The following is a 52,588-nucleotide window of genomic DNA, read 5'->3' as shown; positions in this document are numbered from 1 at the left end:
GCCTTGTTGATGCCAGAGGTCAGACTGCTTTAAAGTGATAGAAAGGAATTAGTAACTCAAATATTTACTTGTTACAAGCAAGTTCTGCAGAAAAGTACCTCTGAAAGACAGCAAATTAAACCTACAACAACATAAGATCACACTCGGTGCCATTCCTGTCATCGAAGAACAGGAAGCTGAGTTACAGCTTCACACAGTTTCAATTTCTGCTGTGACATTTGAATCTAGGGTCAGAGCCCTCAACACACCAAACCTTAATGGTAGCAGATGGGCTACAGCAGGAGAAGACCACATCTGGTGCCATTCCTGTTAGCTAAGAGCATGAAACCGAGGCTACTTAACGGATGGGAAGAACTGGTCAGTAGAAGATGGAAAAATGTTTCCTGGTCTGATGACTCTCGTTTCAGCTACATTCACATTTTAGGGTCAGAATTTAGCATTAACACCATAAAAACATGGCTCCATCCAGTTCAGGGTGGTAGTGGTGTAACAGCATGGGGGATACTTTCTTGGCACGCTTTGGGCATCTTAGTACCAACTGAGCTTCATTTAAACACCACAGCATTCCTTGCTGACCACATCAAATCCTTTATGAGGACAGTGTGCTCATCATGCGCACCATGTCACAAAGCTCAGATCACAGCAACAATTCAAAATAAAATACAGACAAAAAGAAAAGAAAAGATTTAAAGGTTATTAGGACAATTTTTAACATGTAACTTGACTGAATGAGTGCTATCAGCATGTTTTAAATAATCTGAAAAATACTTGTTGCAAGCGGTTTAAAAATTCTAGTCTATTTAATGCAGGAGAGGTTAGTGAAGTCATGTCCTTGTTACCCCATTTCTCTGGCGTTCTTCCCATAAACGTCCCATTTTCCGAGTTCCAGACAAAGCGGCCGAAGTCTTCACACCGCTGCCCGCAAGTCCTCTTTTCCTTCAGAGTGGCCATGATGGAGCTTCACAGCAAACCTTTTCTCTTTCCTTCTCTCAGCTCAGTAAAGACAGCTGTAATATTTCTTTCTTCCCTCTCTCGTCCCTCTCCAAATCTTCTGAGGAACTTTCAGCTTTTGTGTTAACGTCTTGCGTCCAGTCTCATTCTTTTCTGCACTTACAGTCGGTCCACAGTGTGATGTGTGTTATCTTTCACTATGTATTTATGAGGCCAAGATAAGGTGTACCGTGACAGGAGCAGGTAAACTTCCTTCATTAGCAATGACGTCCTTGATTCACTGGAGAAACACCAGGATCACCTTGAAAAGGTTGGCTACTACTGATAACAGGACTGATTTAAATCACTGCAAATCCAAACAGAAATGAAAACCTGAGTCAGTTTGGCCTCTGAAACATTTGACTAATTCTGATGTACTAAAGCACAAACTTTATAGGTACTAGCCCATTTTTTGTGGCAGAGATTCAACAAGATGCTGGAAATGTTCCTCCAGCAGGGATTTTGCTCCATGATGACATGACAGCACCACAGTTTCTGCAGATTTGTTGGCTGCACATCTGTCACATCCTAAAGGTGCTCTACTGGGTTGAGCGTAGGTTATTTTAATACAGGGCTGCAAAAACTTCAAATTCAGTTTCAGGTGGAGGCTCCGCCGGCTTGCTTCACTGCTACTAAGTTCATATATTTTAATGACACCAGCTACTCCAGCTACTATGAAGCATTGTCATGTTCAAGAATCCAGTTTGAGGTGATCTGAGCTTTGTGACATAATACATGATCCTGCTGAGGTCCTAAAGGGATGGGGGGGGGGGGTGATACAAAGCATATTTTCATTTCATCTAGTGTCCAAATGTTGCTCAGAAATTGAGACTCTGGCATTTTTCAGCGTCAGGTGCAGTCTTCTGCTGTTGTAGGTTTGATGTTTCGTGCATTCAGAGATGCTCTTCTCCATACATTGGTTGTAACAAGTGATTGTTTGAATTACTGTTGCCTTCATATCAGCTCGAAGCAATCTGGCCATTCTCCTCTAACCTCTGACATCAACAAGACATTTTTCCCCAGAGAAAACTGCCGCTCACTGGAAGTTTTCTCTTTTTTCTCTCTCTGTTTCCTTTCCTTTCTCTTTACCCCAGAGATGGTTCTGTGGGAAAATCCCAGCAGATCAGCACTTTCTAAAATTCTCAGATCAGCCTGTCTGGCACCAACAACCATGCCACATTCAAAGTCACTTAAATCACTTTTCTTCACTTTCTTAATGTGCAGTTAACAGGTGTACCTAATAAAGTGATGGAGAACTTTGCTCTCTCTCTACACTGCTGTCATTACTGTCCCGCTACATACATGCATATTTTTACCTAATTTGTCTCTTTTTCCTCTTTCATTTTCTGCCTCTACTTTCCATCGTGTTCCCTCACACCTTGTTCTCGTCCCGCCTCCGGCACAGAGCACATGGTCGGGCACGGGGCAGAGCATTACAGAGATTCAGCGTGGATAAGTGTCTTTGAGGAAAGGCGATGAGTCAGGTAGATCTGCATGTGTGTGTGCATGTGTGAGAGGCAGAGACTGTCAGGGAGGGAAGTCACTCTGCAGTGAGCAGATGCTCACATGTGCGAGTCACTCTGCTTCTGAATCACCGGAGGAAGAAGTCCTCTCTTACATCACTTACTTCTCTGTGATTTTTGTCTGCATTTTGCGATTTCTTTATTTCGGTTCTCATTTGCAGACTTTCCCATCTGCTTTTTCTTCCCTGTAACACTTTAGTTGCATCTCTTTATCCTTCCCTCCTTTTCTCTTATCCACCATGGATATCGGTGGCTTGACGACAGTTGTGGCCAACTCTGCCTACATCTCGGCCCGCGGAAGCTTTGATGGCACTGCCAACCCAGCGGCCAACCGAGACAAGAAGTTCCACTCCCGCCTGAAGCTGCTTCACATCACGGTGTGCGAGGGTCTGCGGGAGACTTTAGACCTGGGCTTCCAGACGGTCTGTGTGGAGCAGCCCATCGGCAAACGTCTCTTCCAGGAGTTCCTGGAGTCCAACAACGAGTACAAAGGCCCCAGCCGTCTGTGGAAAGATATCGAGGAGTACAACAATGCTGAAGATGAAGATCGAGTCAACAAAGCGTGCAAGATCATATCGCGTTATATGGAGCCTGATGCCAAGTATTACTGCCCCTTTCTGCCAGAAAATGGCATCACGAAGGTCAAAGAGAAGCACCAACAGGCTTCTGACGACCTTTTCAACGAGACCATGGACAGTGTGATGGACTTCCTCAAGGAAGTGCCCTACACGTTTTTCCTGGAGAGTATGTACCTGAAGAGGTTTCTGCAGTGGAAGTGGCTGGAGATGCAGCCCATGGGAGATGACTGGTTCATGGATTTTCGTGTACTGGGGAAAGGGGGTTTTGGGGAAGTCTTTGCCTGTCAGATGAGGGGCACGGGGAAACTGTATGCCTGCAAAAAGCTCAACAAGAAGAGGCTGAAGAAGAGAAAAGGCTATGAGGTAAGGAGTCATGCCACCTGCTCTATTATAGGTCCAGCAGTTCATGAAGTTGTTCAAATACAGGAACCTTTTTGATTTAGTTTCCATGAGGTTCTGCAGGACTTTTACCTGCAGTAGCTGACCAGCCTACCTGTCTAAACAGTCAGTGTTAGGATAGAGGCTTACAGGTGAGCACCATGGGCTTATATGATTAGTCCTCTCGGCATTAGTACATTTTGATCTCCTTATAGCATAAAGTGCCAATCCTGTCATGTTTATAAATGGAGCGGACCTCGACTGAAGTCTCCTGTCTCTAGTCATCAAAGCAGACACAAGAAGACGCTGCTAAAGTTGGAGAGCTGGTGCAGCTGGAAATGCAAGTTCAGATATTGTTACTCACAGAGTTTCTCATGTCTCCTGCTGTCTCCTCTGCTGCCTGCAGGGCGCGATGGTGGAGAAAAGGATCCTGGCCCGAGTTCACAGCAGGTTCATCGTCTCTTTGGCGTATGCCTTCCAGACGAAAACAGAGCTGTGTCTGGTCATGACCATCATGAACGGCGGAGACCTGAGGTTAGATCATCTTTTCTCTTTGACCCATCATCCTACACCTTTTCAGGCTCATAGAGGTAATTTAACAACTTGCAACCCCAAAACTAAGAATTATTATTGCAATATAGGGATTTTTGCCTTGGATGAACCTACAACATCTCTCTCTGATCGCATTAGGTACCATATCTATAATGTGGATGAGAACAACCCGGGATTTGAAGAGCCACGAGCCTGCTACTATGCTGCGCAGATCATCCAGGGCATGGAGCACCTCCACCAGAAGAGGATCATCTACAGAGACCTCAAACCAGAGAATGTGCTGCTGGATAATCAAGGTAAAACACTCGTGAACAAGATGACTCCAAGGTAACTGTCTAGTCTGCAGTGCTCATGCCACCACGTAGAGACAATGTAAACATGAAAGAAGCGATAGTATGAGGTCAGCAGCTGGTTACCTGCAGGATCATAGATATCACATTTAAACAATTTTCAGACTGGTAATACAGTCACGTGAAACCTATTTCCACTTCTTGCAAGGACACAGGAAAATCCTATGTTTAACATCTGGCAGTGACCATCAGTTATAGACACAGACAATAAGAGAGGCACTCATGGGACTCGAAGGATCCTGATTTCTGTGAGAGAATTCCACAACAGGAAATATGACCAGAGAAGAAATTAAAACCATATTTCAGAGCTTTTTTTTTTTAATCAAAATTGATTGAACATCCTTTACACACCGTTTGTATGTTCGAGTCAGCATATATATTTTATATATAATTTAAACATATCCAAAATCGTTACATTTCTGCATGTTGTAAAATCAAGAGGTTTTTGAGAAGGAGCTAGACTCCTGCACTTCCTCCAGGCTCTAGAAAGTCTAACTCCCTACAAGATCATCAGCCTTCCCAGATTAGATCAGGTCAGTCTACAGCAAGTGTGCTGCATAAAGTCTTATTTTTTTTAGCCCAAATAATGCCTGTGCTTCTCTGGTGGGAGGGGCTTAGAGCGAAGAGGGGAGAGCTACAGGGGGCATCAGCTTTCCTGTTTTTGCAACCTGTGGCACCGTTCTGTGGTTATCCTGCAAAACATAGTTCATTTCAAATTTGCACAAAGGATTTATTGGAGGGCTGATATTATCATCCAGTATTAGCTATTTACCGATTTATTGGTATCTGCATTTATAACGACTGCTGAATGAAAATTGAAAAAGTAAAGAAGAGATGGAAGAAACACCCTTCGACCATTGTGTGACTGCTGATGTTGCATAGTTTGCTCACTAGAGGGCAGACTGCAAAAAAAACGACAACAAGCTCATCCATTTTTGTTTCATAAAATTGAAAATTTTATATCAAAATTGAGATATCAGATTTTTAAATAACACAAGATCGATATCAGTCTTGAAAGTCAGATATTGTTCGGACTCTAGTATTTATTGTGTTTTTAAGATTCCCTAATGACGCATTTAGCCTTAGATAGCGCGCTATATGTTGCGATAATGGTAAGAATTATGCTTCTGTCTCACCTAGCTTTATGCTAACGTGTTTTCCAAAATGGTGAACTATTTCTAAAAACCATTACAAAAGCCTTGTTGTAGCTGCTTGTGCAATTACAGCTCTTCACCTTGACTTGAAATAGCCTCCTGAAGTTAAAACTGACACACACACTTCATACCTACATTACACACAATGTGTTTCACAGCTAACAGAAGGATATCTTTGGGTTATCACACTTCTGCAGGTTAATGAGTTGCTTATCATATCTGTGACGCTGACATTAACCTGTTTGCTCTCACACAGGTAACGTCCGTATCTCTGACCTTGGTCTGGCTGTGGAGCTGGCTGATGATCAGTTTAAAATCAAGGGCTACGCCGGCACTCCAGGTACACCACAGAATCCTCAAATGGAAAAAAAAAAACCAACTAAACTCAGTGTTTCTGCACGTAATGTGTGAAATTTACCTTGCAATATACTGAAATACAGACTACTACATTTACATTTCACAGTTGAGGATTTTACCTCAGGTGTTTAGCTCTTTGCATACATGAGCTCCAGCGTTATCAAATTAACATTATCATGTGAAATAAAGTAAAACCGCTCAGAGATCATTTGTTTTACACAGTATGATAATAGCGAAGTGTACTTTTGTTCAAGAAAGGCAGTGAAAGTTTATTTGTATGAGACTTTTGATCAACATATAATGAAAACAATGCAAAATTAAAGCTGCAATCAGAAATGCGAGGGCACTCACACTGGGTGCATCGAGACATGCTAAACACCTCCTCTGTCCACTAGGTGGCGATGAAAAATATTCTTTTAATTTTCTGTTCCTCATCATTGGTAGATAGGCAGCAGAGGAGACAGCAGATATTACATGCCACCCAGGTCTTTAACTTCAACCTGAGATCATGTTGATCTCCTGAAATCCCGAGGAGGAGTTCGCTAAAGTACGAGGCCTGAAAACTGTGAAAATTTTAGCTAACATTACACATTAAATTCAAAATGTCTGATTTCCTGTTGGGTTTAGGATATGGCTCCAAGAGATTTTTTTGTAAATCTTGATGTCTTTTATCGGGCTGCCAAATTTTAGACTCCTAAATGAAGAATGGTGTGAGGGCTAGTTTTTTTTTTTTGTTGTTTTTTTTTATTGTAGCTGGCGCTGTGGAGCCTTGTTACAATGGTCAATGGAAAGGACCATAAAACATGAAACCTACTTCCTGTTTTGCGGTGATTCACCCTGCCACCAGGGTGCGCCATTCAACGTAAACCCACAATTTTAACACTGAAGTATCATCAAAGTGTGATGTTTATTCTGACCGCTTTTGAGGTGGATGGGGTAAACCTGGGAGAAGCAATACATCAAAGTCTCAATAACTACATGTCTTGCTCCCACTAGGTGCCACTCTAACTATTCAAACCTGTTCAGGGTGGGACTCTCAGCATGCCTGTGAAGTTTAGGAGACTAAATTTCTTTGAGTTATAGCAATTTCGTGCTTCATGGCGAAGCATCAAAATAAGTTATGCCGTCAGGGTCACACCTTTTGACAAAAACTCACATTTTTCAATGTGAACTAAAACCCACTGTGTGCGGCTTTCCTGGACAAATTATGGTTGCTGGCAATGAAATGTGTTTAGGGGCGGAGCCTTATCACACCTGAGTGGTTTGGTCCAGACTGGAAAATGTATGAGTGAATGAGATCAAAATGAAAATTCATGAGGAGTGATTACATTTTGCAATGTCGCCATGGCCACGCCCTTTGACAGAAACTCAAAAGCTCCACATTTCAATATGGTCCAGATCTACACAGCAAATCCAGCATGTCCAAATTAACACTGTTGGATTTGATTTCAACACTATTAAAGTGTCTATATGGGTCCACACCAGAGAGTGTTAATTTAACTCTTTTTGGAGAGTTGGTACGTTAACTCTGATTTAGTGTTAAACACCAAATCTGTCTGGAGTTGATAATTTAACACTTGGTGTTAAGAGTTTATATATTAACTCTCAAAGAGTATTTTAGTTTAACTACGTAAGAGTTATCTTCTAATTCATTCTAAAAAGCGGGAATTTTACTGTTCTGAACTTCTAGAAATTTCTTTTGGAAATAAACATTTACTAAAAAGACGCAATGGTTTTTGAAAAACATTTATTCTGAACTGTGCACCACAATTTCAAAACATTTTCTGAAAGATGTAACAGTATACATGTTCTCACTTTCATTAGTATTTTGTTTATCAAAAGGTCTGACATGGTAAATGCAAATAACAGCATTCTCATCACTTATTTCTTTAATACAATATGCATGTCCTTCATTCATCCCTTTGTGGAACTTCAACGCACTTCTGCTCTCCCCCATATTCCATCTTCACAAGCATATCCTGTGTGGAGATTGAATAAAAATTAGTTGACACTAATTAATGGCACAAATAATCCAGTAAACAATTGCAGCACAGTAAAAAAAAAAAAAAAGGAATCCTCTTTGAGCCATTACTTGTGTAAAGTATTTTCCCAAAAGACAAGGACACAGGCAACAGGTAATACTGAACTAAATGTAAAACCTCAACCTTTTTCATTTTTACCTAAACCGTGTGCACAAAACTCTGGAGGGATCTATGCTAACGTAGAACCCAGTCAGGACGTCAGCTACTGCTGTTTGCTCGTTTTTGTTTTTTTATGGGCGATCATTTTCAGGCTTCAAGTAGCACCATTATACCAACATTTTACATTCTACACATTGTTTTAGGTGTATTTGACCAAAAGTTTGACTGAAAATTCACATGCAAGCTTTTTTTCAAGGCTGTGGTATTTGCCCGCAAACAATACCTTTCAGCTAGCTAAAACAGAATATTATGCTATCAGCGAGCAACACGGCTAATGCCTTTCACACAGCTTTGTCTCAACTCCAAAGAGCCACAGAAGTAAAAGCTCATAATAATAATTGAAACAATGTTTGAAAGAATGACTTACCAAGCATGGCAAACAACTCAAATATGTAGAGCAAAATGTTCCGAAACGGCTTCACTTCAGCTTCGATTGGAGCCGTGCTGGGGGCGGAGTCTGTGAATTTACTCTATTGGTGTCATAGCCCCTGTAGGAGTTCAGAGTTAAGAGGTCAAGAGTTAATGTTTCCATTGTAACACCTCCAGATTTGACAGAGAAACACTCATTTTTAACACTCGATTTTAACTACTATCATTTTACACCTCAGAGTTACATTAAAAGAATGTGACTCTGCTTAGAGTAAAATTAACTCTACTTTTGCAAGGAGACTATTAACACCAAAAAATTTAACACTTTTGAATTTGCTGTGTATAGTTCAGACTGAGCAAATATGAAGTTGATCGGATAACATCTCTAGGAGTTCGCCAAAGTGTAACATCTGGAAATGGCAAAATGTGCACTAAAATTGAATCTTCAATCAATAGATCCCCTGAAATACAAAAGCGTCTTCCCTGCTAATGGAGGATACTTTGCATCCTGGTCGTTTTCATCCACACTCTGTCACACGCTGTCACCTGCAGGTTTCATGGCTCCGGAGCTGCTGAAAGGTGAGGAATACGACTACTCTGTGGATTATTTCACTCTGGGAGTCACTCTGTACGAGTTTCTGGCTGCTAAGGGGCCCTTCAGGACCCGAGGAGAGAAGGTAGAAGCACTGAAACGTGCTATGTGCGATCTCGTGTCATTTTCTTTTTGAAGCAGTTTGTAAATTTACCATTTGATCTTTCTGATCTTTTCTCCTCAAGAACCTCTCGTTTCTTTCTGTCATGCATCTTGCTGTCTGTGCAATTATACAGATTTTAGAGTGTTAAACAAACGTGACAATCAGGTTTTCATTCACCTTCTTTTTTCTGCTTTGGTTTTAATGTTAAAGGTGGAGAATAAGGTGGTGAAGAAGCGGATTTTGAATGATCCGGTAACTTATCCGGAGAAGTTTAGCGAGAACGCCCGGTCCATCTGTGAGGGTCTGCTGTGCAAAGAGGTCGACAAGAGGCTCGGCTTCAAGAACGACTCGTGCGACGAGCTGAGGGCGCACCCTTTCTTCAGTGAGATTAACTGGAGGAAACTGAATGCAGGTCAGACAGAAACACGCAAGGAACCCAAAGTTCCACTGAAGTCTCCCGTTTGTAGTGTCGGCTTTCATCATGGTTGCACTAACACACATCTGTGCATGAGGTTTAAAGAGCGGGACTGGTTTCATTTAAAGCTTGGTGTGATCGGTTTTAGTGCTGATAAAAATCCAGCTGTAGAAACACTCACTCAGACTTCAGGACCTCCCCAACATTAGAGATGATCCAAACCCACATTTATTCTGTGGCTTTTCATCTTCTTATCTTCTCTTTTTAAATGGGCCACAGAAATAAATTCAGCCAGAGCCAAAGCAACAGTTTTTTGCTTTTAATAAGGACAGTGTGTCACCCTAGGGAAGAGATAAGAACCCACGTCTCTCTGTGTTGTGTCTGCACAGGGATTCTTACGCCCCCTTTCGTGCCGGACTCCAAAACAGTTTACGCGAAGGATGTCGACGACGTCGGAGCCTTCTCCACGGTTAAAGGCGTGCAGCTGGACGACAAGGACGTGGACTTTTTCGACGAGTTCGCCTCGGGGAACATCCCCATCCCCTGGCAGGAGGAGATGATCGAGACCGGCATCTACGGCGAGCTCACAGTCTGGGGTCCGGGTGGCACTTTACCCAACGACCTGCGGCGGGAATCCATCCTGGAGCAGCCGCCCAAGTCCTCCACCTGCGCTGTGTCGTAAAGGGTTTCAAATGACATGAACTTTTTGCTTTTTTGAGCACTTTTTGTACAGGTGGTCAGTACAGGTTAGACATAAGTGTATTTCGTCATGATAAAGTTGCACTGGTGGAACTGCTCTGAGCCATAATCAGGTTTTTACAGTATTATCTGCACTTTGTGTTCAGTTTGTTGCTGTAATGTCATTTTGACTTCTCTTTGAGTTTTACAGGAACGATTGCTTATTCATTGTTTGTGCGCGTGGACCGCAAAAAACAGAGAATTTATATATTTTATTATCCTGCTTTTGTTTGTCTGCTTTCTTTGCCAGCATTCAGACTCTCTGAAATGCAACTTAATTAATCAAAAACACCTGCACAGGTGAGAGCATGTATGCAGGTTTACGTCTGTGTTTCCACTTTTCAGCTCTAACATTTTTGCACACTTTAATAACAGTCTACTCGTAGCTGTAGAGATATTTATGGATTTAAATAAATACTTTGCCATTAAAATCAGGATTTTGTGTTGTTGTTTTTTTCCTCCACTAATACACACAGCGACAAAGACATCAGGTAATAATAAATATTCATCCGGTCCTTACCGAGTTTAATTCAGTGACAGCAAGGAGCCCAAATCATCACCCCTCCACCTCCGTGCTTGACAGCTGGAGTGTTTGTTCTGTGTGGTTTTTATTCAACCCTGAGCTGTGCTGTCATGTTCCTTTTAGAGAGAAGACACTTTCTCCAAATAATCCATACTGTCATGAACTTTAACATAACACAACTACAAGTGCTGACCTTGGTGTGAATTTGCTGGTACATCCACTCCTGAGAAGGCCAACAGATGTCTTGAATGATTTCAACTCTCACTGTGGAATAATAGACTTTAAATTGTCTTGATGCATGCTCAATCATCCAGGTAAGTAAATCTCCAAACATTGATTCTGTTCATCCTGACGTCCAGATGAACAGTATCAACTTTTGGAGACTTTAAATTGTAAAGAATTGATAGTGTTATAGTTTTACACTATTTTACACACTACAGTTTAAGCACCAAATGGGTATAGTGGGTAGTGGGTATAGGGTGACTCTATACTGTGGAAAAACACTGGATTCAACACATTTTCCACCTTTCACAGCTCTTTCCATCACACGCTTCCTGTCTGTTAATCTCCTGCCTTTTAAACTCATCAGCCACAGTTTAACAAAGATTCACAAAATGAATCAAGATCTTCTTTCAATAAAATAAAACTCTGTTTCTGTTTGGATGTAGGATGGAGAGGACAGTGTGGCAAAAATAGAGTATTTCCCAGACGGTGGAATCATGGATCCCTCCTACTTCCCATACTATGGAAATCTAGCACAGGTAAGACAGCAGATAATGATCTAATATTCAGGAGGCTTCTTCCATGTACAGTAACCTTCATTTGCTTTTAGCACAAATACATAAAAAGGGTGAAACACCAGCCTGATACACAGAAATAATGAAACTGGTCACTCTGTGCTTTCTTAACCTCATTACTTACTTAATTTGATAACATGAGTTGAACTGAAGAACAAAGATGAAACATATTAGTGGAGCATACAGGATGCAGAGCATGGCTATGTGCTGAAAGGCTGCAGAGACCTGGGTTTAATTCAGCCTGGACCAAATTTCCTGCCCATTCTCAACCATTTTGTCCAATAAAGGCTAAATATATGAAAACACTAGAGGCGTTTTATTTTGCTATGGAGATCACACCCTGGGATTTTCATCTATAATGGCCTGGATGAGCCAAATACAAACAAAACTACAGTTATGGTATTTGGCCCTAAAACACAGCCAGACATTTACTCTGGGTGGAACTACTTTGATCTTCAGTGCTTTGACCAGAACTCGCTCTTTAAACGAATGTTTGTGTCTCCCTTTGTTCACATGCACAGAAGTGCTAAAATTAGAAACATCGTGTCTCATTTGCTTTGATCTCTGGATGTCAGATATGGACACCGAATTCACAATCCTCTTTGTTGAGTGCTTGTTCACTGATGATTGTTGGATTGTTGGAGTTTTTTATTTATACTGTTGCAGGTTCTCTACCATTATTTTATCATAAGAGTCTTGAGATGATTCGGTGCCACATCATAAGCACTTTTTTTTCTGTTCAGGTACCCTCGTTCTTATGTTGCACTTGGGTAAGGAACCAACACTCTGCCTCTTCTTCTTTCTTTCTTTCTTTTACAGCCTACTTATGTCAACCCACTGGTGGCCGTTCGGTTCAGCCTGGTCGGAGAGAAGGAAGCCAAGATCCAGTGCAGAGTGGTGTCTGAAAAGATCAGCTACGAAAACATCCACGACCCCTATGAGGGGAAAGTCGTCTTTTACCTCAAAGCAGTGAAATGAACCATGTCAGATAGTCACACAGTACCACTACTCACCTGCTAGTATCATGTATCTGGATCTGTAGGGATACTTATCAAACCGCCTTTAAGCCACTTGTATTCAACTTAAGCAGTCTATAGACCTAAGTTTCCAAGTAATTTATTAATGTTGTTGCAAAATAAATTGTAAGATCTAGAAATCTGAAGGAGCAAAATTCAAGCGTTGTGACCTCCAAATGTGTCCTTAGAAACAGTGGATAAATGTATTTAAGCAACATAATGAAGAGTCTGAATAATAACAAATAAAATGATATGAACAATTATATAGTTTTGACTATGAGAATGAGCAAAATCAGAACGGTCACTTCTGACTAATAAAAATCTGAGTAGTATCAACTTTTGGAGACTTTAAATTGTAAAGAATTGATAGTGTTATAGTTTTACACTATTTTACACACTACAGTTTAAGCACCAAATGGAAAAAACGAATACCTGCACATTATATCCTAACATGAAAAAGAGTACACAGTGATAAAGGTCTGATTTGTGGTACCTCAGCTTCCTCCCACGGTCCAAAGACACGCAGTTAGTGGAGTTATGTTAACTGGTGACTCTAAAGTGACTCTTGAGAGTGAATGGGTGTCTGTCTCCCTGTGTTAGCCCTGCGAGAGACTGGCGACCGTTCAGGGTGAAGCCCGCCTCTCTCGCCATATGGCAGCTGGGATAGGCTCTGAATTTAATAAGCTGGAAAAAAATGTTTGAGTCTTTGAACATATTTACCTTCATGAAAAATCTAATTTTAATGTCCTACATATGAGCTTATTTATATTTAACCGACAGGCAAACAGGATGGGCAACAATTTCCAGAACATCCCACGACGTGTCCTCACCTCATAGGTGTGTTGCTAATTCCAATCTTAGCCGACGGAGGGCGCTGCAGTCCTATATTTCTTTTACATCTACAGCAAGTGCGCTGCATCCCGACCAGGTGTGATCCATCCGTCTGCAAACATCAACACTCAGCAAGCATACATCAAACCCTCTGTTGCATCACATCGTGCGTAAAGTTTGATCGTGTAATTACTTTCAGCATAAATCAAAGATATATATCGACTTATGTAAGATCAATAACTGAATAATTGATCACCGAGGTGAATACAGGAAGCTGATTGGCCTCTCTCTCTCTGTGTGTCGCTCTCCTTTTAAGGCTTCAAGTAAAGTTGAGCCCTCGTGAGCTCAGAGGCAGTCAGCTGTGATCAGACCCCACATCTGGACACTGAGTGGATTACAACAAGAAACCTGCGCGAACCTGCAGCCTCGAAGGGGATGAGGAGTCGGTTTTAAAGAGACAGAAAAGTCGAGAAATAAAACACTGCGAGAATCGCCTCCATCCTCCTGATCTGTCTCTTCGTTTCAGGGCAGATCCATCCTCGCAGAGTGAACATGCAGCAGCCCGAAACCCCGCAGATAAGTCGGCAAACTGCGCCTGAACCTCTGGATCCAACAGGTACACCTACAGTCACTTTCTCAGTCAACAGACCTGAAAATGTTACCTTTTAATTTATTTTATCTTAAAGGTTTTTATATTATTTTATCTTTTAGATTTATATATATATATATATATATATATATATATATATATATATATATATATATATATATATAATCTTATTTATTCATCTAGGATTATTTGTCCAGGAAGCGTTTATGTGTAGTTAAATATCTGAGGAAAAGGTTGGATAACTCCTGCAGAGTTTAATTCTCAGATAAAAGGGACTTTATGTGAGACAAGTTCAGGAAAAAATAGATTTACTCACATAGTTTTATGCTTTTCCTTTTTTTAAATCCTGCTTTACTGCACTGTCATTTAATTTTCACTCTACTGTTCATTCATTGTTTTCCTTCTGTGTAATAAAAATTTCCTGAGCATGTCCTTCTAAAGAAAAACATCTCAAAAATGAGATGTGCTGCAAATGATAAACCTACAATAATAAAGAGACAAATGAAGGTGCCTTGACATTAACATGAGGCATTTCAGCTGCATGATTGCAACAGTCAGCAGTCTAAACCATCACAATCAGGCGAGTTGGGTGAAAGATGTTTCCTGAGTGTGTTTGAATGTAAAAGAGGTTTTCTGTCACCCTGCAGCTCAGTACCATCGTCGGAGGAGAACTGCTCTGTGGGTGACCATCTCTCTGCTCACTCTGGGTCTGCTGGTGCTGACCGTAGGTCTGATCTCGGCCACTCGCACCGACAACGTGCCGGTCGTTGGACTATACCCGGGCATAATAGTGAGTGGCGGTCACCTTTACTCAGTTAACGTGCTCTCAGTCATGAAACAGACATTTCTGCTCCTCTCTCAGACCCTTCACGTGTATACTCACAGTTTCTGCTTTCTGTGCCCTGCAGTTGAGTTTCGGAGCATTTCTGGGTATTGTTGGCATCCACCTGGTGGAAAACCGCAGACCTATGGTGAGTGTGCTCCTCTTGTCAGATTCAAATGCGGATGATGATTTCAGTTATTCTTGTCCTCCAACACCTGTTTGTCTCCATGTAGACCTCCATATTCTTAAATCAGACCTCAAATAATCAGAAACTTTAAAAAATAAACTGACTGGTTATAACATTTCTGGTTTGATATAGGTATAAGTTTTTACTCCCATAAAAAAAAATCCCTCAGATGAAGTGACCAATATCCATCCATCCATTTTCTTCCCCTTGTCCAATTCATGGTTACCAGAGGCAGGGTAAACTGGACAGGTCAACAAAAACAGAGTCAAAGTGTTTTCTATCCAATATTCACACCCTGTGAATGCATCAGGAGCAACTCAGAGTTCAGTATCTTGCCCAAGGGTACTCTGCCATGCACACTGTAGCAGCCAGGGATCAAACCACTAACCTACCTAATTAGCACACGACCTGCCCCACCTCCTAAACCACACCTCTATTTCAAGAAATGATATCTAGCACAGGTTTTTGGAGGATTTTCTGCATCACTGGCTGATTACAACCAAATTATTTGCATAAGGAGGAGCTGCAAGTGTACTTAAAATTATGGTGCATGTCTACATATATTTACCCTCAAACAGAAGCATCAGTTAATGTGTGTTTACATCACCACAGCCTTGTTGGGGGGTTTGCTCTCAGGTGATATCTTACATATGAGTGATTTATTCGGTGTATGGGAACATCTGGCTCAGTTATGTAAAATGTGAAGTTGGTCAGCTTCAGTCACATGCTGCTAGTTTGCACCGGTATGGCTTCATCACAGACATGTGGGTGAAGCAGGTGAAGCTGCACTGAAGCCTTTTTTTTGTGCGATTTCTGTCAGCTTTTTAATCTCCATCACACTCATCCTCTAAAAATGAGGCTTTGTTCCTGGAAAACAGGATATATATACATCACAAATTAAAGGATTATGTTACAAACTTTCCAAATTCCCTAAACTGTTTTGTGGGAATTTGCTCTTATGAGCACGAAGCAAATCGGATTACTCACGGGAGGCCTAATGCATCCTCGGTCCTTGTGCCCGGGTTAGTGTGCGTGACAGGATTTGCGGTGAGAGGAAGTGAATATATTTTTCTCTGGACTTCAGTGACAAGAAGAGAAATTGGGTTAGTATTGGTCAGTTGCTGACAGCGCCCCTTTATTTGAGGCAGGGACACAGGTATTATATCCTCACAGTGGCTCTCTGTGCTCAAAGAAACGATCATGTTAAATGATTCAGGAGTGGTGATTACAGGTAGGCCTGTCTACAGAAAGATTAGAGCTTCTGAAAAACTCCACAGTACATAAAGTGGATTTCGAATGTGAATTAGGAGGTTTTAAAAATGGCCACAGCGCTGAGCTGTTTGTGTCGGCTGCCAACAAGGCCAACGCTGCCTCAAGACCAGCAGCAACCAGAAGCTGCGCTGTGACATTTAAGTCGGCCGGTCAGGATCACATTCACAGCACATGAAACCCAGCATGAGACTAAGTGTGTGACATCAGTGAGGTACCACTCCTCGTTTTTCACCTGCAAGTTTGTCCTGATTTTAACGCTCAGCTCATCCAGCTGTCGAGCTGAGGTCTGATTAGTTTTCTCAGCTGCTTCGCTGGATAACAGAGGTTATTCGGGCTGGCATGCTGGATGTTGTAGCTCTGTAACCCTCACAGGGGAATTCCTCAGTATTTAAATTCAAAGCAGAGCCTTGGTAGTGACAGCCTTCAGTCTCTCTGAGGCTCCTCAAACTGAACAGCAAGAAAACTAAACTGTTCCTGCTCTGGAAAGTGCCGGACCTCCTCTTTGACGTCTCATCATTTTCCCGAGGTCAGCAGCCCATGTGTCATTCTGGACTCCACCCTCTCCTCCTCACCATCAAAAATCAAATTCATCTCCAAATCTGCCTTTTTTTTACCCCCTGTTGATCTCCAATCAACCATCGATTTCAAATATTGCAACTAAAATCATTCATGCCTTCATCTCCTTCCTCCTCGACGGCGTCCTGTTTGCTTTCCCTTCCAGACCTCTGGACGAGCTGCAGCATGTTCTCACGGCGGCACATCTCGCCCCCACCCTTACGCCTGATTTAGACTTCTGAAATCTTTTTAGAGCCTAAATAAGCGGCTGGCGTTGTTGCCACTGTTGTTGTGGAGGTAAGAGAAGGAGGGCTCAGCTAAGTGCTTGTAAGATTAAAGCACTGTAATCCAGTCGGGGGCGTGAAATTATGGCCCCACAGGCATAAAAATATTTCACATTTCAGTGTGCTGCGTGTGGAAAAGTGCGTAAGTTGATAAAGCTAGCTGAATGTAGGCTGATTGGATCCTGGTCTAGATTACTGAATGGCAACGGTGATAAATGACCCTTTGTCATGTTTGGTTTCTGAGAGACTCGGTATGATAAGGGTGTTTTCAAACCACAGAAGGTGTCGAAGCTAAAGCAAATATTTGATTACACAGGGTTTTCTTATTAATGGAGGAGTACGGGCGTGGTTGATGACGGGTGTATTAAAGCTGCATTTGAGATGAGGGCATCGGATTTTGTAAAGACATTGCTTCTGCGTTTGGATGTGTCCTTTTATTTCATTTCTTTGGTTTTTTCTGGTGCGTGAAGGAGCTCCTGTCTAATCAGGGTGCAAATAAAGATAAAGGTTTTGTAGATAGGAGGTGAGGAAATCTGCCCCCCTCGCTGTAGTATAACAAACAATGAATTTAACAAGAAGCAAACGATCCAACAGACTTTGTGAGTGAGTGAATGGGTGTATGACGCACTCAATTAGGCCTCCGGGTCATCAGGTCTCAGGTAAACGTTTGGCTATAGCAGCCGTATTTGTCAAATGATCGTGTGCTAAAGGGAAGTGAGTTAGATTCAAGTAAACTGTGTCCTAAAACAGATCGATTCTTTTTTCCTGTCCCTGAATGACTGCACCTGAATTTCTGTGTGTTTGTGTGTCTGTGCTGTGAATTTTTCATGTGTTGTCCAGGTGTCGTGGACCTGGTCAGATCACATTGGCTCTGCAGTGTATCGTATCTGATCTGGTCTACCAAGATATCCTTGTGCTTGTTCACATATGTAAAGAAATGTAGCATCTGTGTGTGTGTGTGTGTGTGTGTGTGTGTGTGTGTGTGTGTGTGTGTGTGTGTGTGTGTGTGTGTTTTTACGGCCCACAGGGTCCAGTATAAACCTGCTTTTAAAATCTTTATAAAGATCTGCAGTCCTCGTTGTTTCAGTTCTCAGACTGTGTGGATTTAAATGTGTGGACAGCAGGAAAGACACCGAAAGCTGCCGTCTCTGTCTCTCTGGCATCACTCCCAGCTCTGTGCTTTAAACTTTAATGGTGTGATCGCTGGTCTACGGTGTCTCTTATAAGGCATACGTGGCACGGCTCTCACGTAGGTATCTTCTTCCCTCTTGCATCTGAGGCTTGTCCTGTAACACGAGAGCTGGCTCGCAGAGCGAGGCCGCTCATTAAAGAACAACTAACTGTGCCACAATGCCGCGGACACCTGAGAGCACTGGAGCCTGCCTCGCTTCCTGGGTTGGCCAACGCTTTTGGTCCTTTGACTTCATACAACAGCAGATGAAGATTTTGATGTGGTTTGAAGAGAAGTGATAAGCTCATCTACTGCAGTCAAACAGAAGTTTCCTGTTTGAATGAAGGTTTGTAAAATCAAATCAAATCAATTCAAATTCAAATTCAAATTTTATTTGTCACGTACACAGTCATACACAGTACGATATGTAGTGAAATGCTTGGACAACTGCTCGTGACCTAAAGAAAACAAAAAAAGGAAAAGGCTATGAATAAGATAGGAAATAAATATGAAAAATTAAAAAGGGTAAATTTAACTAAGAAGGAATAAAATATAAATTAAGGTTAAAAATGAAATAACTGTACAACACAAATTAGAATGAAGGGTAAATTTAACTGGGAAGAATAAGATAAAATATATAAATTAAAGTTGAAAATAAAATAACTGTACAACAAAATACACAATATAGAACTATATAAGAATGTATGAAGAAATCTAAATATAAATAAATATATACACAATAACAGCAGCTGTACAAGTATTAACCGGAAATGAAGAATATAGTGACCAGTGTTGTGCAAAACCAAAGTCCAGAAAGTCCAGTGTGTGTGTGTAAGAACCATATGTGTGGGTCAGTACTGTGTGGTGGTGTGATTGAGAGACCGTATCGCCTGCGGGAAGAAGCTCCTCCTCAGTCTCTCTGTGTTGGTCTTCAGGGAGCGGAATCGCTTTCCTGACCTCAGCAGAGAGAACAGTCTGTTGTTGGGATGGCTGAGGTCCTTCACGATCTTCCTGGCCTTGGTCCAGCACCGCCTGCTGTAGATTGAGTGCAGGTCAGGGAGCTTGGAGCGGATGGTGCGCTCAGCTGACCGCACAACCCTCTGTAGAGCTCGTCTGTCCTGCATGGTGCTGTTCCCGAACCAGGTTAAGATGTTTCCCGCCAGGATGCTCTCTATGGTGCACGAGTAAAAGTTCCTGAGCACCTTGGAGGGCAGTTGGAAGTCTCTCAAGCGTCTGAGGTGGTAGAGACGCTGTCGGGCCTTTTTCACCACGGTGTTGATGTGACAGGACCATGACAGGTCCTGCGTGATGTGAACTCCGAGGTATTTGAAGCTGTCCACTCTTTCCACTGGGCACTCGTTGATGACGGGGGTCTGGTAGTTCCTCTCCTGCTTAGTGCTGAAGTCCACTATCAGCTCCTTTGTCTTACTGACGTTTAGAAGGAGGTTGTTCCTCTGGCACCAGTTCTCCAGATTCCTAATCTCCTTCAGGTAGGCCGTCTCGTTGTTATCAGAGATCAGGCCCACCCAAATCAAAGCAGCTAAAATGAAATTTTATAGCAGTTTTTATGCACATTAGAATTCTCAGGTGAGGTTGACATACTAAATAAAAATAACAACAAATGATAAGTGGTAAAAGTGACCAAAAAAGTATTATATAGAAAATACACAGACCTATGCCTGCTTAACTTTCTTTAATGCAAGTATCTATTAAGCCAATCTCGTGGTAGAAACTCAAAGCATTTAGGCATGTAGACATGATCAAGATGACCTAGTGAAGTTCTACAGCTGCAGCAGACAACACTGGGTGGTCCTGTCAGATAAAATGAACAAGGCCCACCAAAGTTGGACAACAGAGGATTGGAAAAAAATTGCCTGGTCTGTCTGAGTCTCAATTTCTTTTTCAACATTCAGATGGAAAAGTCAGAATTTTGCATAAACAGCATGAAAGCAGGGATCCACCCTGCCTCGTATCAGCAGTTCTGGCTGCTAGGGCAAATTTTCATGGCACATTTTGGGCCCCTGAGCTCAAAATGAGCATTGCTTAAACGTTACAGCCTACCTGACATGGCCATCCCTTTGTGAGCACAGTGTACCCATCTTCTGCTTCCACCAGGATAACACGCTGTGTTGTAGAGCTCACATTAGCTCAAACTGATTTCTTGAACATCACAATGAGTTCACTGGACTCAAATGGCCTCCACAGTCACCAGATCTCGGTCCAATAGAGCAGCGGTCCTCAACCCCCGGGCCTCGGACCGGTCCGTGAGTCGTTTGGTACCGGGCCGCGAGAGTTGAGACTCAGGTGTGAAATGTATGGTTTTCAGGGGTTTTATCGGTTTTCAGCGTTATTTTGTTATCGTTTTTATCGTTAACTCGGTTTTCCTGGGTCTTTTCACGTGTGTTATGAATAAATCTTCTTTTTTTCGGTACCGGTACTAGTTTTATTTTGTTGTATTTATCCGCGACACCTCAAAGGCCGGTCGGTGAAAATATTGTCAGGCATAAACCGGTCCGTGGCACAAAAAAGGTTGGGGACCGCTGCAATAGAGCAGCTTTAGGATGTGGTGGAATGTGAGATTCCCATCATAGATGTGCAGCTGACACACTTGCAGCAACTTTGTGATGCTGAGATGTTGACATGGACCAAAATCTCAGAGGAATGTTTCTAGCAAACTTTGAAACTTCCATGTCAAAATTTGGAAAATTAGACAAGGACACAGAGCTGTCTGTGGTTTTGTGAGGAAGGGCAAAAACAGCTAAATCAAACATGCACAGCTAACTGCTTTATCACAGAATAAAGACAACAATAAAACAACAGCAGTGAGACGAGCAAATTACAGAATATCTATGAGGCAAAGAAAGAACAAATATTAAAAAACACTAAGTGAATATAAAAGGCTCACACAATATAAACATGTGTGTCTTTATTTATTTATGTAGCTGAGAATCTGCTATAGTCTACATTAGGACCTTTTCGGACTCATCTTTAAAAATGTGGCAAAAAGCCACCTGGTTGGAGGTCTGACACTTTGGGTGCAATAAACGCACATACTTTTCCGGTTTTCCAGTTTTGAAGGTTGATCTTCCCACCCCTGTTAGTGTCTGACTGACCTCACCTGTGCCTTCTTTCCCTGTTCATTTTATGCGTCTTCTCTCCCGTTTCTGTCCAACTGTTGATCCCTTTTCCTCGTGATCTAATTCAAAGTAAGCTAAAGGGAAAGCTCTCTCTGTCTATTTGTTGAATAAAGCTTTACAAATGTTAATGACTCGTCCAGCCACGTTTCATTTTGTCCTTTGTGACGGACTGTGAAGCGTGAAAATCTGTCTGTAAAAAAACCCTCCACTTCTATCTGCTCTCACACATCCAGTGTGATAACAGGCTTCACTGCCCTCAGACCCTGTAATGTTTCTTTATGACCACACGCTTCACGTGGCTCGTGTTCGTTACCCCGGTGGCCTCTCCCATAGGCACTGCCGGTATCTCACACGCTGCCGTCCTCATGGTCACCTTGCAGCTTCCGAGAGAGGAGCGGCGGGCCTTTAAAGGGTCGTATTTTACCCAACTGGCCGGGGGACGATTGCTTCTTAATACCGGTGTGTTCAGCTGGTGACATGATAGCACGCTGGACCACTGAGCAGGGGAGGAAGTCCTTGCAGAGGTCAGCGACTTTGCTTACATAACCTGATAGGTATCTTTACCCAGGTTGTAAAATTCCTCATTTTATGTTATTAGTGTGTGTGTGTGTGTGTGTGTGTGTGTGTGGGGGGGGGGGGTTCCTCTCTGTGTTTCTTTCTTCTTCTTTTTTCCCTGTCCTGTCCAGCAGTTTAGCAATCAGAAGGCCAGAAAATGCCAAACAGATTTACTTTCACAAGTTGAGCGTAATGGCATTCGCTATAATGGTCCACTTGATAGCTCTATTTTATTGGGACTTTATTTGGATTTTTTACTTTGGATTGTTACAACCACAATGGACAAGACCAGGGGATATGAAAGAAAGAGAAGCTGGAAGGAAAGTTAATAGAAAGACAGGGAGAGAAAAATAGAGGAGAAGAAGAAGATGAGAGAGAGAAAACACTGAGAATCTGCTTCAAACAGCAGAGAAACCACGGCAACAACCAACATAAATAACAATGACATTGTTACTGAGAAGCACACAGTACTAATAATACAAGATATTTTTAGAGGCAGCAGCAGCCCAAGATAGTGTGTGTCTGGGTACCGGTATACGTTAGCACTTGTGTTCATGAGGTTTCTCCATGTAAGTGTCTAACAGTGGGTGTGGGAAGCCACAGCCCCGCCCTCCAGGACCTGAGGAAGGCATGGAGGGGACCTACACCTAGCAAACCTCCAGACGCCCCAAGCCCTTACCCCCTCTATATTGGTTAATGCTAAGATTATTTTTATTTTTCCAGTTCATGAGGTCTTCTTAGAAATGCATAAGGCGGACTGTGTTCATCTCCATAATGACATCATCTAAGTCGCCAGAAAAGCAAACTGAAGGGGAGGCTGGAGCACTTTGATGGGTTTCACATATCCAGCACCAAAACATGAACAGGTGGACGGAACCAAAGAGCACGGATGTAATTGTCAGGTGTTTTCCCTTGACAGCGTGAGCAGGTGTTAGATGACATAAAACCCATCATGAACATCCATCGACCTGTGTAGTGCACTCTGTTCGTGATTTTGTATTGTATTAATTGGAGACTGGGATTTCTAGTCATTTAAAGACTCAGTCATTTTTTTTAAAACTCCCACCATGCTGTCAATGATGCTGTCCTGAGATGTATTGTAGCCTGTTGGCTAAGATGAAGTGGTGAAAGTTAGGCAGACCTTGTCCTCCTCTATCCTTGGTCTTCTGTAGTGTTTTTAAGCTAATACATGGGGCTTCATCTTTCCAAAGGGTGAAGGTTTACTCTGGATCATTGAGGATAAATGACTGATTCTTGGCAAAACCATTATTTTTATTGAAACGACCCTTCCCATGAGTGATATGGGTAGTGACTTCCATCTAGCTAGATCGTATTTGACTTTCTTTAAAAGTGGGATGTGGTTTAATTTAGCTAAATCTGTGAGCTTAGAATAAACAATAGCTAAATATTTAACTGGGTTTAGTTCCAGCTGTACTGAGCCTGTTCATTTCTTCAAATAGTCCAGTCTGACCAAGTTGATTGCCCCCAAAAACAAGTAATCTAGGCATCCTCGTCTGGAGCCAGCTCCATGCACATTCGATGTAACAAACCATAGTTTTGTGTGTGTGTGTGTGTGTGTGTGTGTGTGTGTGTGTGTGTGTGTGTGTGTGTGTGTGTGTGTGTGTGTGTGTGTGTGGCTATGCAATGAATGAAAAAATAACTGATGTCCATCAGGTGAAAGAAGGTGTGGAACCGGAGATTGGGCAGGTAGTGTATTCACTCTATAGAGTAACTGTACTGTTGATAATGTACAGGGAGTGCAGAATTATTAGGCAAATGAGTATTTTGTCCACATCATCCTCTTCATGCATGTTGTCTTACTCCAAGCTGTATAGGCTCGAAAGCCTACTACCAATTAAGCATATTAGGTGATGTGCATCTCTGTAATGAGAAGGGGTGTGGTCTAATGACATCAACACCCTATATCAGGTTTGCATAATTATTAGGCAACGTCCTTTCCTTTGGCAAAATGGGTCAAAAGAAGGACTTGACAGGCTCAGAAAAGTCAAAAATAGTGAGATATCTTGCAGAGGGATGCAGCAGTCTCAAAATTGCAAAGCTTCTGAAGCGTGATCATCGAACAATCAAGCGTTTCATTCAAAATAGTCAACAGGGTCGCAAGAAGCGTGTGGAAAAACCAAGGCGCCAAATAACTGCCCATGAACTGAGAAAAGTCAAGCGTGCAGCTGCCAAGATGCCACTTGCCACCAGTTTGGTCATATTTCAGAGCTGCAACATCACTGGAGTGCCCAAAAGCACAAGGTGTGCAATACTCAGAGACATGGCCAAGGTAAGAAAGGCTGAAAGACGACCACCACTGAACAAGACACACAAGCTGAAACGTCAAGACTGGGCCAAGAAATATCTCAAGACTGGTTTTTCTAAGGTTTTATGGACTGATGAAATGAGAGTGAGTCTTGATGGGCCAGATGGATGGGCCCGTGGCTGGATTGGTAAAGGGCAGAGAGCTCCAGTCCGACTCAGACGCCAGCAAGGTGGAGGTGGAGTACTGGTTTGGGCTGGTATCATCAAAGATGAGCTTGTGGGGCCTTTTCGGGTTGAGGATGGAGTCAAGCTCAACTCCCAGTCCTACTGCCAGTTTCTGGAAGACACCTTCTTCAAGCAGTGGTACAGGAAGAAGTCTGCATCCTTCAAGAAAAACATGATTTTCATGCAGGACAATGCTCCATCACACGCGTCCAAGTACTCCACAGCGTGGCTGGCAAGAAAGGGTATAAAAGAAGAAAAACTAATGACATGGCCTCCTCGTTCACCTGATCTGAACCCCATTGAGAACCTGTGGTCCATCATCAAATGTGAGATTTACAAGGAGGGAAAACAGTACACCTCTCTGAACAGTGTCTGGGAGGCTGTGGTTGCTGCTGCACGCAATGTTGATGGTGAACAGATCAAAACACTGACAGAATCCATGGATGGCAGGCTTTTGAGTGTCCTTGCAAAGAAAGGTGGCTATATTGGTCGCTGATTTGTTTTTGTTTTGTTTTTGAATGTCAGAAATGTATATTTGTGAATGTGGAGATGTTATATTGGTTTCACTGGTAAAAATAAATGATTGAAATGGGTATATATTTGTTTTTTGTTAAGTTGCCTAATAATTATGCACAGTAATAGTCACCTGCACACACAGATATCCCCCTAAAATAGCTAAAACTAAAAACAAACTAAAAACTACTTCCAAAACATTCAGCTTTGATATTAATGAGTTTTTTGGGTTCATTGAGAACATGGTTGTTGTTCAATAATAAAATTATTCCTCAAAAATACAACTTGCCTAATAATTCTGCACTCGCTGTAGATCAGCTCTTCCCAAACATTGTGTAAATGAACGAGGATTAGAGAAAAGGCTCAACGTTCTGAGCACTATCAGAATAAATCTTACAGAGGTGCTTGACGCGCCTTTGACTGTTTTCATGTAGAATTAAAAAAAAACTGCTTTAAAATGTAGCAGATTAAATTCAGAGATACGGTAATGAAGTAAATTACTTCACACTTTACAGTTGCATGTCAGTAAAAGGATTCGACTGAATTACTTTCCCATCTTTTTAATGTTTCTTCCCCAAAGCGGCTCCTGAGAGTAGAAAACCATCTACAGTATGCCGCGTGTCTTTAATCTTTTACACTATTTGATTTTTCAGTATCAGGGGAGGTTTGGGTGGCATGGATATTTTATGCGCTGGCAGCTGGTGCTAAGGTAATGTGAAGTAATGCAGTTGTCAGGCTCTATTGTCTCTGCCGTTGGCCTCATCTCCCACTTGCAGCCCATAAAAGCGGAGCCATTTAAACCGCTAATGAAGCAGAGAGTCTGGACCAGTGGCAGATAAAACCCACCCAGAAAAGCTTATATTCTCAGCCTGCCTCTTATTTCACTTTGCTCAGGAAAAGCTCAGAATTAATATGCCTTCGTATCCATTTTTCCCCAAATAAACGGGACAGTGTAATCATCCGCAAACCTGTTTTGCTAAAAGAGTTTGATGATTTATGGAAAAGAAAGAACACAAAACAACATCCTGTTTTAATACCTGGAGCTGATTGTTGTGACCATCACGATCTACAGGGTCCAAGTTACAGACCCCATACTTGTTTCTGTGGTTGTGAAAGGTTCCTCCTCTAACGATTCCTTCATTTAGATCCAGCCTCAGTTTTCAGTTCATAAATCTGCTGCGATTGTGATCAGCTAACCTCTGGATCAGCTTGCACGTTCATCCCAATGAATGTTGTCTCAGCAGCTTTAAAGCTAACGCTAGCGTGTTCACCCTGAACTGGGTGAACAAAGAAATGGCCGTTTTTATAGAAGTGGTCCCCCCACCAACTGTTTCCATTTTCTTCTGTCATTTTCTAAATGCAAATTCAATCTTTTTCAAACTAACAGACAAGCTAGCAAAGATCCCCTTTTACATAGTCTTTAGACATGTTTTTACTAGCAGCCTGTCATAAAAACACACAGTTTGTTCTGATTTCCTTAAACTGAATCTATAAAAAAATGTTCACAGGCATAAATAGTATTTTTGTGCCAACAAGATGACTTCTAAAGTGCGACTAACCAAAAACTGAACAATTGGAAGACAAAAGACGGCGATCATAACAACTTCCAGCTTGTTAGAACTGCACAAACTATATTTTATATTCATTTATATACTGTTTTTCCATCTATGTCTGTACTTGTTGCCCTCTGTAAAACAGTAAGCCACTGATGCCAGATTATAATAAGCTACAAAAATATTTTTATTTTTTTCTTGCTTTTTGGTCTCAAACTACAACTACCAGAGAGAGAGAGAAACTGTGTTTCTGTGCAGGAGGTTCAGTCCTGGAGGAGCGATTGAACAGACAGTAACCAATGCTCGATGATAAAGTTTATGATCAGACATCTGTGATCAGCCAGCTGGGTCTGCTGGGCTGTGTGCGTGTGTGATATTAGAAAATGATTTTATCTAACAGAAGAAGCCTTATAGGAGACCCACGTGTGCGCTGCATTGTTCAGTTTGTCTGAGAAGTACAAATTTGAGTTTAGGATTCGGCTTTGTTTTCTGATGGTTAATTAGGGGAAGCATTATGTCAATTTGATGTCCTCACAAAGATGTGAAGACGAATATGTGTGTGTGTCTGCGTGTGTGGGAGAATTGGACTGACCTTGCTCTGTCCTGCGTGTTGCTTCTTCGCCTGTAAATCAGCCACAAAGCTCCTCTGTGCTGGCAGAGCGAGAGTCTCTACATTGCCTTTATTGCCCTGCAGTCAATCAGCAGACATGCCAAGCTTAAATATGTGTGTGTGTCTGTGTGTTGAGTTTATAAAATCTTGTTTTTGCTTTTATTTAGATATACATGCATGCAAATAACACAAAAACACAAGCTGCACCTGCTCTGATAGTTTTGTTTTTGACTTACTTCTTATTTCTGTTTTACTAAATCGTGTCTCGTGACTCTCCTCTGTGCTTTCCTCCCTTCGCTTCTCTTTAAGCTGGTGTCCTCGATAATCTTCATCAGTGTCGGAGTCATCGTTGCCTGCTTCTGTGCCATCGTCGATGGGATAATTGCTTCAGACTTTATTGTAAGTATCACTTCTATTTGACATAAACTCAAGCAGGCATCCTCACAGACGGGGTTTAACCACACATGCTGAGATCAAAAGGTCAGATCAAGAAACGTGTGGGTGCAAGGTAGACCAACTAATCTCACCCTGCAGCGAGCTGCTGTGCGACATGAAAAGCTGTCAAACTTTCAGGATACCAGGCCTGATTAAATTCTTTGTGTCACAGAAACTTTGATGACAACAATAAATCAGCTGGGATGTGATCACCAAACACTCTCACAGGTTAAATCAGAGTGTAGAGTTTAGCTTGTGTGCATTTTGGTAACACTTCACAACTAAAGGTGTAATTTCAATGTATTTTATTTGAAATTACATTGTAATTATATTTGCCTACACCTGTTTAAAGGTAGAAACACTAGAACAACAGGTTTTTATAGGAAACAAAGAAGTAACTACATAGAATTACATTAAATAGAAATGTTCTTCCTCACCAACTGTGATCATCCTAATTACATTTTAATTTCAAATAAAACACATTTAAATTCCATTCATTTACAGGGGAATTATCCCCTTTTATAAAGTATTTCTCGCAGTTATTTGTGTAAGGAGCCTCTACTTCCTAATGAGAGTTTCAAAGCTGGACCCCGTCCCCGTTATCGATCCCCGGGTGCTTATCAGACCTCTGCAGATATATTCATTTTGTGATCTCATGACTGTAAAAGTCACATTTATTGCACAGTCAAGCTCTGGACAGTAAGAATGATTTTATTAGCCTTCACGTTGCATAAAGTTCAGTAAGGGTTTTATTGAACGAGGTGGGTTTTGTGCACCGGGTAGACCGGACGGTGCGCTGCAGCAGGGTTGCGGAGGATGTGATCAGGATGGATGTGTAACGGCTCTCTTTTTCAGGACATTACGCGTATGCAGAAGGGCATGTGTGACTTTCACCCCAGTGGATCTGGCTACGCCTACGACAGCTACTACACTGAGGTGATTCTGATATATGTGTAAACCCTGTGCCCCTCTTTCTGTCAGTGTGAAGAAGTTTAAATACACATTTAATAAAGTGTCATCTCAAGAGTGCGCCTCAGTTTTTCTACATGAGAAATAAACGCTGCTGTAGGCAATGAAGGAAATCTCCCGGCACAGCTCTCTGAGCTTAAAAAACACAAATAAATGTGTAAAAAATGTTTTCATAGCTCTTATTTACTTGATTTTTTTATTTACTTTACTGTGTACACGTGGTGAAATTCCTATAGCAGATAGTGAAAAAACAGCATTTATCTGTAATTCAAATGTTTATCTATTACTACATGACTTTGGTGTAGTATGAATGGAAGTGGGGGAGGTCTTCCTCAGTAGGACAAACTTATAAAAATACAATTAAAAATGTACGCCCACTTTCACATTTTCCAATAGTGACCAGATTAAAGTCTTTGCTGGGCCTGTTCTGAGCCCCCCAGCCTTATGTTTGACACCTCTGCTTTAAAGAATATACCACAGTACTGATTGTGTGCTCTGACAAACCTTTTAATGCTCAGTTTAAACTTTTGCAAAGGGTGCTGTGACACCTAGTGGTCAAATGATGTTACTACACAGATTTACTGGCTCACTGAAAGCAACAGCTTTCCGTCTCCCTCTGCAAATCAAATAAAAAGAACGTAGATGCTGTGGAAGCAATATGTTGACAACTTTGTGTGTGTGTGTGTGTTTGGTTATTGGTCCATGCAGTTCTTGTTTATCTGGTTTCTGCATCTGCATCTAACCCATCTCTCTCTAATTTATCCACTCTCTGGAGCTGCAGGTGATGTGCCACTCTTTTGAGAAGTCATGCAAGCTGAAAGTGAGGAGCAACACCTGCTACTGTTGCTACCTGTATAACTGCGAGAGGTGAGACAAACTCAAACTGCAGGTCTGCAGGCCATAACACAACACAGGTTTGTGTTAATTAACCATTTCTCTCCAGTTTAGTTTCAGAGGAGCTTTTCTGCAGGCCATGTTAGAATACCGGCCAACCACTTTTTTTTCTGTTTTCCAGTTATGAGCTTATAGTCTTCTAATAATAACATAGAGGCCAGAGAGCAGCAGGAAAATAGCATCCCAGACATGAGAAAGAGCTCAGAGAAACCCTGGAAATTTCAGCTCTTTCTTGTATGACAGCCAGCTCTTAAATCTTGGATATTTTAGCCTAACACACACACACACACACACACACACGCACACACACACACAAGAGAAAGCGCTTTCAAAACATTCTCCCTGTGCCTTTGACCGCGTTACCACTCAGTCATAAGCCGATAAAAGGCTGTCTGGAAATAATAAAGCAAGAAAAAGTGATGGATGGTGTAGGAGACTCTTTGTTTTCTTGCCATCCTGGAAGGTTTGGGATAAAACAGTCTGGGATGTGAAATGGAAACTACAATAAGAGCCATAAAGCAGAACTTAAATAAGTTACACCTGCGATTTTCCTGCCATGTCACAACTTGTCCTTATCTTCCAGCCTGTACTCCTCACACTACTACGAGTTCACCGGGGTCAGCGGCTGCTGGGATGTGGTCCAGCTGTACCGCCTGATGTGGACCTCGGTGGTGCTCAACGTGATCAGCTTGTTCCTGGGCATCATCACCGCCGCCATCCTCGGCGCGTACAAGGATATCGTGGTGAGGAGTCCAAGAGGATTTAACTCACTCTGCCCCCACTCCCTCCCAAAAAAACAGAAACCCAAAACTTTGAATTCAGAGAGTTTAGAAGCAGTCACATGCTATGATTGGCTACATGCTTATTTGGTTAAATAAACGCATCAACTTTGAGCAGTTTAAACTTCCTGATGTGTTCCTGCATCTGTGTAAATGTGTGTTAACCGGTTATTTTAACAGCAGCTTGTTTTTAGTGATCTCTTTACATAAAGCATGTTTTACCCTTTCCTCCAGCAGAAGCCTGCTCCTCAGATCGCTCCCAGCCCAACGCCAGCACCTCACATCCTGTACAACCCGACCCAGCACATGCTCACCTACCCCAACTTCTGTCCGTCTGGGCAGGCTCTGCCCGCCTACCCCAACTACCCAGTATCCATGCAGGTAGGAGCTGAGGCCAAAACTAAGAGTGAAATACAGGGAGATGCACTCGCTACTGAGTGTACATTCCTGCCTACTAGCACTCTAGTATCAAAACAGCTGGTGATGGAAGTGAACTAATGCCTGTTACACATGAGCTGAAAGCACAGCTGTAGCTCATAACAGAGTCGCAGCAGATGTTTTGCACTGGTTACGTATTTCTGATCGATGGCTCAGGACTGATCTTTGCTGATATTTGATATCTCTTTGGCTGAACTTCCACATGCCTTTGCAGCCAACCACTTCCTGTTTCTCCTCCTCTCCCACAGCATAACACCAACCACCAGGCACCTGCTACTCCCCAGATGCTCCCTCCTGGGGGAGGCCCTGTCTCCTCCCCCTCCTCCTGCCCGTCTGAGGAGAACCAGAGCCAGCTGCCCTCTCAGGTTCTCCCCCAGCCACAGCCTCAGGGAGCCACCCAGGACCCAGGAGGCTACATGCTGACCCCCAACGCTCCGGTGCTCTATGCATCCTCCTACAGCGCCTTTGAGAAACCTCCACCTTACGCCTGCTGAGACTTTAGACAAATATGGAGAGCGTGCTGCAAACACCTTCACCTGGTCAGACTGACTGTAGCACAAAACATTTCAGAGACAGAGATTTCAATGATTTAAATGCTGCGTTTCACGTGTGTCTAATAGGTTTCAAGTGAAGTCAGACAGAGATTTATGGTTATGTAGTGTTTAATATGTAGACATGAGTCCTTTTAATATGTAGCCATCAAAGGAAACTTGCTTATTCACTCAGTACCACACAGCTCTGAAGCTCTGCACGGCAGCAAAAAGACCAGAAATGAGGGAAAAGTACCAGCACCTCTGAATCTGCTCGATTATTAACAAGTTTTCTCTTAAAAAAGACAAAAATTGTGAAGTGAAAGTGAATAAGCAAAATTTCTCAAGATGTCAAAGATTCTTTTAAGCCTAAGACTGGCCTTTGGAGGGCTTCAAACTGAGTTTAAATACTGACTGTGGTCTGGTTTCTGTTCTAAGTTGCAAGTCGTCCTGTGTATCGTCTCATTATACTGTACAGTTCAAAGGGCTTTCCTGAGAGTAAATTATGTTCATGTAGCTGTTATTTAATTATGTTTGTGTGATTCATTTAATGTGCACTTTACAGTCGATATGACCTCTGAGTTAGTGATCGATGCATGGGACTGCTGGACCTGTAAAAAATGCATAGTAAGGGCTTTATATTGAAAAAAACTTCACCTTTGAAGGAGTTCAACACTGACAAAAATACGTTTATTTGCTGTAATAGCCGAGGCAGAGAGTCTGAAAACGGGTCTTCAAAGACTTTGTGTAATGTCTGTCCTCCACTTTTCAAACAAATCCAGGCAAACGGGTTTCAGGTTTTCCTGTTTTGGCCTTCACTCATCGGAAAAGCAAATAAGTTTATTTTTTCCAAAATGTTGAACTTTTTTTCAGTGCTTCTGTTAGGTTTTTTTCACCTCAAAGGCAGACCGTGTAACTTCATAGTCTCATCATCTTGTTACATTCATAAGCAATAAAGCACAGCTCTGCATAACCCAGTGTGCTGCGCTGTAGTTCTGCTTTTTTCAGTGATATATTTGCTTGTAGTGACTGCTGTTATTAAACTGTAGAGTGAACCTACTGTGGTCATTCCCAGCTCCACTTTAGGTAGTTTAGCCATAATAACCCATGTTTTTAATATTCGAGGCCCAAATATAAATTTCTGAGTGGATTCTGAATGGAGCCACAAACTATATTGGAACTTTCTAATAAAGCTGACACAGCCTGTTAGGCATCAGTGTTTCTTCCAGGTATAAAATACTAAAAGATTTTAACACAAGTGACTATTTTGTAGTGGGCTGCAGTTACAGTTGTTTTTGTTTAATTTATCACATGATATTAAAAAAAAAACAAAAAACAAAAAAACACCAAACCTATTTTTCTTACAAACAGGAGAATTGAAAGAGATGTTTAAGATTACTTTGAAGTAGACTAGCTACAGGTGAATGTTCATGTGATAAAGCAGGTTGTCTTCCAATCAGGAGATCATGGATTGATCTCAGGCTACTCCAGTCTGCATGCTAAAGTATCCATGGGTAAGATACTAAACCTCAGTTGCGAATGTTTGAAAGCACAGACAAAAGTGTCCCTTTATTTGTATTATTCCTTCCTCTTTTCCTCATGCCTGGTAGCTCCCTTGTCGATTATAACCATGTCTTCTCATTTCTACTCCTGTCCCTCCTGGTCATTTCAATCAAAACCTTTACATCTTCAGCTCTGTTACCTCCACCTCCTCTTTTTTCCCCCAGTGTCACTGTCTACAAACCAGACATCATAGCAGGCCTCACATAATTCAGTGATCAAAAAGTCCACTGCCCTCTACACATCTTCATTACCTCCACAGGTATGTCATCTGGACCATCTTCCACTCTTCATAGGTGCCCTGCCTTCATCCTCACTAATCATCTGCACTTTCTGATTCACTAACCTCCATCCATCCACTCTTTTCTTCATTCATGAGCTCCTTTAAAGTACTACTTCCACTGCGTTCACTTGTTAGTACATTATATATAAGCACCAATCCATTTACTATACTGCAAATGGTCTCTGGGAGAAAATTAATTACATTAAAAGCAGCCTACTTTGACAGTAACTGAAACATACAGCAGTTTAACAACTTTAAAAATAGTCCAATGGCAAAGCCACTGTAAAGTAGGGCAAAACAATCACATGTGGCTCTAGAATCACAGGTTTGAGACCCCTGATGCAGCCCCTCAGGTTATCCTCCGTCTAAAAGAATGTTTTAGCTCTTCTCTTTTCAAGGTCACCCTGCCTCTAAGGCGGAGGTTCCGTATTAAAGCATAATATTGAGCTCCATCACAGCTTAAGCTATGCCGCAACAGTCGAGAGCATCGGAAACAGAAGCACAAGGTGCACGGATGTGTTTTTGTTTTTCAAAACACAACTTCACTCAGTGACTTTCATACAGCTGCTTTTATTTTATTTTAATTTTTTTTTTTTTTTAAATAGGATTTTCACTGCTGAGGGAAGTTAAAACTCAAAAAAGGCAGACTTCTCTCAGCATCATACACATACTGGCAGTTAAGGTGAAAAATAAAAACTAGAAGTTCAAGATACATCACATATGATTAAAAAATAAAATAAGACATTAACAAGTCAAGCTCTATATTCTGGCATTCATCCATCAGAAAACTAGAAAATGATACCTTACACAGGGATGTAAAATAACACTGGAGCCCTTTAGGCATTCGCTCTTCTGACATTCTTTGTTGTTACTGTGTTTTGATTCGCTGAGCACCAATAAATCAAATTAAAAACTGAGTCTCTAAAGCTTGATGCTACTTTGATCCCTGGGTATTGCTCTCACAGTCTCCCAGTTCCACCATGATTTGTCGCTGAAACCTTTTTTTTTCTTTCTTTTTTTTAAGAAGCAGATGAAGTTGAGAGACTCTGATCTTTCTTTGAACTTTGGACCATAAATGTGCCTCAAGGGGGGGTTTTAAGGTAGTGTTTGCTCTGTCTTCTATAAAGCATTGTACAGTCACATTATTTACATATTCAGTATATTACAGCGCCCTCTTTTCCTTTCTCAGTAGCTTGTGTGGTGCGATCAATGCAGTGCTCTCTCTTCCTTGTGGAGAAGGCCCCTTTCTGTCTCCCTGTGCTTCTGTGTCTAATCTACTGTCCTCGGGTTGGTATATGGCAGGCTTTAACTGTGACTGGGTGATTTTTGGGAAAACAAGGGACCTTTTTGTGATGAACATGAGTGTGAGTCTGTTCTTTAAAAGAGAAAATCCTCAGGGGCACACACTGCAAAGCGTCGGTTAGTTTGCTGGGTTGCAGTGCTGCACCTTTGGGAACTGATTCACCTGTTTAGAGGGAAGCTGTCGACAAGTGTGGGTTGGTTTGTTCTTTTGTAGGCACACGGTTGATTTTCGAAGTTGCAGGCAGATATGGAGTGCTCCTCCAATCGAGAGCAGGGGGGGAAAAAATTCAAGAAGGCAGTCCATTTATACCTGCAACGATGTGCAATATTTTCTACAGAACGCAAAGTTCATACCGCCTCGCTGTGGCGGGGGGGCGGGGGGGGTGTTAAGGGCAAATGGGATTTATTCATTGAAGATCTGAGCACCTGTTCACACCTTTTCTCTGAGTGAAGTAGCTGATGTAGGACTGTCTTTCTGGTCCCTGTGTTTTTAATTCTTACATTTTCATTTAATTGGAGATTCTATATTAGCACTCGATTAATTCAAGCTTTGTGAACGTGGACCTTAAGTGAGCTGGATGTAAGCAACACGAGCACAGACTAGTCGTTGCTTACAAACCTCCAGTTAGATCTGCGTTTAAGCACAGGATACCAGGTGTAGAAGGCTGACCCCGGACCAAACCCGTAGCATTGATTTTGGATTAGACCCTGCGTGTTCTTGTGAGCTTACGAGGCTTTAAAACACAGCCAGTTTTCAGGCAATGCTGTGCAGCTATTATTCCCTTTGTACAGGGAGTGTTACTCACTGGCAGAAGAACTAACTTGCTGGGTCATAACACTGAGACTGCTGTGAAAATCCCTGCCACTGCTTCTAGGCAGCAGTGTCATCACAGGATAAGGCCAGGGAGGGAGAGGATGGAGGGGAAGGGGTGATCTTGGGCTCAAGCCACACTGTGACATATTCCAATTAAAAACATTTTCCCATCACCCCCTTGTCTCAATGAACTGCTTATGGATCGGTTTTGGCAGATTCAAGCGCTGTTCACTGGTGGGAGTCCAGCAGGGGGCAGGAGTGCGAGCGGATGTCGTTATGTTTGTGGATGGCCCGGTCCAGGTCCAGAGGCTGTCCGTTAACACTGACCTCCATGCAGCCGCTGTAGGGTGTCGACACCAGCATGGACACCAGAGGAACATCTGCGGGTGGAAATCACAAGAAGTGTCCAAATAACATTATTCACTTTGTTCAACGTGTCAGTGAAAACATTCATCCATCTGTTGTCATGTGGGACGTTTTGTGTGTTTTTTTTTTAATTATTGCATTACAAAAAATCTTATGTTGTTCTTTCAGCTTTGAGAACTGTGCAAGATTCTAGCTGCCGGGGATGTTTTCCAGCCTGAACCCAGCAGTCATGCAGACAATAACAGAAGCTGATACTCTTCAATAGAGGTAGGAAGTACTTTAAAAACTTTATGGAAAACTTTTCTGTTCTGCGTAAGTGTGTATGTGCTCACCAGGGAGGCCTCCTATGAATGTAGTAGACTGTGACAGGAGGCCAGTGGGAACTTCAGCATCTTCACTTCGTCCAGAATGGCCGTCGACCAGCAGAAGGGTCTGGTTACCAGAGACTGTCACCTGGATTTCATGACTCATACCATCACAGAAGGGTGCAGGAGAGCTGGCAATGACGGCATTACCTACAGACACCAGAACAAACTAAAGACACACAGGAAGTCAGTTTGCATATCAAATATACAGAAAGTGGTTTTGAACACGTGCACAGTGCGGGATGCATTTACTCACATCTCGCCACTCATCGGTTACAGGGTTATAATCAGCCAGAGCGATGGAGAGAGGCACTCTGTCCTGGTGAACCAGTGCAAAAAGCACCCCAATAGCAGTGGTTGGATTCAGGGTCAAGCGGACGCTCAGGTTCTGTGATTCTGAAGAGAAGAGGAGGGCAGGGGGATGAAGATGACCACATGTGCTTACAATGAATACAAAGAGTTGTTCAAGCTATGAACACAAACACGCATGTACCATAGGTGATGTTGAAGAGAGCAAAGCCTGTGCCGGGGTAATATGCCCCCGGATCCTCACTGCTGAAACACTGCATGTTATCATTAGACCTGATGGTTTCTTGTATGGAGGTGTCTTCACCCGTTAGCCAGCGCCACTCCTTCATACAACCGTCAAGACGAGGGTTCACCTGAGGAACGAATGAAGTCACAACAGTTAGGAAATGTGTGAAAGTCTCTTTGTGGTGTATACATTAAAAAAAACAAAACACACACCTTATTGACCAGGCTGTCCTCTTTGAAAGGCACTCCCCCCACAGTGAGGTTGAGCTCATGCATCCCCTTTTTCAGTGTGAACAGGTCCCCGTTTACCGCAATCTTCATCACTGCTTCCCTGTCAATCTTAATCACTAGGCTCCGCCCCTGCTCCTCCACCGAGATCTGGTTAAAACCGGACATTTAACAAGCTTTTAATAAGCTAATGAAGACCGTGTATACAGCGTAGTATTATTTGTTTTGATCCTCAGCACAAGAGTCAGACCTTCCTCCACTGGCCATCGCTGACAATAGGTCCGCTGCTGGTGACCCTGCTGACGCCGCCATATTTCAGCTGCAGCTCCAGCTTCCCCTGGTTCATCGCCAGCACGATCCAGGAGCTGTTTAGGTGACCTCCAGCAAAGAAGATCACTCCCTCGTGATCGTAGGTGCGGAAGTCAAACTCTGCTGAAAAGCTGAAAAGAGAATTAGGAAACAGCAATGAAGATGGTCTTTGTCCAATGGTAACTAAGATGAAAATGCCTCCAAGACAAGACAGCTGTTGCTGATGAACACGTTGAAAAATCCAACAGAAATTTCTCACCCTGTGTGAACCCTGCGGCGAAAACGCAGCCGCACCACTGGAACACCGCTGAACATGCGTCCCAGGTAAAGAGAGCGGGGGTTCCTCTTCAGGGCCGGTGTTGTGCAGGGAGTTATAGGCTGGAGGAGAGAACAAACACAAAACCAGCGTGGAGATAAAGTCATGAGAATCATGCACATATACAAGATGGCACTTGAAATTGTACTTTTTAACCCATGATGGGATGGTAGAAGCAAGAAAAATAGCACGTGGTCCAACAGACATAGCTTTTAATCATCATTTAACAACAGCGGCAGCTGGTTTTTGTATTTCACCTTACAGCTCCGAAGGTCCTGCGCCAGCTTCATACCCTGGCGTCCATCGCAGAAGCAGTGGAAACTCCCCTGAGTGTTCAAACACTCCTCTTCACAGACACCCGTCTCACACTCATCCACATCTGACAAGCGACAGAAGGTTGGAGAAATTAAAGGGCGTGAGAGCTCAGAGTGACGACTGGGACATGAGAGAATTACAGAGAAGAAGAGAGTTCATAAATTTATCAAAGTCACATCAGCAGAGGGATTAGTCAAAACATGACCCCACAAGGATCAACAAAACATCAAATCCAGGAATGCAGGGGGGGAAAAGAAGAAAAAACATATCAGGGAATGCAAACAACACTTGAGTTAAGTGGCCTTTGACGCTGACTGGATGGTATCGCCATACTTTATATATAACCTTACATGGCCATGAGCAGGCTATGATAAGCAGTAATTCTCTAAGGAGGGACAATGAGGTTATGAAAAGTCTGGTTTGAAGTAGAGATTAGAACTTGGGCACACGAGTAATTCAAAGCTTCGGTTTAAATCCGCAGATTCTTTTCCATGTTGATTCAACACATATGATTTGGTGGCTAAGTTATCACACATATTGTGGAATAAAAAATTGGATTTTGTGTGATAGCTGTCACGTATAAATCCTGAAATACAGGATTGCTGCGGTTTCGCTCTACCACATTTTCTTTAGAGTGATTAACATTAATTACCAAGGAAAGGTGCATCGATGGCTCAGTCTGTATGTTTACTCCCCGAGTTATCTTTTTCTAAATGCAGACTTTTTCACAGTGACCTGTTACCTACTTATATACAATTTCTCCAAATACCTTTGCATTCCCTTCTTGACCCCGCTACGCAGCTGCACCGAGCCCCGCTGAGGGTAAAGCTTTTCCCTCAGTCAGTTCTGATTAAACCAAGTGTATTTATGTGTAGTTAAACACACTTACCGACGCAGCTTTTGGTTTCATTGTCGTAAACATAGCCGATGTCACACAAGCAGTCGTAGCCACCCTCCTTATTCTCACATCGTGCCGTTCCACACACACCTGCGATCTTGCACTCGTTCAGATCTGAAAGACACCAAAATGTCCCCAGCTTTGACACTCCAAAAGTCACGTGTAAGGGCTTAGGAACATTTCAAAGGAAAAGACATAGAACAATCCAGTGGGAGTAATTTGAAGAATGGAAACTTAACCTGGTCCTCATGTGCTTTGTACCATTTTATCCTCCAAAGAAACATAATTAAATACATGGATGTATTGTTTGCATATTTAATACACAGTATCTGTATGTTCCAGCACTGCAGTTACACTGAAATAAATATTTACAGAAGGAACCTTTCAGGATGTTAAATCACACAACAGTTTGAGGCCTTTCTCAGACTTCTCTTTTCTGGGGGGAAAGCTAAAACTATAAATAAAACTGTGTGAGTTTACACAGGGGTCCACATTAGGAAAACATGAGCTTGTAATGTTTTATTTTCTGCCTCGTTTGTTCACTAATCAAAGCCATGTGTTCTTTTATGGACTCACAATGATGGTTATGACACAAGACAGAATAACACTGCTGCTGGACTGTTTCAGAGACTTGAACTTCAGAATAATTACAAATTTAACTTTAGTTTTATTTTTTTTGGTCAGGGATTATACACAAAAACACTGATCTCAAAAAGAAAAGAAGCCCTGAACTAGATTTAGCTACTGGCTAGTTTTCATCTGCAGTCCATGGGTATGGAGGCTAAGCTGCAACTTCTGAGGACAGAAACTGTGCTTTTTTTCCCCAGTGACCACTCAGTTCCCACAGAGCATCGTGTCAAAATGCTTTCAGCCACTAAATTCCATATAAGTGGGGAGAGTTTTTTTTAAATTTTTTTTAAATAACTCGTCCATCTGGACACTGGAGTTTGGGGCATGGCAGCTTAGATTGACAGGTATGCGTTTCTGGAGCATTTCTGGAGCATTTTAATGGATTATCTGACAAACACATTGCTCTAGTATTTAACAATAATTAGCATTGTGTGTGTCTATGCATTGTCCCTGTGTAGTTTATGGATGTAACATGCAACTATACCAATTATCAGTTTATTTACAAAAGTACTTTTTAAAAACACAAGTGTTGTAGAAAGCACCAAAACACCACACAACAAATCAGCAACAACAACAGTAACAAACAGAAGGTTAGAACACACCACTCTCATTCTGAATTAAAAGCTAAAGAATAACATTTTAATATATGTTTTAAATGGAGTTAGGAGCTGAGATATATCTGGTGATGCCAATCCATTAAAGGTTTAAAAAAAATAAAATAAAATCTTAAAATGAACAAACAGGGAGCCAATGAAGGAAGGCCAGGACGGGGGAGATGTGCTCCAGTTTAAAGACGAACTGCAGCATTTTGGACTAACTGTAGGCAAGCAAGGGAAGCTTTGCTAAGGCCAATATAGTGCGCATTACAGTAGTCCAGATTTGTTGTGATAAAATAAGACATCCAAAAATTTGGGGGGGTGGGGGGGTGGGGGGGGGGAGTGGATTTGAATCTTTGAAAAAGTCTGAAATGAAAAATTGATAAAATGATAAAAACTAGCTTTAATAATGGAATTTATATGCTTATCTAGTATAAAATCACAGTCCAGTCTGACATCAAGGTTAGTCACTCGGACCCAGGTCCAAGAGAGGAGTAGTACACACACCACCAGGTCTGAACACAATGATCTGAGTTCCTTGTGATCTGATATCTTTCAGACACTTCTGTAGTGGTTTAGGAGTTGAATTGACATTTCTTTTTATAGGCATGTAGATTTAGGTGTTGTCTGCATAGGAAAGATATGCATGCATGTCCATGTTTTTTAAAAATCAGGCCCAGGGAAAGAAGTTAAAGAAAAGAAAAGGCCTGGACTGAGAATCGATCCTTGTGGGACACCAGACCTATTAACTTCTTGTTTTAAAAAACTAATGTGGAGGCAGCCAAATTGTTAATACTGAGGCTCAAAATGAGTCCAGAGACCAATGGATGACGTCATCGTGGGTACATCCATCTACAGTCTATGAGACTGATATTATATTAAATACAAAATATAAATAAGCAGAAGTAGATAAAATACAACATAATCAATTATACAAGTCTATAAAGAATTTATATTTTCAGAGTGGGAAGTGGATTCAGAATTGGTAAATGGCGATGATGTGTCTATTTGCAGCAGTGCTGACTTGATTCCAGCTATTAGAAGACGTGCATTCGTGGTCTGCGGCTTACCATTACACAGCTGACGTCCTGACAGTGTGTAGCCTTGGCGACAGGAGCAGTGGTAACTGCCCACAGTATTGTTGCACTCGTGGTCACATCCTCCATTTCTCCTGCTGCACTCATCGACATCTGCAAGCAGGAGAGAGGTGAGAAATGCAGGTTGCTTTCAGCTGGATGCTGTTTAGTGACTGTGAATTTCTTGTTTGTTGTACATTCCAAATAAGGGACACAGTATGTAACTGTGGCTGAGTGTTTAGGAGGACTGTGGTTGTCAAGTGGAAAAGGCTCAGACCGACTCAAACTGAATCTGTTTTGGTTTCCTCTCGCAGTAAGGTGGTAGGATGAGTCACAGTGGAAATGTGTGGAATGATGGCTGCGCCATAAATCAGAGAAACATGTTCCCCTCTCCCTCACAGTGAGAGTTTAGAACTTATGTGGATTTAACTTCTAACAAGCATGCAAACCTCAGTTTGGAGTCTGGGATAGCACTTCCCGTACATGCACTTCATAATGATCTTACACACCATTCACACATCATTAATAACTGCAGCAGGAGCTGGATATTAGACAGCATGCCATCAATAACAGCTTTTCAAGGTCAAATTAATTCCAGCATCGTTGAGAGACAAAACATTATTAGTTTACACATGAGAAAAGCAGGATGTTTCTATCAGTGGACAGGACAGGGGTTCGCTGTCAGAGCCAAGGTCACAGTAATGACATTTGCACTGATGTACCAGAATGACAGAGCAAAAATTCAACCTCTGCTGAGCTCCAGGACACAGCTTTCCATAATGATGACAGTACCTTTCTCACACGTGGCTCCCGTCCAGCCCGTAAAACAATGACAGAGGAAGTCGCCCTTTTTGTCCTCGCAGCGGACGGTACCGCTGGGATTGCAGGGATTGGGAGAACACTGATTGGGAATATCTTAAAGTGTGAGAAAACAGAGACAGAGAAAAAGACATGTTATTACTGCTTTAAGCATCAAGTCTGTACAAAGGTTGCTTATAGTCAGTGTAACTGTATACCATAACAGACAGAGGACACTCCTGATATGCAGAATCTCTCTTAGGTTCTGCACATTGGGAGATCTGTATAAATAGCCTAACTTGTGACAGGCTCTCTTTCCGGACATGCCCTAATTCCCACCACCTGTCCTCTACTTCTCAAGAAACAATACTGAATTGATATTTAGCTTTATTTTTAATTCTTGTTTTTGCTACTTTTCTATTCCATATTTACACTTAATTCCCCCCCTCTTTCCCCCCCCACTGCACGCTTGTGTAATAGTGCTCAGTTTTCTCTCCAAATCTGTTTCCTTCCCAAGCAGAGGAGTTTGAGTACTCGACAAGTCTGGACATGTTAGCTGGAGTTCAGAGAAAGAGAAAATGACAAAGACTGGAGAAAATGAAAGGGGGGGGGGGAAGAGAGAGGATTTGCATTTGCGTTTTTGCATATAAAACCCAAAGCCACAACTTCTTCTTTTTTTGTAACATTGCATGACAGCTAGAGATGGACCGATCCGATATTATGTATCGGTCAGATACTGACGTAAATTACTGGATCGGATATCGGAGAGAAATAAAAATTTAATCCAATCCATTAAATATCAAAAAAGCACCTCACAAAACTTGCGACATGGCGTAACTCGGCTCATAACCGTTGCACGTCGCAGCAGTATGCGTCACGTGATAGAGCGGCTGTGTGTATTTGTAGCCTCGCTACAAATCCGGCATTTCATCTCCGAGGAAGTGATCCCAGAGAGAAGTAAAGCAAATGTGTAAGTAGCCCAAAATAAATGTAAGTAGCCCGAATAAAAAAGAGAGCAATTTTTGATTGATGTTTTGTTTCCTGTTTTGTTTCCTTTACAATATTATACTTTAATGTATAATATTGTAAAGGAAACAAAACATTAATCAAAAAATTGTTGAAAAACAAATTACAACATTGTATAAAAATTACAATCATCAACTCAAATACTTGGTTCTAATTGAACAGAAATTTCTATGAACTTGTAAGAACTGTGTAGGACATGAATCAGTCTGTGTCAGATCCTGAATTTGAAATTTCCGCTGAAGTCTAAACAGATTTTTCAGGTTTATTTTTAGTATGTTATTTGCAATTGGTGTTTGTTCTGGGAAAGATATTGCAGACTGAGCAATAATGCGTTTCTTGCATTTCTCATGGGTTCTAATGGGGGCCTTTCTTAAAATGACTGGTCCCAGTAACAAAGGCGCTTGTCGACTCAGAAATCGAGAGAAAACCAACAACACACCCGGCAGAACATTATGTTATTTACACGGGTGCACATAAGTGGTCCGCATGTGCGCATTCGCTGTCAAAATAAAAGACGCGCACCAGATAAGAAGTTGCAACGCTGTTTGCGTCCATATAAAAAGCACTGTTTTTGTCCGCTAGAGTGGGATTTTCACGGCACATTCCGCACCACGTCTCTGTGCGTTCATCATTTGTTTGAAGCCAGCTCACCTCCTGCAACCACTTTTCCGAGAATACGCGCTTCTTTTGTGGTTCTGACTCCTTCTGACATTTCTTTGGAGGTAGAGGAACACCAAAGTAATTGCTTAAAGGAGCTTCTTCGACATCTTTAAGAGTTTTAAACAAATGTCTGTCCTCCTCCAGAAAATCTTATGTACGCAAACACGCGTTGCAACTTCATATCTTGTGCGCGTTTTTTTTTGGTTTTTTTCTTTGACAGCGAATGCGCACCTGCGGACCACTTATGTGCAGCCCCGGTTATATAGCTCGTCATATTGCAGCCACAGAAATTCTTTTGTCCATGAAACCATAAAGCTGCACTTTCTTTTTGCCTTATAGTCTGATTTGTCATAACTTTTCCGTTTTGTGGTAAGCTTTTCTTTGGCTGTCACTTCTTCACCCTGACCTGTCTTATTTGGCTCAGCAGAACTAAGATATATATCCTGCTGCTTTTACACACACACACACATAACGCTCAGTGATTCTCTGCGCGATCAACCTCTCATATGTTTAAGCTTGCTGCGGGAGATTTCACTTGTCATGTTTGCATAGTAAGCTAACGATTGATAAGACGATGTCAGAGGAATTGGTGCGCAAATTATCATCACTCACCAATCAGTGCTGTCGCTCTCTATACACAGTTCGCACGATTGCAAAGTGAAAGCAAAAAAACAAGCGCAAATTCAAACGAGATTTCAATATGTCACATATTGACAGTGGCTCACCGATGCCAATGACATAATTACCCAGCTACATTTCCGAAAGAATGCAAAAGCATTGACATATATTTTTCCTTCCTACAATAGCCCGACGGGCAGGGAAGAGATAGATTTTGGTAGCCCGACTGAAAAAAATCGCTAGCCCCGGGACGTCGGGCTAGCGATTTTGCAAGCCCTGTATCTGATTGAGGAATCACTCATCTTTGGAAAAGAGAGTTTATTACAGAGAAATGGCTCTTTCCAAAATAAAAGCTATACTATACGCTTCTTCTGGGCTATATTCTCAGCAGCATATTGTAGCGGGTCAGGGCTGTTCGGGGTTCTGTTTGTACAATTATGTTTTGTTTATGTTGCCATAGTGACGGGTGACGCCTTCTCGCTGCGACGGTGTATCCTTCCAGGGTCAGAGGGCGCTCTGTGTGTTGTTGTTGCTGTGCGGTTGCCGCGCTGAGCAGTTAGCTAGCGGCAGTGTTCTTCTGCAGATATCAATAAACGGCTGTGCTCCCTGGCTAGCTCACGGGAAGCAAGACCAAACAATACCTCCGTCTCCTCCTTGTCTGAGCTCGCCACAATATTAAACATATCAGGTCCCCATAAGGAGAATCGTGTGCTAAGGGCTGTCTAAATGACTCGGGTAAAGTTTGTAGCATGCATGCTTGTTGTTTTTGTCTTCTTCCACTTGTCTTTGCACTAGGATGATGTCGGCGTAAATGTGCAGTCATATTCGTTGTGTTCCCACTAGTGCTGTCAGCGTTAATCTCGTTGAAATGACGTTAACGCCACAACACGGCAAATCTCCATTAACGAGCTACCCCTGCGTGGGGCTAGACGGCCAACACGTTAACGAGCTAACTGCGCTAACACACTAGTTCCCACCCATGTAATTGAGCATTGCGTGGCACATCCAACATACTGTTTTACTTTAGTCCATGACGCGCTTACCTTCAGGGTCATACGTCACATGAAAACCAAAATAATTCCAAACGCCAGATCTGAATGAGGGTGGAGGAGGTTCAATTTGCCATGTTGCAAGGAGAGCTTAACTTCTGTCTCGCTAGCTTGCCCTGTGCTCTTCCTTCTGACGATGCTGTCTGTGTTGAACACTCAGTGGATCTGCGCTCGACAGTGCAGCCTAGGCGGAGTAGTCGAACGCAGATTCACTGAGCGCTCAACACAGACAGCATCGTCAGAAGGAAAGTTGATAAAATAAATTACAAATTTTGTATTGTTCGATACATATGCGTACCGAACCGAAAGCACTGTATCGAACGGTTCAATATCGATACGAGTATCGTTGCACCCCTAGTAAGTACATCTCTGAATGTTTGTAAAGCATTCCCTCGTTAAGCTTAACAACCGATATATGGAGCGACTGCCTCTCTCCCCCTCCCTCTCCTGCTGCTACTTCAATTGAGAAACTGATCAATGATCAGCTGATCGGGCTTTTCTATCGCAAGTCCGTCTCGTTTGTTTTTGGCCCACTTTGCACCAGAAAGAGAAAACCAGCGGCTGAACAACAGCAGCACGTTTAAGCTTGATAAGCTGTTGTTAGAATTTATTTAATATTACTTTCTACTCGAGGATCTTTTTCTATGTAGCTGACGGCTGGTAACTGTGCAGGGGCGGATCTAGCAAAGTTTAGCCAGGGGGGCCGATAGGGCATTAACAGGGAAAAGGGGGCACAAAGAATGCCGCATGCCACAGCCGCTCTATCACGTGATGCATACTGCTCCGACCTGCTAATGTTCTGAGGCGAGTTACGGCGTGTTGCAAGTTTTGTGAGGTGCTTTCGTGATATTTAATGGATCGGATTACATTTTTTATTTTTCTCCGATATCCGATCCAGTAATTTAGGTCAGTATCGGACCGATACCGATACGTAATATCAGATCGGTCCATCTCTACTTTCTACACCAGGATCCTTTTCTACATAGCTGACGGCTGGTAACTGTGCAGGGGCGGATCTAGCAAAGTTTAGCCAGGGGGGCCGATAGGGCATTAACAGGGAAAAGGGGGCACAAAGACATACTTTTCTTTCTTATTCTCATTTAAAATGTCTAGCTTTTAATAAATAATTATCCGAATCTTACACCCAAAGTTTTAATCTGATGTAAAATGTATATAAGTCCATTACTGTATATAGTAACTATTAAGTCTAATATACCCTAGTAAGCTATAGTACTTTTTCCTTTGGGAAGGTATGATCTGTGCAGTCTGTAGTTCTGTTGAAGAAAGATGTTGAATCTATTTAATTATTCTTGAAAAATAATTTATTTCTGGGCATTTTTTTCCACACTGCATCAAATTAAAGTTGATTACGTCGATTAAGCATCATGAGGTGGTGGGTGGTTCCCTATTTATTTATTTTTTGCTGGGAGTTTTAGAACCCTATTAGTTAGGTTGCTTACTCTTTAAAATACCAGAATAGGGAGGATGGTGCAGGTTTAAGTTTATTTTTGGGTGCAGTGTATTTTTTGCATACAGGTATAACAGAATAGCATTAGTGTTTTTGTTTTGTTTTGTTTTTTAACTTGAGTATTAACTTATACAAAAAGCAGCAAGATATTAAAAGAACAGTTTTATTGATTAAAAAACACACTATATCGGATTCATATCGGAATCGGCCGATATCCAAATTTATGATATTGGTATCGGTCATAAAAAAGTGGTATCGTGCCATCTCTAATGACAGCTGCTCAAAACTACACACTAACGGCTTGTGGTACTTTGCATCTGTGAACCTTTATTTTGTTTATGCAATCTCTATTGACAGCTTCATATATGACAGTTGCGATGCTGTGAAAGTGTCAACAGAAACATAATACAAAACCAAATCTTTTCAGGAATACCAGGTTGTCACTCCTCAACAAAAACAAGACTACGTGAAGCATGGGATCCGTTCGCTGCAATGGGCAAGACCTTATGAAAATAACATGTCCATATTACAATATACACCAGTATTCTCCAAATCCTCTACCATTCAGCATTTTTGGTGCCTACAAAGAGATGAATCTGTCCATGCTGTGTATATTAATAACAGATACCAGCTTGTGACTTATGTTCTGAAAGCAAGCCAGACAGCTGCTCTAAAAATAACATGGAATAATAGTCAAATATAAAAAATGCTGACTGTCACACCTGTGCTAAATGTAGTCGAAATTACAAGTTAGAGATGTGTAGAGCCAAAGCTAGCCGTCTCATTCGGAAAGAGCAAAATCTAAATAGAGACAATGATTTTGTGAGCTGAATTTAGACTTTAAAAACATTAAAGCACTGCATGATGCCAGCAATGAGGAAAAGCTCAGCAATTCATCAATGCAGAGTAAGACAAAAAACAAATGTTAAGAGACAGCACTAAAAACATTTAAACAGCACTTTTAAGTTATTATTATTAGGACCATTTTATTATCTTAAGTTTGAATTAAGTTAATAATGCCTAAGGTTGGATGCTATAGTTGGGTATATTTGCCTTAACAGACTTAATCTTCTCAACTACCAGCTATTGGTGTAATGTAACTTTGTGCATTTATTAAAAACATCTGTATTTAAACTGAGCGTTATGTGCACAAATACTTGGCTGATGTCAGTGCTTTACAGATGATGATCCCTCAGTTACAAATAACACAGCAGGAATGTTTTACTACAATACATTTTATCAGATATTTCTTTTTTTTCTTTTTTTTAACATTGAAGTAATATTCCTTCATCAAAACTGAAAATATTTGCATATCAGCATCAGTGCATGCAATTGTACTCTCTGACAAAGGAGGGCAGATATTAAAAAAAAGAATCCCACCCATGCTCCTGGTTAGTGATGCTTTGTAGACCATTAAACAAGAAGTGTAACTGCAGGAGCCAAGCTTGTTTCCTCTGCTTCAAAATTTAATGGTCCCCCAACACAGAGTCACAATTTAGTTCCATTTGTTAAAACACACACTGTGGAATCACAGCCTACAAAGCTTCCAGAGAAGTAACAATGTGCCATACTGTGGATGTCAAAGAACAGTAACACGTGTCTTTCAGTGATCTATTTTTATCCATTTTTGTAAAGTGCCATTCACAGAAAACTGCAGACTAAGGAAACAGAAGCAGGGAGCAGTGGGAGAATTAACTCAGTAGATGTTTCCATAATGCGCTGTGCATGTCGGAAATATTCCATAAATAAATTGGTGGAAAGCCAGAATCTGCTTTGAGACCATCAGTGGTGACAGGCAACTGATGGGCGAGATAGAAAAATGGTGGAAAGGAGATGGTGCTGACAACTGGTGGAAAAAAAGTACTGCCGTATCTTTAAATGTCACAATGCTGCAGCTGAGTCATGGAAACGCCTCCCCCGCAAGACAATCAACAGCCAATAGCAGTAAAGCCGGTCTCCTGTATCCTGATGCAGCAGAAATCCTTAGCCATCCTCTCATCAGACCATCCTCTCTACGTCATTCCCCAGCCGAGCCCACACACGAAGAGGCTGGCGCAGTCGCTCAGGAAGTGAGTGCGCGAATATGTGACGACTAAAGGGGTGTGTCACTCATTCAGCAACGTGTAGCGTCACTGTAGCAAAGTGCTGCAATGTTACTCATAGACACTCACGCACACACAGTTCACTTTAAAAGGAGCTAGGTGTGCCACGCTGAGAAAATGGACCTGGAGGTGCCGAAGAGATTCAGCACATCTCTGCTTCCGATTGCTTCTGTACTTGCAGAGGGCACACACTGGAGTGTGATGCAGAGCAGTGATACTGCAGTGCAGCACAACTCTGCAACATAACTAGCTCCCTGTCTCTTCATGTAGCAACTTTCTCAGTGAAATAAAAACCGAGAATAAATGAGAGAGCAGGATGTAGACATGCATTAATCTAACCTATTCACAGACTAACAATAAAGCTGAAAGGCAGACAGGAGGAGGTAAAAAAAACAAAACAAAAAAAACTTACTGTGGACACATGTGACCAGATCCTGTTTTTTCTTTTCAGAATCTCCAAACGTGTCCAGGCAGGCTAGACAGAGACAAAAATGGAATTCAGTTGAAGGGATGACAAACGTATAATCAGCCAAGAGAGAGATTAATGGTTTTAGGTAGAATAACTTACCTAAATACTTGGGATAAAAGTAGTTCTGCATCAGAGAAAAACAAAACACAGAGGGTAAAGTTATGTGTTTGCAAACAAAATCTAAACAAGGCAATACAGTCTCAATGAACTCTTAAAATTAGTAACAGGTTTCTGCTTATACTTGACTTAATTGTGCATTTGTTTTGGGGGGTTTTTATAGCTCACTTCTGCAGGAAAAACAGTTCATAAACAATCATGAAATTTGGCAGTGCGATGCAGAGATTAGGCTATGATTACTCTGTAATCTGCTCTAACAGGGTGCAGCTCTATGACAGGAGCTTCTTCAGCATTCTCTGCATTCCTGGTAGTAGTACCATCCCTCCTGCCTTCTGGCTGCAGCAGTTCTCCACATATAGGCCAAAATCTGAGACTCTGGAGGCACAGAGTCACACTCATGCTGCAGTAGATGCCAGATGCAGCAGGCTTGCGTGAGACCGGTGTCTTATTAAGTGAAACTAATCAGGCAAAATTCTGTGTGGGGTAAAGTCTGATTATACACTGACCTAAAATATAAGCTGACCTTCAAAGGTTAACCAAAACGACTAAATTTGAACCTCACACTGAGCAAGTTAGTTTTGACACCTTCTTCTCATTTGTATGTCCCGTATGTCATCAAATAAATGAGAGACCAGAAACTTGGTATGACTGTCCATTGCCAAGGATGATCATAAGCATTGGGAACACCCCAGCCTCTCTCTTTCCCTCTCTGCAGAGCTACAAAGCTGCAGCAGAATAAAATGCAGAGTCAGAGACAGGCCCTTTCAGGATGAATAATGCAGATACGAGTGAGACTGCAGCTTTGTGTCACGACAAGGTTCAAAACTTAAAGGAGTAATTTGGTGTTCTGCCGGTGGCATGCGTGGATCTGATTCAGACATCACCCGACTTCACCCTTTTTACCAGAATCCACCTCAGCTTCAGTTTAATCCTCCCTCTCTCAGCGCCAGACTAATCTTACAAGTAATCTTAAGTCATCGATTGCCTCATTCGCTCCCTCTCTACTACAATTCACAATATCAAATCTTAAGGAGTGAATGTGACATTTAAAGGGCAGCACATCACCAACACAAGTCCACCACTTAAAACCGTTGAATATGAATGTCAGATGTAGAAATTAAGAAAAATTACAGAGTTCACAATCAAAAGCATCCAGCCACGTTAGGGTAGACTTGTTGCAGAAGATTCTGGGCATGCATCTGCACTATTATTTGCTGTAGCACATATCATCTTCCCGAGGAAGCCCAAGAAGCCCAAGTTCTGTGTGTTTTTCTAAACACTTTGGATTATTTATAGCCTGTTTGCACATACAGCACACTGTAGTACATATAAAATAGGCTTATGAATTCACATGGATGGAAAGGCTGACGTGTACACTCATGAATGCAGAATGGAAACTAATCTCCAGTACAGGTTTCTGAGCATGGCCCGTGTGATGGATTTTGTACGATGTTAAATGTCAAGTAGGAAACATGTCTTCAGATTACCAGGGCAACGTACACAGTAATGTTGAATGAAATGCATATGTGTGCATGTGCAACATCAGAAGATGCAACACGATGAGAAAAAGAAACAGAAAGACATCCAGCTACATCCCATATTTGTTATCAACTTAAGGACACATGTCAATATGAAGAGGAGATTGGGGATATAAAAGGGGATTTCACAAATGACGGTAGAGTCATGCTGACTCAGTGTCTGTCACAGAAACAAAACAAAAGACGCGGAAAGCGGCCAAGTCCCAGACATGGGAATATTATGTGTCCTGACAGCTATCAGCATGCTGGACTTATTGAAGCATGAATACTAGCGGCAAGCAGCCCAGACAATGAATCATTAGTGTGTGTGTAGTCATTATGAACATGATGTAAACACCCAGCCTCCCTGAAGTTACAGTACATAACACAACCTCAGCAGGTAATGGTGCTCTGATGGAGTTGGTGGTACTGCAGTACCTCCTCACAGGATGAGAAGGAAGCCCGCCTTTGCTCGCATGCAGCCTTTGCTGAGCTGCAGCTGAGACTAACTTGTGAACACACCACTCACCGTCTCCGGGTCGTTTTCAAACACTTCTCTGGCCTCCTCCTTGCTGCACTTTTCCTCCACGCACTCCCTCTCCAAGTGTCCTTGCTTCGTCTCCTCGAAGACTTGATTCGCCCTCCTGTGTCTGCTCAGAAACTGGTTCGCCTCTTGAGGGGACAGTGAGACTAAAGAAAGAAGGACAAAAGAGAGCAAAACGAGCAAAGTTTAGTCACCTTTAAAAAAAAAAAGAGCAAGTGAATGTCAAACAACTCTGCGGTTAAGCAATACACTGGCGCAGGAAAACAATGTGAGGGATGTTGCGAAATATCTAACGTTAACCGTCAGTACTGGCAATAACCAAGACGTGTATCATCACCAGCTGCAACTCAAATGTCAAAGAGGGTTTAGCGGGCTAGCTAGCCGCCTAGCATGTAACTGTTTACTTACTGCTGTCGGACCAGCGGACGAGCAGCAGGATTAGCAGCGCTGCCGACGGAAAGGACTTTGTCGGGGTCAGCCGCATTGTTTGACTGCTGTGTTTGCGCCAAGCTCGAGAAACTTTCTCCTGCCCCGTCCCACCCCCTCCTCAGCCTCTCTCGGTGTAAGCGCAGGCGTCGGTGCGAAACGCCGCAGGTATTCAGGTGACTTGCTCCGACCGTTGGCCGTTAACGTCTACGGTAGGACACGAACGTCGCGCGCGCTTGTGTGTGAGTCTGTGTCCCCCTCCTCCTCCAGGACGCTCACTACTACTACACGGGGAAACTGCACGACCGACCTCTTCTACCCCCCTCGCGTGCGGTTCAGCTGGTCCCCATCGCGGTGTGTGGGGACTTTTACTTAGCCGTTTGCGGACCGGACAGTCTGCGGAGGAACACTGCTCGTCTCTGCTTCAGGAGGAGGAGTAGCTCTCTGAGAAGTGCAGGCAGGAGTTTGAAGTGATGCAGACACCTCTTCATCCCTCCCTCCCTTCTCTGTGTGTTCGCGTGTGTGCATGTGCGCGCGCATCACACTGGGGAAAAAAATCTGTTTAACTGGCACGCAATCCGTGATTTGGGTGTTGCACTTGTGGTTAGTAAGTAAATACTTGTATTAAAGTAAACAATACTCGAGTACTTTGCAATGCCCTCAAAAGTATTTTAAACGTTAGTCCAGGGGCATAACCAAAGGGGGGCATGAGGTGGCACAGACTACGCTAATTGTTATCCCCCCCCGCCCCCCCTTTGATTTTTTTTTTTAAATTCAGTTTAATCTCCAAAGTGAATTTTTTTATTTCAGCTTAATTATTATTGTTTGGAAATGTTTAGTTTTATTTTATAATTTTAATTAGTTCTTCTGTTACTTTAAAAAAATTAAAAAGTAAATCAGTGCCATTGTTACAATAAAAACATAGAACTT

At 42.2% G+C, this 52,588-nt stretch overlaps 4 protein-coding genes across 6 annotated transcripts in view; 2 read left to right on the top strand and 2 right to left on the bottom strand.

Moving 5' to 3' along the window:
* LOC146639866 (potassium-transporting ATPase subunit beta-like) overlaps positions 1-951 on the bottom strand; it is a 3,633-nt gene extending 2,682 nt beyond the window's left edge. The window contains exon 1 of the mRNA XM_085355988.1: positions 840-951. Within this exon, the coding sequence (XP_085212114.1) occupies positions 840-951 (112 nt within the window). The remainder of the gene's footprint in view (positions 1-839) is intronic.
* A 1,801-nt stretch (positions 952-2,752) lies between these two features.
* grk1a (G protein-coupled receptor kinase 1 a) lies at positions 2,753-10,244 on the top strand. The gene is made up of 7 exons (XM_085355976.1): positions 2,753-3,454; positions 3,876-4,003; positions 4,160-4,317; positions 5,782-5,865; positions 9,005-9,129; positions 9,358-9,559; positions 9,952-10,244. Exons 1-7 carry the CDS (start codon positions 2,753-2,755, stop codon positions 10,242-10,244), a joined length of 1,692 nt encoding a protein of 563 aa, XP_085212102.1.
* A 3,775-nt stretch (positions 10,245-14,019) lies between these two features.
* tmem255b (transmembrane protein 255B) lies at positions 14,020-31,236 on the top strand. 3 transcript variants are annotated; one of them, XM_085355964.1, is made up of 9 exons: positions 14,020-14,083; positions 14,725-14,867; positions 14,986-15,048; positions 27,537-27,626; positions 28,518-28,598; positions 29,413-29,498; positions 30,109-30,265; positions 30,539-30,685; positions 30,991-31,236. In XM_085355964.1, the coding sequence occupies exons 1-9, from the start codon at positions 14,020-14,022 to the stop codon at positions 31,234-31,236; spliced, it is 1,077 nt and encodes a 358-aa protein (XP_085212090.1). The 3 variants fall into 3 exon arrangements, with proteins under 3 accessions (XP_085212090.1, XP_085212082.1, XP_085212074.1); XM_085355956.1 differs by having other exon boundaries at positions 30,109-30,268; XM_085355948.1 differs by having other exon boundaries at positions 29,407-29,498.
* Positions 31,237-33,684: 2,448 nt separating this feature from the next.
* On the bottom strand, positions 33,685-52,104 carry gas6 (growth arrest-specific 6). The gene is made up of 15 exons (XM_085347326.1): positions 51,641-52,104; positions 51,218-51,378; positions 49,154-49,178; positions 48,998-49,060; positions 41,657-41,779; positions 40,859-40,978; positions 38,554-38,676; positions 37,607-37,728; positions 37,293-37,411; positions 36,975-37,164; positions 36,710-36,874; positions 36,456-36,624; positions 36,219-36,358; positions 35,930-36,131; positions 33,685-35,611 (listed from the first exon to the last, which is right to left on the bottom strand). Exons 1-15 carry the CDS (start codon positions 51,714-51,716, stop codon positions 35,460-35,462), a joined length of 1,950 nt encoding a protein of 649 aa, XP_085203452.1. The 5' UTR covers positions 51,717-52,104; the 3' UTR covers positions 33,685-35,459.
* Positions 52,105-52,588: the final 484 nt, after the last annotated feature.

Source organism: Diplotaxodon limnothrissa, linkage group LG1, assembly GCF_057381915.1.
Source record: "Diplotaxodon limnothrissa isolate DT_005_m linkage group LG1, D_limnothrissa_male_GT1.1, whole genome shotgun sequence".
NCBI lineage: Eukaryota > Metazoa > Chordata > Actinopteri > Cichliformes > Cichlidae > Diplotaxodon > Diplotaxodon limnothrissa.
Note: the sequence above shows the minus strand (reverse complement) of the source record. Positions and strands in the feature narration are given on the sequence as shown.

Bases quoted from the DNA above. Each gene is read 5' to 3' on its own strand.
- grk1a (XM_085355976.1), top strand. From the start codon at position 2,753: ATGGATATCGGTGGCTTGACGACAGTTGTGGCCAACTCTGCCTACATC. The intron at 3,455-3,875 runs GTAAGGAGTCAT...TGCTGCCTGCAG, and splicing joins AGAAGAGAAAAGGCTATGAG to GGCGCGATGGTGGAGAAAAG. The intron at 5,866-9,004 runs GTACACCACAGA...TGTCACCTGCAG, and splicing joins GGGCTACGCCGGCACTCCAG to GTTTCATGGCTCCGGAGCTG.
- tmem255b (XM_085355948.1), top strand. From the start codon at position 14,020: ATGCAGCAGCCCGAAACCCCGCAGATAAGTCGGCAAACTGCGCCTGAA. The intron at 27,627-28,517 runs GTAAGTATCACT...TCTCTTTTTCAG, and splicing joins TAATTGCTTCAGACTTTATT to GACATTACGCGTATGCAGAA. The intron at 29,499-30,108 runs GTGAGACAAACT...CTTATCTTCCAG, and splicing joins TACCTGTATAACTGCGAGAG to CCTGTACTCCTCACACTACT.
- gas6 (XM_085347326.1), bottom strand. From the start codon at position 51,716: ATGCGGCTGACCCCGACAAAGTCCTTTCCGTCGGCAGCGCTGCTAATC. The intron at 40,979-41,656 runs GTACTGTCATCA...TCCTGCTTGCAG, and splicing joins GGGAGCCACGTGTGAGAAAG to ATGTCGATGAGTGCAGCAGG. The intron at 37,165-37,292 runs GTGAGAAATTTC...TTCTCTTTTCAG, and splicing joins CGCCGCAGGGTTCACACAGG to CTTTTCAGCAGAGTTTGACT.